This window comes from Trachurus trachurus (genome assembly GCF_905171665.1).
Source record: "Trachurus trachurus genome assembly, chromosome: 4".
Taxonomy (NCBI): Eukaryota; Metazoa; Chordata; class Actinopteri; order Carangiformes; family Carangidae; genus Trachurus; species Trachurus trachurus.
In genome coordinates, this window is record NC_139898.1 from 6140715 (window position 1) to 6212803 (window position 72089).

The 72089-nt window shown below is 42.8% G+C and overlaps 2 protein-coding genes across 2 annotated transcripts in view; one reads left to right on the forward strand and one right to left on the reverse strand.

Moving 5' to 3' along the window:
- The first annotated feature begins 2558 nt into the window (after nt 1-2558).
- On the forward strand, nt 2559-52381 carry eps15l1a (epidermal growth factor receptor pathway substrate 15-like 1a). Its single transcript, XM_083970683.1, has 26 exons — nt 2559-2612; nt 3431-3472; nt 4196-4285; nt 7563-7610; nt 8724-8819; nt 8994-9062; nt 9300-9425; nt 10445-10504; nt 11462-11704; nt 14423-14580; nt 15490-15646; nt 16461-16523; nt 19473-19558; nt 24669-24741; nt 26137-26298; nt 26482-26679; nt 28823-29002; nt 32442-32547; nt 32844-32894; nt 36435-36571; nt 37797-37866; nt 38841-38986; nt 40536-40629; nt 47154-47312; nt 50925-50941; nt 51768-52381. Exons 1-26 carry the CDS (start codon nt 2586-2588, stop codon nt 51912-51914), a joined length of 2805 nt encoding a protein of 934 aa, XP_083826809.1. The 5' UTR covers nt 2559-2585; the 3' UTR covers nt 51915-52381.
- Nucleotides 52382-69381: 17000 nt separating this feature from the next.
- Nucleotides 69382-72089, reverse strand: part of LOC310984858 (Krueppel-like factor 4) — a 3018-nt gene continuing 310 nt past the window's right edge. Inside the window, exons 1-3 of the mRNA XM_083970208.1 lie at nt 71968-72089; nt 70564-71650; nt 69382-70451 (exon numbers count right to left, since the gene is read on the reverse strand). The exon at nt 71968-72089 is cut by the window's right edge and continues 310 nt beyond it. Coding sequence (XP_083826334.1) covers nt 70276-70451; nt 70564-71650; nt 71968-72039 — 1335 coding nt within the window. The 5' untranslated portion in view covers nt 72040-72089 and the 3' untranslated portion in view covers nt 69382-70275. The remainder of the gene's footprint in view (nt 70452-70563; nt 71651-71967) is intronic.

A 72089-nucleotide genomic window follows, 5' to 3' on the forward strand; every position in this document is an offset into this window, starting at 1 on the left:
TGAACTATCCCTTTAAGGGAACGATTCAGAATTACAACTGTTAATGTCAAAATGTAAAAAAAAAGTGAATGTCTAATATTATCATTTCAATTTTGACTTCCCAATTTGTGGTGAAAAATGTTTTGTCCTGCATTATAATCATTATAATTTGGACCTTAAATGTCAATGTTTTAGATTATTTTGACAGACTATGTATATGTCAAGATGAAACATTTGACTTTGTGTTAAATTCTATCACTTGGACTCTGACAGTTGAAGTTTTGACTTTTATCTTTTGGCAGTGATGGGCTTCCGTAGGAGATGTTCAACATGAAGTAAAACCTGTCTGCTGTACGTTAGTGGTTAACTCCACCACCACAAGCATCACAGCAGTTTGCACATGCAGTGATTGAGACGGAGCTGTGCACTCACAGTGTGTTAGGATTATTGTTACTGAGGTTAGGTGTGTGTATTTAGTGGGGGAAGTGGACACACACAGATGCAGGTTTTTTTTGTTTTTTATATATATGTTTTGGCGATTGAGGAGGAATTTTTTGAAGGGTGATTGTGAAGTGCCACCGACTTTGACTTTTTTCTCTCTTTTTTTTTCCTTTCAAAGAATAAGTTTTTATTCTTACTCACCTCCTGCTGTCAGCCAGTCCGGTTCTTCTCTTTTTTTCTCGTTCGTTTGTGTCGTTTCACATCTTCTATGCATCTTAAAAGCTGTAAGAATTTGAGCCATTGCTCCTTCATGCCTTATTGGTAGTTAAAGACTTGAACTTATTTCATTTTACTAACAATGTTGTAGTTCTACAGTGTCCAATATTTCACAGATGAGTGTTGTGGGATTGGTGATCACCAACTTTTAATTATTGATATTTACCAGTTGCAGTTTCAAAAATGAACTCGAGGGGGTCGGAAGAAGTGCTAGAAGCCAAAAACAAGTCATTTTTTTAGCGTTCAGCATGCGCTTTGCTGTTTCCCATTTAACTTTTCTTTACTTTGTTTGAACTGGAAATGACTGGACGTTTTGTATCATATTGTAAACAGGGTATAGTATTTACTTTGGGGGGGGAAAGGCACTTTACTGTGACTAATGCTGCTGTAGGTGTGAGGGGTTGTTGGTTGCATGAGATTGTTGCAGATATCAATAGCATGGCAGTGGGTCAGGACTGATGAAAGCACCAGTGTGCTGTTGCTCTGATCGCAGTTTGTCTGTTGGTTCTTTTGTTTGATTGTTTTGGGGGTTTACCAAAAAAAGAAAGAAAAAAAAAACTTACATCCTTAAAAAAACAAACAGCTGTTGAGGTTTTGCTGAATAGTTGTGAAAAACTTTTGTTTCACCATTGTGTAAAATAAATGGCTTTTACAAAGTGGGTAAAGACGGTGATGTTTTTGTCACACACTTTCACTGACAGGTTGTGTTCAGCTGCTGCAGATGAGCAGTCACAGTGTAGTCGACATCGCACACTCAGGTATCATGTATCCAAACATCAGCCTCACACAAACTCTAACATCTGGATGTGGTATTACTTCTACAGACTGATGCCAGCTGTGATGAGGCTCCAGCACAACAACATGACTTAAAGGTTTACATGTTTTAACTCTAAAATAATTATGTTGTAAATATGTAATGTTTTTTTTTCTTTTTTCAGAGAATTGTGAGCTAGTGATCTCCAATTCAAGAAAAACACGCATTTGAAGAGAATATTTCAATTATTAAAAAAAAAATAGAATGTAGTAAACATCAGTGTTGGGCATGTTACTTTTAAGTAATAAGTTATCGTTACTAGTTACTTTCTCCCAACTGGGTTAGTAACTGAGTTCCTACATTTAACATTTAAGTAACTAATAACGAGGTAAAGTAACTATTGCGTTACCTTTTTATAAAATGTTCAAATATGTCAGATTACTTGGACCTGCCCTCCTAACCTCCCGTTTATCTGGAACTAACCAACTCACTCAGTATCCCTCCACAGGCTCTGCGATGCAGCGTCCAGTCGATGGACTGACATAAATTGTAGACATGACGTATTATTTTATGACGGGACTTCTTGAGTCATTGTTACGGCGTTACAACGGGAAAAAGTCACTTTTTTGATTAGGCTACTGAAAAAGTAGCGCCATTAGTAACGTTATTTTATAACGCCATGATTCCCATCAATTTACCGTAGTTCCTATTACTGGTAAACATGAAGTCATTTTCTCTCCTAATCAAGCAACAATGAGAAGTATAAACAAAGAATAGGCCTATACATAACAGCCAGGGGAATTAACTGTATGTTATTCAAAAACACATTTTTAAAAAGTACAGCAGTTTTGCATGTGTTTTTGTTATTAGAGATATATATAGATTTTTTTTAAATCCACGTCTTAAAACATTATTATTATTATTATTATTATTATTATTATTATTATTATTATTATTATTATTATTATTATTATTATTATTATTATTATTATCATCTCTCTTTTTTTGTAACCTATTTTACGTGTGGTTAGGAGGAGACCTTTAACGGAGCTCGTGCTCCCGGCCTGGTGTGACCGCGAGGGGGAGCGTTGCCGTGGAGAGGGAGGGTGGGCGCGTTCCCGCAGCAACAGGGAAGATGGCAGCTCTCGCATCTCTGACCCAGGTAAAGATGCAGCGATTTACGAGTCGAACCTCATACTCATTGCTAAGATATTTGACAGCATGACACATTATATCCCAGTGTTGATGGTGTGTTTTAACGTCGCTGTGAACCAAGCAGCAGCTCGCTGTGCAGCAGGCAGTCAGCTGGTCGCAGCAGGCCCGCTGCAGCAACATTACCGTTACATAGCGGGCTCGTTAGCCTCAGCTGGCTCCGGCTAGCCGAGGAGCTACATTATATCTACGGTATAACATTACGTCTGTTCACTGACTGTAAATTCAGAGGCAACGTGCGCCGCGTGTTCTGCGCGTGCACAGGCCAGTCCGTGCATGTGCATGTGTGTGTGTGTGTGTGTGTGACAGAGCAGCAGAAAGTGGAAAAGCTCAGTACTTGAAGCTAGCAGGCGTTAGCTAGCTTAGCCATTGATGCCAAACAGGGAGATGGGGAGGATGGGGCTGAACGCAGCTGAGGCAGCAGGGCAGCAGGGCAGGAGGGCAGGAGGGCAGAGGCCGTACAATAGACAGACTGTACACTGAGCTTTGACTCATGGTGCTGATGTGAGCTGGCTCTGGTCTTATCGGTGCAGTGGACGTGGAGGCTGATGGTGCTGCCTGTCCTCCCCGGGGGCCGCAGTCATTTAACATGGTGGTGCAGCTGGGCTCTGATGTTGTTCAGCCTATTGATCACAAGCAAACCTGGAATTAACGTCAATGAAACGTGTTGAATGAGAAGTACTAGTCCGGACTGAGCCACACGTATGAATGAACTGCAGTGCACTCACTGTCGCTCGTGGAGTTAATCACCTTATCTCTCTGCCACAGTTGTCGAGTGGGAACCCTATGTATGAGAGCTTTTACAGACAGGTAAGTGTGTGACCTAGTAACTGATACAACTCTCTGTAACTATGTAACATCGTAGATGAGATCAAATGAACCTTTATTGTTCCCAGTAGAGGATATTCAAATCTGTCACAGCAGCACAGTGGGGAAATACAATAAATAAATAAGAATATAAACGAATGCTATAATAAATAAGAAATACTACACTAATGTAAGCTGTCATGTGCATTTGCAGTGTAAAAATGAAAAATTACATTACCTAGTATTTACAGTTAGTCCCAATTACAATTCCAGATTCAGCCTAGGTCTAAAAGAATGAATCTGAAGATTTTCTTTTTTTCTTTTCGCAAGACTTTGTATTACAGCTCCGTTTACAAACGTGTCTGCTTTCATGAAGTAAACAAACCCATCAGTGTATGTCTGAATAGCCATCTGAGGAAAAATTGCAGTTTTGTGGGATGTAAACAGCTTAAACAGCCTAAGATCGGTCCGCTCCCATTATACGCTAGGTAGCGATGCAGAGACAGACAGAACTACTGCAGAACAGGAGACATTAAAAAGCAAATCTTCAGATTAATTCTGTTAGAACATTAGGAAACTAGAGCCCCAGATTGAATTTGCCGGGAATTGTCCTTTAAGTCTTGGACTATGTTAAGTAAAGAGAGATGGCATTATTATCATGAGAAATGAAAACTGGAAACACTGCACTTATATTGCCATTTATATATTGTGTGTTCTTCCTTTGAGGTGGACCCTGGGAACACAGGGAGAGTCGGACCCACAGAAGCTGCCTTGTTCTTAAAGAAGTCTGGGCTCCCTGACATCACATTGGGGAAGGTAGGTGGTGTGTTTGTGTTCTGTGGTGTCAATGTTTTTCATACAGTATGGCAGCAGCTTGTGGATCCTTATTGTTGATTGACCAGTGTACCCAGAGTCGGCCTCTGGCCTGTGGTTATGCTGATATGTGGCGTGTTTATGTACAGTATGTTAACCAAGGTAAAACACATGTTCACATAAGTCTTCCCTGATAAATAATGGTTGGGAACTTGGGACATCTGATTATTTCTGATTTAAAAAAAAAAAGTCAGAGCTGCTTCAGTATTGTTTATGAAAAACGGATGAAATGACTTAGATGACATTGTTATCTGAAAGTCGGTGCTGACAAACCTACAGAGAATTATAAAAACAGTGCCACAGAGTATTTGAACATCTTTCAGCTGATTGTTTTTGCTTGAATGCAATAACTAAAGCCACCGTACTGCACTGAGCTGGAGAGCTTGATTATGAGTCGGTGGTCAGCAGATCTCAGTGTATCTAGAGCTTGTTTAGCTGCTACTGTAACTGGCAACAAATCAGTTGTTGCAGCTTCATACTTGTTGTGTTTTGTGATGTTGTAATTTGTGAAATCAAATGTCGAGGTAATCCAGCTGCATTGGTGCAGCATGGGGGGAAAAAAGTAGTTTACCAGCCCTCTTTGTGTGCCTGTCATTTAGGGTTTAAATATTCAAGATACATTTTTTTGATTGTGTACTTTTTTGATTTCTGAAACATGGTTAAAACTGCTAAGAAAAGCCAATTGATTTTCCTAAGCGAGTTTGTCTTCATGTTTGGACTGCAGGGAGTGATGTCATCACATTCAGTCACAGAACACACACACACACACACACACACACACACACACACACACACACACACACACACACACACACACACACACACACACACACACACACACACACACACACTCACACACACACAGATGCAGTGAAGAAAGAGTGAGCTGCCAGTCGCCGTGCAGACTGCTGAAACAGATCTGTCAACAGTTTTATCATGTCAGTGTAGCACTAAGCAGCAGGTGAATGAACACTGTTAGTTTGTGTTGTGAATTAATTTGTGTACTTTAGTGGAACAAATGAAGCTGCAGGTGAAACACAGAGGAGGATGCTCTTTACAGAACAGAAAGTATGAATCCATTCATTATGAGTCAACATCAGAATGGTGGTTCTGTTTTTTACACCATGCTGGACAGGCGACGACTGTGTCTACATGTCTGTTCTGATGTTACAAGAGGAAAAGTGGTGAAAATTGGCGTGTCCATCTGGGTTTTGATTTTACATCACTGCTGATCGGAGTGATGTGAACGCCAGTTGTCCCCTTTTCAATTGCAAACCAGAGCCCAAGTGGTTCAGTGGGTCTTTTTTTAAATATATTTTTAGGGGCTTTTTTGCCTTTAATCGACAGGACAGTTCAGAGAGAGACAGGAAATGGGAGGCAGAGAGGGGGAATGACACGCAGGATAGGGCCTTGATCTGTACCTCTCTGCAGTCTACAGAGGAGGGCTGTCAATCTTCCCCCCAAATCAGGTTTGAATTTCTAACCCGTATTATGTTAAATATTCGAATAATATTCACATTTTTCAGTTTCCACCTTCGAATGTTCTCATTTTGCCTAACATTCGAATTGTATTCGAATAGCGAAGTTCGTTCTGACAGCCCTACTACAGAGAGTTCCTGATTTAATGACCTGGCTGTGTCCAGATGTGCTGTGTGACTTAGACACTTATAGACAGGTGTGTGTCTTTGTAAACTACAATTCAGGCCAATAGCATGTGGTTAAATTCTATCACTTCGGACAGTTGAAGTTTTGACTTTTATCTTTTGGCAGTGATGGGCTTCCGTAGAAAGTAAAGTAAAACCTGTCTGCTGTACGTTAAGTCAGGGCCTGTATCCACCCAGAACACTTTTTGTGCTGACGGCCCCCCCGACCTTTCTTTTAGAGCGCTCTCTCTCTCTCTCTCCCTCTCTCCCTTGCTGCTGTTGCTAGGTTACAAAACAAGTCCGCTGACACTTCCTGTGTTCCTTCCTTGTGAATATAAACACTGCAACGTTGGTCTACATTGAGTTTGCATACGATGGAGCGTAAGATCATAGATTACATTATGGGGTTGTCAGCGACAGCCAGGATAACGTTCTCCATCACCGCCGCCATGTCTCCGCTTGTGGTGTTGGTAACACATGTCCCGCCCCTTCCTGGATTTTGACTGGTCAGTGTGAGAAAAGGGACATTGACGAGCGCTGCGCTGTTTTAAAAGTTGAACAGATTTCTACCTAAAAAAAATGCACCACCAAGAAAGTTTCAGTTTTAATTTGAACAGTCTTACCACAGTAAAATGTAAAAAAAAACTTCCAGTGTACACTTAGCCTGGCTAACACCAGACCTCATCTCAATGTAGATTGATTGATTGATCAAATGCGTCTGTAGGTAGCTTATAGCCAATCGTATCAATAATACCCGATGATGTATGTAAAAACGTTCTCACTACTCGATATACTGCCCGAGCGGGGGAAACTCTCTATATCTTTAATATCGTTGCCTTTGCGATATTAATATCATGCATGTTTCTATCTAGATATAGATACGATCATTCAGCCCTAGTCCAATCACATAATACCAGGTATGAATCCTCACAATGTACAGTGACTGTACAATACAATGTCTCCAATGTATCCATGACACTAATAACAGTTTTCAGTTATGACGGTACCAAGTGTTTGTTGCACGTGTTGATATTGCAGCGACTCTTCTTTTATATTGTCCACAAAAGGACGTGAACAGCCATGTACAGCACCATGAGGAGAGAGTCTGAAAATACACACTGATAATCACATTTGTATGATTCACCACTTCCAGTCTCTGTGTGTAATACATAATCACAAACTAGATTATTCCAATACACCAGCCTTCAAATCGAGTTTGTCCTGATGCCAAGTGTCTGTGTGAGTTGTAAGCATCCATGCTAGCAGGCCAGTCTGCTTCACTGGAACAGCACAGCCAATACAATCCAATAAATAACATAAGATGAGGTTTAATAATCAAATTAAACAGGTTTCACAGTTTTACTATGATTTTGCTCTGGTGGATAAATGCATCCAATTAGATCTGAAAAATGTAAGAAACTATCAAAGAGTTACAGATGAGACGACAAAACCATTTTTAGGTTTTACAAGAAACTGATTTATGAGCACCAAAACATAATCAAACAAGTTTCAAATCCAAATTGTAGTTTTCATCTTCCAGTGTTTCTAAAGTTGTTTGTGTGTTTCTTGTTTATTAGATCTGGGATTTGGCTGACCCTGATGGCAAAGGTTACCTGGACAAACAGGTGAGCAGCAGAGTTCTGTTGCATTACACTATGTGCTTCCAAATGAGTTTAATTGATATCTTTCTGTTTCTGTGTACCTTATTATCTATATAACTTATTTATTCATTTTATAGTATGGGATGTTACTGCTGAATCTCTTGCCTGTATACATTTAAATTATTGTTTTATCTCTTGAAAATTGAATTAACATATTCAATAAGCTAATGCTAGGCTGCCAGTATGTCCAGCTCATACAGACGTTGTTTTTTTCCCCATATGAATATTAAAGGATAATTACAGGTTTTTTTTTACAATCTGCTAGCATAAAATACGATCATTTACTCACCCAGATAACTCTGGTGTCATTACAAGTCGTTCCGGCGAAATTAGCTCCAGCCGAGAGCCGCGTATATCTGTATAATGCGAGTACACGGGGCAGCGGAATGCAGCCTCTAAATAACACATTATCTGCCACGAAACTCGTTCATTTCACCAATATTTTCTTTTGATATGCTAGTGCTATTCCCCTCTGAGTCCGGGGTTAGCTGTTATCAACATCCGGGGTCTGTAGGTTGACCTACTGACCTCTGACCTGGATGATGTCATCTCTGACCGCTGCCCGGCTCATTCTGATAATCATCATACCGCTTCGGCATTCGGGTCCATTTTTAGCGCAACTAGCCGGAGCTTTAGTGAGTCCAGGTTGTGGAGAGGAAGCCTGTGGAAGCTGAACTTCATCCAGCTGCTCATTTTGTTCTGACAAGTCAGAAACACCGGATGTTGATAACAGCTAACCCTGGACTCAGAGGGGAATAGCACTAGCGTATCATAACAAAATATTGGTGAATTGAAAGAGTTTCACCGCAGATAATGTGTCATTTAGAGGCTGCATTCTGCTGCCCTGCAGACTCGCATTATATGGATATACAGTACGCAGCTCTCGGCTGGAGCTAATTTCGTCGGAACGACTTGTAATGACACCAAAGTTATCTGGGTGAGTAAATGATCAATACTTTATGCTAGAAATATGGTCCAGATTGTAAAAACGGTAATTATCCTTTAAGGATGTAGATACATGTACTGTTTTCCCAGTGTGAGTTCTCTCTGGTCCTCACCGTGTTCTGTCTCTCTCAGGGGTTCTATGTCGCCCTGCGGCTGGTGGCCTGTGCTCAGAGTGGACAGGAAGTCAGTTCTTCCAGCCTCAACCTCACAGTCCCTCCCCCCAAGTTTGTGAGTGTGACCTTCTCTGTATACAAAACTGAACCAAAGCAAACTAACCTTTCAAAGACATGTCTTTGAAAGAATGTTGACAATACTGTCACAGTCAAGTTTCTGTTGCCATGATGTTCAGCCTTGTGTGCGCTCAGTGTGAGAGAGGAAGACGTTTGTTTTGTCTGATTGCAGAAGGACACCAGTAGTCCGTCTCTGAGCAGCACAGCCTCCGCCCCCCTCGAGTTGCACTGGGCCGTCAGGGTACACACACACACACACACGCACGCACACACACACACACACACGGAAACACACACTCATTGGAATAACAAGAATTCAATAGATGACACCAGACTTGGCTGTAATATTGAACTTCTTACATTCATCCACCATCACCATGAGCCCTTTATTTCATACTAACAAATGCAAATCAGGATTTTTAGATAACTGTGTGTATGTGTGTTTGTGTGTGTGTGTGTGTGTGTACATGCTTTGTAGCCTGAGGAGAAGGGTAAGTTTGATGGGATCTTTGAAAGTCTGGCTCCAGTCAACGGGCTGCTGTCAGGAGACAAGGTCAAGCCAGTCCTGATCAACTCCAAGCTACCTCTGGATGTCCTTGGGAAGGTATTGATACGCACACATCAGGCCTTTCTAGCTCTGTGAATAGATTCATATTGTTTATAAGTTACCATGACAATGTCAGAGTGGCTGCTAGAACCACTGTTCACCGATCATGGTATTGAGTGATGAACTGTCAGAGGACCAGGAGCCTGTAGTGCCTTTTTACAACTGGATTATAGTACATATCGTTTTTAATGCATTAAAGGAGACATATCATGCCCCCTTTCCACAGATTAAAATAGTTCCCAGGTGTCTAAAAGACATGTCTGTGACATGCTTTGGTCAAAATACCCCAAGGATCAAACATCACAGCTCTTTTCATCCTCTCTAAACAGCCCTGTTGTTCAGAACGGCTGGTTTCAGTGCCTGTCCCTTTAAATGCAAATGAGGGGTTATGCAAATTTAAATGCTAGTTACATCACTGGAAGACAACTGAGGGAACAGCTCATAAAACCACATGGATTTGAACCTAGGGAGCCCTTGTTTTTTTTGTCAATTCTCACATTTTGGGGGCCAGAAGGCAAGACAACACCTAAATACATGTTAAAGAGACTTCAAAAAGTGATATTTCCATAATATGTCCCCTTTAATGTATTTTTGAGTGATGATGCAGTTTAACATATTTTCAACACAACTGACTACAAACAGTTGAAGAAAGACAACCAGCTATAGACACAGTTATGTAAACAGGGGTACAGATATGCTTTGATTTTAGCAGCACAACTTATTTCAGTTGGTCACGTGATCCAGAGTGGACGGCCCGTTAAGTCCTTTAGAACTACAGTGTAGTATGTCATTTTACACCTTCCATTCATCTTATTTTTGTGCCTTTGAGTTGATCAGAGGAGAGGCCACGAGGCTACGCTGTTGATACATTTACAAATTCAACTGAGAAAGCAAAGATGAATAAAGCTCTCAAAACTTAAATAGAGTTTAATGTAATTAGAATATGTCATCTTATGTCATAGTTACTCCTTGAACTAAACATCTGCATGCTTCTCTCACTCATTTCCTGTTGTTAGGTTTGGGACCTGAGTGACATAGATAAAGATGGCCATCTGGACAAAGATGAGTTTGCAGTGGTGAGTGTGATCTTCTTCATTGTTGGTCTGTGTGGTTTTGATTCTCTATAGCCTGAACTCTGGATAACAGACATATGCAGTGGCCGCTTTATTAAGATAAGATAAGATTATATACTCCTTTATTCGTCCCACAATGGGGAAATGTACAAAGTTGCAGCATCGGACAACAGCAAAGAAATGTATAGCAGTATTTGTAAAAGAGTATGATTAATGAATATTAAGAATAAGAAAAAGGTAATTAGGTATGGTGTAGGACTGTCCCATCAGAACAGACTGAATTCTTCAGCACATGTATTCAGTGAGTTGATGAAAACTGATTCGGGTCTATGCTAACAATTAAGGAGGTCTTGAAGGAAATGTCCACTGGTTGTCCAGTAAGAACTGGTGTGAGTCTATGAATCCACTTAATAACACACACTCAGGTTAAAATGCCACTCATTTATTACAGGTGGAATAAGATAGTCCTTGAGAAGAAACATAGGATATGTACAGCGCTCATATGAAGTAATAATAAACAGAAAAATAAAAGGGAAGCTTGTCATGAAATCTATTGATGGTGATGGACATTTCAAAAATACAAAACCAATCCAACAAAAAATTCCACTTCTCTCGATTACAAAGTATTTGATTCTTCTTCTTCTTCAACTGTTCAGACTCATAATCCTATTACACCTGTTGCAAAACACTGATATGCTGCAAATTCAGGAAACAAATAGTTTAAAGTCCCCGTGTTAATCCTGCAGCTGAGAGAAGCTGTGTGTGCTGTGTAGTGTAGTCCCACCTCTGACCACCTACAAACAACAACACATAGCTGTGAATATTATAATGGAACCAGGATGAGTGAGATCAGATTACAACTGTGTCCAGATCGATATATACTGTACGTCACTGGTTCTGTTCACTCATAGTGTCGTTGTGCATCTTCAGTGTATTCATAGTATCCTGTGCTCCTCCCAGGCCATGCACCTGGTGTACCGGGCCCTGGAGAAGGAGCCTGTCCCTGCACTGCTGCCCTCCTCCCTCATCCCTCCATCCAAGAGGAAGAAGAGTCTGGGCTCGGTGTCGGGCTCTGTCCCCGTGCTGCCGGCAAGCCCCCCGCCTCCGAAGGACTCCCTACGGTCCACGCCCTCCCACGGCAGCATGAACTCACTCAACAGCACCGGCAGCCTGTCGCCCAAACACACGCTCAAGTCTGGACAGGTAAGGCCACCGTCACTTACACACAAACACCGCAGACAGCGTAGTCAGATGAAATGATCATAACAGAATTATTGAGGCTCTAGTGGAAGTTCAGATGCACTAAAACAAATGAACGATACACAGATCAGGCCTTTTTGCTGCCCACATCCTTCAGAATGAGATGTCGATGGTCCTGATCTCACTTCTGTTACAGCAGCTGGTCTAGTGGTTGGCCACTGGCTGGAAGAGTTAAGCCCATTCTGAAGGCTAAACAGTAGGCCTGCACAATATTGGGAAAAAAAAGACATTGCGATATTCTTTTTCTACAATATACTGTATATTGCGATATTAAAAATACAAGAATTTTCACCAGATGACTTGAAAAGCTCCTTTTAGATGGTTGACTCACCATGACACCAGTGTATTCTGCCATGTCATACCCTAAAATAAGCGGGGTCATCTGCGACTGAAGAAGGTTGCTTTGCATTCATCAGAGAGAGCTCTGTGATGTCATATTTTTTCTTTTGGGGATTGAATCTTCCTTTCCTGTTTCTCCCTCTTGCTTATCACTCACTTTCAGAGTGTGTGACTGACAGTATGTGCATGGGGTGGGGGTGGGGGGGGGGCTGACTGTGAGCAGACCGCTCAGAGATAGAGAGATGAATGGAGTTAGAGTTCTCAATGGGCCGGGTTGGCATGACCAATCAGACCGGACATGCTGGATTGTCCGAAAATATATATTTATGACTGGGGTCAGGTTGGGCCTCAGGCTTCCTTTTATTGGGGGGTGGGGTGGGGCTGGATTCGGGTCGAGAATTAGTCGGGTTGCATCAGGTCCAGGCTTCAACACCCATCAGTCGGGACGGGTTTTAATTTTCTTGCCTGTTGAGAACTCTACAGTGGAGCAAGGAGCTGGTTCAGAGACACTTTTCTGAAGCAGAACAAAAGTTAATTTGCTCCAAAAAACAGAGAAAACATTGCAGGTCCTGACTGTTGCACATGCGCACATCACAATGTCGATGCTCAAACGATATATATCGTACAGCTACCTACTAAACAAGCCAATAGTCACTCTCTATCTCTTTCTAGCTCTCACAGATGGTGTGCGTTATCAGACTCACACACTTTGTACAAATTGCACATGGCAGACATATGCTGTTTAGCTTTGGTGGTGGGAGGCAGGACTACACAGTAGGGGTGTGACTGTGTACACGTGTAAACGTTTACACGGAATGAAACTGTAAACGTTTAGTAAAAAATCCCTAAACGATACACGCAATTATTATTATTATTATTTTTTTTTTTTACATAGCTACATTTTGGGGGGGCTGGGTGAAAAATAGTCCCTCACACTGTCTTAATTTAGAGAAAACTATGATTGAATAAAAATGATGCTGTGACGCGCTTCCCTCCTCCAGACAAAATGTGCGTGAGTGAGTTTTTTTTTCCTTTCTTTTTTTTTTTTTTGCGAGCGAGTGTGATGGCGCCGCCACCGAGTAAACACCCATCCGAAATAAACGCCGGGTCAAACATTGCTTTTCTGGTTGCCAAAAAATATTCTATGCAAATATAGCCTCCCTAAACACAAACAAATAACCTTAAAAGAATTGAAAGGGGTGTCTCGAGACATTGAAGACGGCCGAGGACTGTCCACTCCTCTCATCCGCACTTCAGCACCTGTCCTGGGCTGCACAGTGTCGGCTCGGCTCGCTCCTCGTTTTAAATGACTTACTCCTTTTAAAAGTAGCGTAAACAATTTACTGTTCTGATCACTCATATGTGTGTATGGTTAGGCAGTACGGTGCATTATTATTAGTTATACTTCAAAAATAAAGGACGGTGGAGCGAGCCAAGCTGTAGCCCAGGACAGGTGCTGAAGTGTGGGAGAGGAGGGAGAGACTGGGCTCCGCGGGGCTCTGGCAACTTGCAGCGGATCAGGAAGGGTGGAGGTCAGCGAGACCGGGGGGGGGGGGGGGGGGGGGGGGGGGGGGGGGGGGTACGGTGGTCGACTCTGACGCTCACCGGGCGGATCTCTCCAGTTACGGTGCGGTGCGTGTCGGGGGGGAGGGGGGCGGGACGAATCCGCCGTCCGGTCTCCTCCGCTCCGGTGTAACACCGGCACGGTGGCTGCAGTGTCACCGGCTGCGCATATCAGACTAAACAAAAATAAGGCTATAGCAACCTATAGCGGTCCTGAAGCGTGTACACGTGTACACGAAAAAAAATGCACAGTGTACACGTGTACATATTTTCGTACACGTTCACATCCCTACTACACAGTGCTTCTCTCTGCCTGACTGACAACTGATGATCAGTTGGATCTTTCTAACTAACATACACACACACAGGCAGAGGCTCCTCAGTGGTTCACCTGTTGGAGTGCGTACCATTAAGGCTTGGTCCTAACTGCAGAGACCAGGGATCCAGTCCAACCTGCTGCACTTTGCTGCATGTCCTCCCCTCTCTCTCTTTCTCCCCACGTTCATGTTTGGCTCAAACTCTCACTATAGTATAAAGACCCCATAAAACACACAGGCACTATAGATTGATGCCTTGACTGAGCTGGTAAGACCTTTTGATAGAATTGTATCTTATAACTGTGTAGCAGATGTCCCTAAAATGCCTCATGTGGAGACTTTTTAGGTCCATGTTGACAAGTAGCTGCACACACAGAAGCCTGTAGTGTGAAAATGTAACACGACAAGTTGTGAGTGTAACATGTGCTTCTCTCTGCCGCAGCACGTGTTGAACTGGGTGGTCCCCGTGTCAGACCGCGGTCGCTATGACGACATCTTCCTGAAGACGGACGCCGACCTGGACGGCTTTGTCAGTGGACTGGAAGTGAAGGATATCTTCATGCAGTCCGGCCTTTCTCAGAACCTCCTCGCCCATATATGGTAGAGATCAGCTCAGCTTCCACTCGTTAACATCTTCTTATGGGTTTGGTGTGTCTGCAGTAATTGGTCATAAATAATTAACTGATGCTTCAAAGATGAATTATGAATTAGTTGTGAGAGCAAATGCTTTGCTGGTAATAATGTTGTAAACATTAATAATTCAATGATTTTTTTCCCCCATATAAGAGTTCATATGGTCTAATTAGTCAAATGGATTTTCTAAACGTTACAACCCAGAGGTAGTTCCTTTGATAAGTGAACTCTGATCCATGTAACTGAAACAAATCATTTATTAGTACTAATAAAGTAATTATTTATCAAAGTGCCTTATTAGTCTGTGGTACCATTAGATCTGTTAGTGGTCAGAAAATGCTTTACCAATAATGTTTTAAAAATGGATCATCCATGCTAAGTAGTTGACATTCAAACTGGTCAGGGATCAAATTTAGTGTTTTGGAGTTGTTGGATTGTGTATTTGATGAGTTTGATGAGGAAAACCAAGAAATCCCATTAGCCTCTGTAGCGTAGCTCTGAGCAATTCACAGCTCTACTCCGCCGTTCTAAAAGCAGCTTGCACTGACAATTAAAGGTAACAAACCTACTGCTATGACTATAGCGATTATGGAAATGGGCCAATTTGCCAAAATGTTGACCTATCCCTTTAAGGGAATTACAACTGTTAATGTCAAAATATAAAAAAAGTGGATGTCTAATATTATCATTTCAATTTTGACTTCCCAATTTGTGGTGAAAAATGTTTTGTCCTGCATTTAATTTGGACCTTAAATGTCAATGTTTTAGATCATTTTGACAGACTAGATGAAACATTTGACTTTGTGTTAATTATTTGTTCACACTGTGGTCCGTCTGCTCAGTGACTGTGTGTTGACTGCCTGCTCTTCCCTGCAGGGCTCTGGCAGACACCAGGCAGATAGGCAAGCTGACCAGGGAGCAGTTTGCCCTCGCCATGCATATGATCCAGCAGAAAGTCAGCAAGGGCATCGACCCTCCACAGGCCCTGACGACTGACATGATCCCCCCTTCTGAGAGAAGCACTCCTGTACCAGTAGGTCCCACACACAAACACTGCATGTTGACTGGAGCTCTGTGAGCTGTTTGGACATTTGCATGTCTCATGTTGTGAGTGCGGCTTATCTTGGAGTCGGTGGTTGAGTCTTGGCCGGGACACCGAGCCCCAAACGCTCCAGTAGACAGGACAGCATGTGGTATGAATATGTATGGGTGGCGAATGGGGGGGTTTACTTTTACAGCCCATATCACATAGTGAGACATGTAATATTTGTAAATACATTCTGTCCTCTGTGGATAATTGATTATAGTAAAAAAAAAATAGAATCACTTTCAATTTGACCAAGAGGAATATCAGCCATATTTAACATAAGGGGCCTCCAACGCTAAAAGCAGTTCCAGGTTACATTCCTGTTTATCCAGTCATTTGATACATGAACCGAATATTAGTCACATTTGGGTGAAGTCTTGAGTAACAACTGTTTTCTGAGCCTCATTCACAAACCGTTCTTGGTCCTACTTACAAAGTTTGTACGAAGATTGTGGCATTCAGGAATGTTTTCTTATCCAGGATTTGTTTTTAGCTAAGAGCAAAATCTATGAACTGAAAGTTTTTTTCAAAATATTTGTTATTTAAGTGTGCACAAGTGATTTAGTGTTAAGAGAAATGCATTAACTGCTTTAGGAACTGCTTTAAGAGTGGTAAGAATGATGTTTCTGGTGTGAGAGCTGACTGAACGATGACCATTTCACCATGTCACCACACCATGTGCCTCTGTTGATGTGGGAAGTTGCAACTCTGGCTGTTTTTTTCCCATCATACTAACTGAGTCATTTCTCTGTGGCTGCAGAGTATGTCAGGATACATGACCCCAGTGGGATCAGAGATGGCTGCTCTGTCTGAGATGAGACGGGTGAGTCCATTCTTTCTCTAATTCCTCGTTTTTCTCCTGTTTGAATGTCGGTGCTTCTTCTAGGTGTGAGATGTCTGTCCACATCTCGTTTCTTAAGCTGTATCAAATTCACCATGTACCAAAGCTCCTCACAGTGGCAAGATCAAATAAGTGAACCCTAAAATGTGCTCTGAGCTTCATCTAAAGTCAAATTATTTACCAACCCTGTCTCAGCTCTTTGTTGCACCTGAAGACCTTGGTCATTTTAACCACATCTTTTAACTGGATCAATGATTATAGTTATTTGGTGGTTGCAGATTTGAACTTGTTGAAGGTCATCTCATCTGTAGGCTTTAGATCACTCATTTAAAGGGATAGTTCAACATTTTGGCAAATTGTCCCATTGCCATAATCCCTAATACTGTACGTTCACACCAAAAGCGACTTGCGACCAGCTGCCATTCATTTTCAGTGTACGCTGGCGACTGGAGTGACCGGCGGCGTGAGTGATGTGACTTGAGCGACGAAAGTTGAGAGAGGTTCAACTTTCTGCAAATGAGCAGTGGCGCGGTGACAGCCAATTGCGGACTGGGATTCTCACAGCGGGAGAAATTGAGAGAGCCTGAATGGACAGATCTGCAACGCAGCTTGAAAGTCCCGCCCCTTTGGTCACTTGGTGGAAGGGCCTGCTAGAGCTGGCAAGCGGTGCGATATGGGCGACCACAGGCGTTTTTATCGCTTTTGGTGTGAACGCACAGTTAACAGTAGGTTCGTTACCTTTAATTGTTGGTGCAAGCTATTTTTGGAATGGCGGAGCAGAGCGGCAAGCTGCTCAGAGCTATGCTACGGAGGCTAATGGGATTTTTTGGTTTCCCTCATCAAACTCATCAAATACACAATCCAACAACTCCAAAATGCTCTCGTGGACAAGACAGAGTTGTTTTCGAGGCAAATGCAGAAACTGCAACGTCCATCAGCGGTTTTGCATAAATTTACCTCGAAAACAACTCCATCTCTTAACGTTCCGTTATTATCACTTGTCCAGGGATTATGGCAATGGGCCAATTTGCCAAAATGTTGAACTATCTCTTCAATCGATCATAGAATTAGATAATGTAGAGTTCATCTTCATCTGATTTCCGCTCTGATGTCTGTGTCTAATGTCTGTGTGAGGACTGTTAAGTGAATAACGGACAATTAGGGATGGATGGGATATTAAATATGTGTGTACTGGTGGTGCGGAAGAAGATGAGGTCACACTTAATGTCCGGTCAGTGCTGAGAAGCTGCTTTCCAAATGTTTTCCTGCCACTGTCTTTGGTGGAGAAAAAACCTCACTAGGGCTTAATATTATATTAAGAAATACGGTGTTTCAACAAAAGTGTATTTGGGAGTGTGCCCCCCCAAGAGGACCTCCAACCAATTGTAACAAAAAATGAATATTTTCATGGAAAGGACCTATAACATACGCCTAATGTGTTGCTATTGTTTCATTACATTCATTACAATGCATTTCTCCTCTCCTCTGCGACGGGCGGCGCTCCCCCTTGCTCCTCTCACACACACACACACACACACTCAGTCAGTCCTCCTCCCAGTTCAGCCCTGTCCACTGCACTTCCTGATTTCCTGCCCGTTAACAGTTAACATGTTGGTCTGAGTGGCCGCGGTCCGAGTGGACCTGTTGGTCCAGCTCGTCCCAAACAGTTGGAGTCCTCCACCTGAAGCACCGAGGGCGAAGCTGCAGACGGATGGACCAAACAGTGCTGCTCTCCCTCTGCCATCTTCAGTGGCGCTGATTTTTAAATTCCAGCGTTCACCACCTTGGATCAATAATTGATCACATGATTGCGGAGCAGGCTTCGGGGGTGGAATCGTGAACGTCTTTCAGAATAAAATCCAAGTTTAGGGAAGTGACAAAATGTCGTTTTTCCTCCATTATATAGATTATATACGTTTCTAGAAGTTCGAAATCACGATTACAACTGTTGAGAACTCAAAGCGGAGCATGGAGCTGGTTCAGAGGTGTTTTTCTTAAGCAAAATGCACATTGCGATGACGATGCTCAAACAATATATTGTGCAGCCCTAAACCTCACACTGTGACACCAAAGTGGCTTATTAGAGGAGAGGTGAAGCAATGAAACCATTCTCACTGAGTCTGTTGCACTTGGGTGTTCTTCGTGTGCTGCTGATGTTTCTACCTCTCCCCTCTCCCTCCTCTCTCAGGCTATAATGTTCAAGCTGTGGGTAGGTAACATGGACCGACGCTGTACCCACCTAAATGCTTTCAGTGGCCGGTTGTTCAGGCTGATTACTGGAAAGCATTTTGCACAATGTTTCTCTCTACTCCAGTGCAGTGACAAGTTTCACCCCATCAACTCTCTGCTGATCAAGGGAAGATTCGAGATTCTATGTATTTCTAGTCATCCTTCAAAGATGAGAGTAAAGCAGGTGCAGTCCGTGCTAGCCACTGTTGTAAAAGAAAACCGTCAATCAAATCAAGAGCTTCCTGTGCAGTTCCAGTGACAATACTCCTTTTTTTTTTTTAGCTTTTATGGGCTGTGTCCTCCGTTCTTTTCTATTAGTGTAAATAATCCTGGAGATTTGCTGGAGCACCCTTCAGAAAAGTGTTGTTAAAGTCCAAAGTTCATCATAAAATAGTAAATCCTGAATCTTCCTCCCCATGGCAGAGGTGGTGACACTCCCCCCACATGTTGGTGATTGGCCCAGCCCCCACCTCTTGACTCCACCTCTGTGGTGCTCCTCTTATTGATGCTGCTTTCTCTCCTGTCCTCTCTTTACCTTGCTCTCCTTCCTGTGGCCTGGTCTGCCATGGCTCAGTTGGTGCCATTTCATCAACCCCCCCCCCCCCCCCCCCCCCCCATCCCATTTTCCAACAAATCTGATTTACTTTGCCAACCTCTTGTCTTCTGGTCTCTCTCCCCTCCTCCTCTCCTCTCTCTCTACAGGACAGCTCTAGTTCAGTGGGGTCGGGGGAGTTCACCGGCATCAAGGAGCTGGACGACATCAGTCAGGAAATAACCCAGTTGCAGAGGTAACAAATGACATGACGTGGCATCAGTGGGAGTGTGAGCACTTTTACAGTAACAGCACTTAAAGGACTATTCCTGGCAAATCAATCTGGGGCTATGGTTTCCTAATATTTTAGGTCTAAACAAAAAAAAAAGTTTTAATGTCTCCTGTTACGCAGTAGTTCTGTCTGTCCCTGCATCGCCATGGCAGCGAAGAATGGGAGCCGACCGATCTTACGTTGTTTAGGCTGTTTACATCCCACAAAACTGCAATTATTTCCACAGACAGCATCAGATGGCTTCAAGCACACACCCAGGGGTTTGTTTACTTCAAGAAAGCCCACATGTTTGTAAACGGAGCAAAGTCTCCTGAAGTCTCACGCAAACTCGCAAAGTCTCGTGTGAGAGTGAAGTTGACGGCTAACTAAAGCTGAAACGATTACTCAAGTAATTTGATCAATTTTTCCTGAATCGAGGCCTTGTTTAATTAATTACACTTGCAATATACGTTTTATGACTGACACACAGCGTCGTCAGAGTTCTGTGGAGCGATCTGGGAAAAGAAAATACAGAGAGAGGGAGCAGATTAAAGGTGTGGGACCACTGACTCCAGGCTGCGTTCACTGTAGCTCCAGTTTCATACTGTAACAGCGCGTCCTGATGCAGCAGTGAAACTGAAAGCGTCCAGTCAAGTCCACTGAGCAGTTCCTACACAATGTAAGGCAACGTAACGTAGCATAAACATGTTAATTTAATGTGTTTGCTAATGGAGATGAACGCTGGTGAGAATGCACAGTGAGTCGATATTGACGGCTGGTTATGATGACATTAGCTCAAGGAAACAAGATAAAACGCTGCTGCGTTCATTTAATTCGTCTTTTGTTGGAATGATTTGGTCTATAACACACAAGAACATACACTCCTCTTTTCATACAGGCACCCTCTCTCTCTCTCACCATTGATGGCACCAAAATACTGTAGATATCAAAATATCAGGTGGTAAATAGGAGTAGAGATAGGAGTTTAAAATGCACAAATATTACACAGATATTATATTTAGTAAGCATATTAATTCAGTACATCACAATTATTGATTGTTCATTTGCAAACACGTCCTTTTAATATAGCAATTTAAAGCCCTCGGTGTATGTTTGAATAACCATCTGACGCTGTCTGTGAAGAAAAGTTGCAGTTATGTGGGATGTAAACGGCCTAAACAGAGTAAGATCGGTCTGCTCCCATTATACACTGCTGTGGCGATGCGGGGACAGACAGAACTACTGCAGAACAGGAGACATTAAAAAGAAAATTTTCAGATTCATTCTTTTAGACCGAAAATATTAGGGAACCAGAGCCCCAGGTTGAATTTGCCTGGAATTGTCCTTTAAAAGCTGCATTGCAAATGAATGCTAAGATGCAACCTGGAGTTTAACTCTTGTTTCACTGTTAGTTACTTTTCATTCTGAGATGAATGTACCTGCTGATGTGTCAAAACTCTTCATATGTCACATCTAACATTAGCTCCATCACAAATCCTTTGTCATCACCTGCATCCAGGCTTTTCTCACTCTCTTCTCTGATAGGACACACAAACCACATCATGTCCCCAATCATATGATCCTGATTTATTGTTATTCTCTCTTTGTAGCTGTGTCAGAAGAACCAAAACAGACAGAAACATGAACAACTAAGATTAGATCAACAAAAATGCACCTGCATTTTTTAAACACGATAACAGGATGAAAAAGTCTAGTATAGAACTATCACAGCACCGTTTTCACTCCTGAACAATCATGACCAGCATTAAAGGTTGACAACAGCCGCCTCTCCTAAGGAACGCTTTCATGCAAGACTTCACGTCTTCCTTCAGGATAGGCTAATAGTGCACACTCATTTCTGTTTTTTTTTTTTTTTTAGATTTTAAATTCTCAAACTCTCTCAAATGATCATTTGCCCTTGCTAACCTTATTCTTAATGAAGTCACACTTAGTTAGCAAAATTACAAGGCTTTGAATATTTGTTCCTTGAAAATCACAACACTCATAATTCTCAAATTGCTTTGACACCACCCATCATCTTATTTTCTGTTAATGTTTTTTATTGAGGTTTTAAGCACAGTGGCTTAAAGCTGCAGTTGGTTAGTTGAAATTTCAAAATGATGCAGCGTTCAGGTCCCTCCCCAAACCTCTGCGCAGGCACACAAGCTAGGGAGCAGGCGGGGCCGGGGACTCCAAAACCATCTCACATCTCTCTAAGCATGGGCGACGTTAGCCAACTGTAACAACAACATTCTTCTTCTTACTGGTTTTCACTGTGTAGGCAGTCGACGGTGGCATCAGAAATTTTGTATTTTTCATTCTTTCATGTACTACTATCAGAATATAGTGACAGTTCCAGCAAATATGACTGAATAATTGTTGCCAACTGTAGCTTTAACTGTTTTGACATCTTGATCTAAATGCTTTAATAGTTGCCTTAGTCCTTAGTCGTTATGTAGAAATCAAACCTGCAAAGCTTCTGGGCTTGAATGGGTCATGTATGAGTACAATCCACAGGAAACCCTCACACCTGTCCCAGTGTGTCAGTAGTTCACCTGCGCATTGTAAGGGCAGTGAGCCAGACTGTCGGTGCTTGTTACACTGATGGATCAGTGCATGGCTTTACAAAGAGATGCTGACATGTAGTGAGAGTGAACAGTGGCAGAGGCTCCTTCAGCTGCCAGCCAACCCCCCAGCTCTGCATAGACACAACAGTCTACCTATGGTCTATTGCTGGTGATAAAATGCACACTTGAAAAGGAATAATGCAAACAGATGTGGATGAGCTTAATTACTCCTCTTGGATTTGTGTCATCCTGCTGCTTTCCTCCTCCTGCTATCCATCCATCTCTCTGTCCACCCAGCCAAACATCCACTCTTCCTTTGATGTGTGTATTTTATCAATCTTTTGTTTGTTCACCACTTACTCTCCATGCTGCCTCAGCACACTTGCCTTTACCCAGTGGAATATTCTAAGGTAAAAACACAAACCACTGAATGTCTCTGAACTGGCATTCTGTCAAATCTACTGTGACACACACACAGTGAGCCAGCAGGGCTGTACATACTATATGTACTTGTATATATGTATGTATAGCAGCCATGTTACACTGACATCACACTCAGGGTGGGAAGCTCAAATTCTGTCAGTGAATTAAAGTGTAAATGTAGGGAATCATTGTCTAATTTCTAACCAGTCAGGTGCTTTTCCAGCTTTATCAATCTGAAGAAATGAAACAGTTAGAGTTAAAGAATAAAATCTCTTTGACGAAACAAGAAGAGAAATGGAACAACAACATATCTTTAACATCAACTGAGAGAGTTCTGAGGTGTCATCAGCGACACTGCCTATCCATGCAGTGTTTGGTAGAACTGGAGCCAATCCCAGCTGACATAGAGCGAAACCTGTGTCAGCTGGGATTGGCTCCAGGTACACTCTGCACTGGTTGCCGGTCTAAAACAAGGCAGACATATAAAGACAAACTACTACTCGCACTGTCGCACACAATTCATATTCACACCGACGGGCAATTTAGAATTGCCAGTCCACCTGGTGTGCATGTGTTTGGATGGTGGGAGGAAGCTGGAGTACCCAGTAAGAGCCCACACAGCTACTGGGAGAACATGCAAACTCCACCCAGAAAGGGTGGATCTATCTAAATGGTTTCTGATTGAAGTGCTAATACTGTAGTAGTTTATTTTGGTCATATGCACATATAGTGAAAATCAGTTTATGAGTCTTTAAATGGCATATGCTAAAAAAGGAGTAGGCGGAAGCTTGATTGAGCTTGTACCTGTCTACTCTTTAATCCTATTCATGTGTTAGGTCTGAACTACTGTATTTACATTTCAGTGGTGCCAAAAAAAACAAAAGCCAAACTGCTTATCAAGGTCAAAACATAGATCTGGTATGGTATCTTTCTTCTATCTAGGCAAGGCATCTTTATTTATAGGCTATAGCGCATTTCATACCAAGGCAACTCAATGTGATTTACATAAAGACAAAACATTTAAAAAGAACAGCATAAAACAGCAAAAAAACAAACATTTTTTTTAAAAATTGGAAAGGGGTTGGGCAAGATGTTCCTATACTTGAACAAAAATAAATATAGTAAAAGGTTAAAGATAAAGGAATAAAGGTCAAGTTAGCAGTGACACACATACTGATGCCAATTCATTGCAACATTCACATTGTCTCTCATTGCATTAACTTCCAATGAGATCTGATCTTACCTTTAACATCATGCATGTAAGATTCAGTCCAGTCGCCGGCTCCTTTTCCTCATCTGCTCATTATTCAGTTTGGTCGAAGGCTGCTCACCCTTTAGTGTGATGTCAGAGGAAAATGGCCGCCCAATACTCCCACCAACATGTTTCAGTGTGGGAGAAATTCACTGCCGTGTCATTGTATCTGCTGCAAGTCTCCTTAAATACACCCCTCTGTTACTGCCATACACCTCACTGTGTAATTAATCAGGAAGTACACGTGGTATTTAGTGGTCTGAGCCCACCAGACCTCCTGCTGAGTGGAGCCTGTGGGTTTTGATACAGTTCTGTGGCTGGGCAACTTCTTAAATATTTACAGTACTGGAAAAGTCAAAGCACTTTTTAGATGTGCGCTTTAATGATCTATCTGTTCAGTAATTAATTATTCATTCATTCAGATAATACATTTTAAAGTAATTAAATAATAGGAAGGCACACAATGATTAATGACTGTGACCATACAGTAGTTCCTGCAACTTGACTGGTTGGGGGAAGCAAAAAATCCTCTCTCCAAACCTGAGAGGGTGTCACAGTTAAAGAAACTTGATTGATGGGATTCATTATTTTCATAATTAATCAATTATTCACTCACATGATGAATTGAAGTAATTGGAAAGGCACACTTCTTTCCCTCACACAGACTGACAGTTTTTTTTAAGCTTCTTTCACTTCGTCACATTGAGGATTTGATAGCATCCCAGTCCAGTATTTTGTGACTTGCCGATGTGTGTTTACAGCAGGGGGGTGGCAGGTATATGATTTCTGTTCATAATTCTTCTTGTGTGTGTGTGTGTGTTTGTGTGCTTATGTTTATGTGCGTGTGTCTCAGGGAGAAGTACACTCTTGAGCAGGACATCAGGGAGACAGAGGAGGCCATCAGATATAAGAGTGCAGAGGTTCAGGTGAGAGCAACTTGTTCATCGTTCAGGCAGCTTCAGCATGTAAACTGTTCGATCTCCAAGTGAACCATTACACTGGACTATCAGCCTGGCTAACACCAGACCTCATCTCAATGTAGATTGAGATTCGGTCTGGGAACCACCCGTTCATTTTTTCGTATTTGAGGCGTGGTTTATGAAAGCCCAGAGCTGTTTATTGGGCGCTACGCTACTTAGCCAATCGTATCAATCATACCCAATGACGTACAGTATGTAGAGCGACAGAAATCAGATGAGGAAAAAAACGCTAAACGTTGCTCTTTTTTCAAAATAAACATGCGGTCTAAACTACTTTAAACACTCTCTAACGCTGCATGGAAAGGTAAAGCGTCTGCAGCCATGTAGCATCGACAAGCTATCAACAAAGTCCGTTCGGTGTGTCGTCATCGTCTTGCTGCCCCCTCCCCAGTTATGTGATTGGCTCCCTCGTTCAGGAAAAAATTCAGTCCATGGTTTCCAGGCTGACTTGCAGAGTGAATAAATGTGCGCGCAAGGCAGCATGGGTAAACCCACCTGTCCCTCTATATTCTACAAACACATGTTTATATGCAGGGCCTGTGCCTACAATGTTCATGTAGTTTTACCTAATTTACTTTTTATATGAACACTTATCTATGGGACCTGACAGTTGAGTGGCATTTGTCTGTTGTTAGCTGAACCACAACAGCAGGATCAGTCCTATAATCGCTGTCACTGACTGACTGATTGATTGACTGAAGATGTTTCTATCACCAGTCAGCAGTGTCAAGCTGCAGTCTATTGAGCCTCCCTGGCTCAGTTACTGCAGAGAAGTGGAGGAGCACTTCCAGTACACTGAGCCTCACCTCCGTTACAAGGGATGAGAAATGATTTTCGGATATTCTCATAGTCAAAAAAATAGAATAGTTCATGAGACTATCATCTTGTCTGAAAAAAATGTAAACGTTTCCTTTTTACTGTCGTATATTTGAAGAATGGTCAACAAACAAGCTACTCTCATGATATGTGTCATCGTTCCTGAAGGAGGCAGATCTGAACATAAGGCTGAGGCTGAGCAACGAGAGCAGGAGAGACACAGGGAAGTTGCTGAGAACTAAGCTTTGTTCTGACAACTATGACCAACTCTACATTTCAAACAGAGGAGGTTAGACAGAGAGAGATAATTACCTGCCTCTAATAAAAGGCAGTTTTTCTACAATTCATAATAATTTCTAAACAATTGTAGATCCCAGAACAAAGGCAAAACTTTTTAAACAAAGAAAGATAGCCAGTCTCTTCTGTGTGTCTATAAGTATAGGTCATAAACTCGGGATCTGAACATAGGCAGTCCAAAGATGCACCTTTTGACCCATTGCTTTGTTTAAATTCATTTTCCATCAGGAGATGCAAAATGACCTGGACAGAGAAACAGCCAGCCTGCAAGAGCTGGAGGCCCAGAAACAAGATGCCCAGGAACGCCTGGAGGAGATGGACCAGCAGAAACACAAACTAGAAGACATGCTCAACGAAGTTCGAATAAAGTGCCAGGAGGAGTCTCAGATGGTGAGGAATAATGGAACGTGACTGGACTAAATGTGTGTTAGTGTTTATGGAGGTTTTAGAATTGGATTCAGCCTGATTTACCAGATTGTAGCTGAGATAGGGTAGAGGGGAAGAGGTGGCATCATTTGGCCTCAGTATGGGCCAGTATTTAGATCTTCATCGCTTCACCTTCCTCTGCCTCAGATCTCGACCCTCCAGAATCAGATCCACTCTCAGGAGTCAGACTTACAGAGTCAGGAGGAAGAACTGAGCCGGGCGAAGGCAGACCTGGGTCGGCTGCAGCAGGAGGAGAACCAGCTGGAGCAGAGCCTGGCTGCTGGGAAGATCCAACTGGAGACCATCATCAAGTCTTTGAAGGCCACACAGGATGAGATAAACCAGGTAGGTGCATGTCTCCATATGGCCAACAGGGGGCGGCATTGCACTATGTAATCTGCACCTATATTGTTTTGTGTGCTCTACTGCTATTATATACTATACACTACTATATGATTTGTTGTGTGACCATCACAAGCTGAAATGGTTTTTAATGTCTGGTTTTAATGTTTGTGTCAGGTTACAGGCTGGAGGGTGCATTGTGTCAGTGAGTGTAGTGTGTGTGTGTGTGTGTGTGTGTGTGTGTGTGTGTGTGTGTGTGTGTGTGTGTGTGTGTGTGTGTGTGTGTGTGTGTGTGTGTGTGTGTGTGTGTGTGTGTGTGTTTGTGTGTTTCATTATAAGCTGCAGCTGTTGTGGTGTGTCATCTGTTCCCTCCGAGCCACACGCACCACAGAGCCCGCTGCAGCAAGAGTTACACACCTTGTATACACACGTGCAGGACTTGTTGTCGGTGCATGATGTTGTTTCTGTTGACTCTTTCTTCTCTCCACGGTGACCACAGTCAGTACTCCACCACTCCCTCCTGCAGCCAGAAGATCACACTCACGGTTGAGGAGTCCCTGCAGTTAATACTTTCCTCTTGTATATCCAGTCTAATCTTAATTTAGTGCAGTGGTTTTAATGACTAATGCCTTTTTAATATTCTAAAACCACACACGCAGCACCAGTCAAAACTTTAGACACTCACATTGTCAAGTGATGGGGAGGACTTGTCACCCCCCAAGTGCATATATATATGTATCAGATACATCACAGGTCTGAATTTATGCCTACCTTATACATGCCTCAAGTGAAGTCAAGTCCAACAACTTGGAATCAAAACAGTTTCAACTTTATAAACTATCAGAGGTCACCAGGTCCAAGGGAAGTGCCAAATCATCTGATAACAGCTTCTAAACTGCTGTTGTATAATCCATTAATGCTCAGCATCCTGCAAACTATAACAAAAAAAGAAGTAATGATCACCTTCTCTAACGTAAGGAATTGGTTGTGCATGTTTTGAATACCCTCCGACCCAGTACAACAGAGCAGGGTTTAAAGGGATAGTTCAACATTTTGGCAAATTCGCCTATTGCCATAATCCCTATAGTTTTAGGATTAGGTTCGTTACCTTTAATTGTCGGTGCAAACTGTTTTTAGATCAGCGGGGCAGAGACGCAACCTGCTCAGCTAAAGCAACGGAGGCACACGGTATTTCCACGTTTTCCTCATCAAACTAAATACACAATCCAACAACTCCAAAACACTCTCATGGACAAGTTGGGAAATAATAACGTATAATGTAACATTACGACACATGAAGCAAATACTCAGAACTACTTTTGCTTTTGAAGTCACTCTGCCCAGCAGCCGTGTCAAGGGAAGTAGTTTCCGGCTACGTATTTACCTCGAAAACAACTCTGTCTCGAAACAACTCGTGGACGAGAGCATTTTGGAGTTGTTGGATTGTGTATTTGATGGGTTTGATGAGGGAAAGAAGAAAATATTGTGCGCTGCGCAGAGCTCACGTCTCTGCCCCGCCGATCTAAAAACAGCGTGTGGTGCTCATAGAGGTTAAAGCCTTATAAAAATGACAAACATTCTTTGCACAGACCATGTTTCCTCATTACCCTGGGTAATCCACAGAACACACTTCTCTGGTTGCTGTGGAGGGGGTCATGTTTCTGATTCTCTTAAAGGTAATATCTCAGTGACGCCTTGAGGGAATCACTTCAAGTTAGGTGAAAACATATAGAATGAAGGTCAAAGTCACTGACCTCACAAAATGCGTTTTTGGCCCCAACTCAGGAATTAATTAACTCATTTTAATGCAACCTAAACAGGCTATAATCATTGAGTGATAACATTTTAACAGTCAAAGGTCAACTGTGATGTCATAATGTTCGGCAGAAACACTTCTGGGGGCAGATCCCTCCTGCACTGGGAAGGTAAAAAAAAAACTGTATGTAATACAGAGTAACAAGAGCCTGTATTCACAAAGCTTCACTTGACTGGTGCAGAGGAACTTTTAAAGATACTGTTTAATTGCCAGTAACCGGGGACATGTGACTGTATCGATTCGCTACAATGGTTCCAACTCCAGCAGGTCTTCAGCTTTCACTCGTGCCGCTGTCACTCAAGTGTGTTTGTGCGCCTGTGTCTCCCGCAGGCTCGAAGCAAACTGTCACAGATCCAGGATAGCCAACAGGAAGTGTCGAAAAGCATCGAGCAGTACAACAGCACCCTGAACGGAACCCACGGAGGCAGTATGACCAACCTGGCCGACATGAGCGAGGGCTTCAGCGACCGAGAGAACGGAGGATTTCTGGCCATGGTCAGACCAGCGCAGGTCAGGACCTCCGTCTGCTTTAACCTGCTTTGTTTGGTGAACTGTCACACAGCACTACGCTACACCCAGAAAGAGATAGACCAGGATGAGAAGATTTGTATTTCGGTGGCTCACGAGACGAGTCTGAGGGTTTTGTTGTACCTGGATGGTGCACGCTAAGAATGCAGACAGTAAGTGTGAAAACGAGCAGGAAATAAACACGATCTACCCTCACCTTATCAGGTTTAAATCAAGCTTCTCTTTCTCTTCTTTCTCTCACTCTCCCTTTCACCCTAGCAGGGTGTCACTATGTCTCTCCACTTCCTGTATTCATCGCTTCTAATTAAAAGCCCACTGCAGAGCTGGAATGTAACACTCTCTCAGCAGGCAGCCACTGCAAAATATAAATAACAGGAAACCGTATTGGCTGTCAGCAGTGGAATTTTTGTAGGCATATATTCATACAGTATAACCTTTTGCCTAGAAATAACACTGTACCCCTAAAAATAACAATGTGTTTGTAATCAATGTGTTTGAGTAGTCAGTACTGATTTGTTGCACTTTGGAGGGATACCACACATATATATTTATTCTTTTGCATATGCCTGACTGCTTCCAGCAGCATTTACCTCCTCCAAATGTCACATTGTCTTTTAGAGCATCATGACTCCATGAGGGAAAGCACATGTATGTGTCTGAGTGTAAATCTAACTCATATGGAGAGAAATTAACTGAAGGCTTGTTATTCAATCAATCACTCCATATTTGTTGTGACAAAGCTACCTAACCTCTGTCATCCTAACCTCATTGGCACATCTAGAGTAGAGCTGTCCACAGTACTGAAAGAGGCTCTGCAACATTTAATTCTGGCCTGTTACTGTTATTAATGTTGAGCCAGCATGAATTTTCCACCTGTCTTCATATTTGGTAAAATAAAGGGGGAAAAAACGTTCACCTGGACTCAGGGATCAGCTGACCAGATGTTGGTGGTCAGCGTCAAAGGCAGAGTCAGAGAACGCTTTCTAGCCATTCCTCAAGACACACAGCAGTTATAACAATGTTTCATACAAACGGTCCAGTGATGGGAATAACAGTGTTATAAAATAACTGCGGTACTTTCTTCAGTAACCAGTACTCAAAAAAGTGACTGTTTCCTCTGTTATAACTGCGTTATACAATAAAATGCACCATTGCTTGACAAAATAATACACCTGTAAGTGTATGTTATATACACAACGACGCAGGGTCACGTCAGTTACTTTTATAATGCAGTAATTCAGTTACTAACTTTTTTTGTGAGGGGAAAGGAACTTGTAACTATAACTAATTACTTTTTTAAAAGTAACATGCCCAACACTGACCTTATATGAGTCTGGTTTAACAGGTATGTAACATCATATGAAACATTTCATTTTAAATAGATAAAATTGACACTTATTATTATCCATCAATCTATACATAACATGTATATATGTAGAACATGTGCATGTAGAGAGAGACGCACAAATGGCGCTACATTTAAAGTTTGCTGAACTGAAGGTTGAAACAAACAGGCTGAGAGAGTCGACTGTGCACACGGCTGTGAGGCTTCACAATGACACTATCAAAACATTCTTCCATTGTTTTTGTATTGTCTGCTATATCTAAATCAGTCTGGTGGTTAGGTCCGGGTGCTTAAACTTGAAATGCTTTTTTCGTCTTGGTCTTTGATGTATTTTGTAAATTTTTTAAAACTTAACTGTACAATTCTGCAGTTTTTCAGCAGGTCTTCTTGGCCCCACTGCTAGCACCAGTTAATAACTCAAATCAGATCATATCAAATACATGTCAGGACAAAAACCAAGCTGAGCCAGTTATCTGTGGTTCCAAATAACGTTTTTTTTTTTTTTTAAAAGTCACTTTAAAAGAGAGTGTTTCTAAAAGACCAGCAGCCCCGATGACCGTGAAGTGGCCTCAGGAAAAGTCTGTAAATGTTGCAGAGTGGCCGAGCCAAAGCTCAGACTGAACCTCCCTGAAAGGCTTAGTAGGTGTTTCATACTGAAGGTGGGAGGAGGGAGGGAGACATTCTCAGACAGTTTTTCCTAAAAGATCTTCATAGATTTATGCATGGAAGGCAGCAGTTGTGCCAAGAACGACAAGAGAGAGCGTGGGATAGAAGTTCAAACCAGCTCACCACCGTGTCTCCACCCCTCACACCTGTGAGCTCCAACACTGTGATGGTGGAAAGCTCTGGAGCAGCCAACCAGCAGTTAGATTTTGTTGAAGCAAATTGATAAATTCATTTTGTTGTATATTTAACTCAGTCTGTCAAAATATCTAAACTATGGACCAAAGTGGAAAAACATACAGAGAGATGTAGATAAAGACTGAAAAGGAAAGAAAAAGGAAAGGAGAAACCGTGCTCTCAGAGGATTCAAAACATGAACTTGACTTCACAAAACATGTCAGTCCAAAGTGGAAGTTTGTAGTAGGCTGTATTACATTTACCAGTATGTGTTTATACATATAAACAGTAGATAAACAAACATACATGTATTAACATCTCTATACACGTGTTTCACATTCTGTCAAAGGTTGTAGACTGAAGATGATCTGATCCTCTCCGGGTGCTAACTCTTAAAGGAGTTATCTAAAAATCCTGCCTAGACTGACAATATATGGGTCTGTTATAATGTCACAGTTGTACACCTTTCATAGGTCATTTGAAAATAGCTGACCAGGAATTGTTGTTTACTTTGGGGAAAGAGCAGAGGATTTGTCCTGAATCTTTCCTCATCATTCCCAAATGTCTTTTGGTCAAAGCCCGGTTATTATTCCTCTCCCTATATCAGTGTTACTCTGTCTGATATTATTGCACAGTTAAGTGCTATTACAGACTTTACTCATAGATGTGATGACCTTGGTGATGAGAAACCTTTTTATAGGCAATAATAGACAGGAGGATTTTGTAAACACAGTCAGATTCCAGCTGCTTTCTTGTGTTTCAATTCCTTTCTGCACCTCCTGCTTTTCTTCATGTTTTCAATACTTAGTCACTTTATCACACAGAACTTCTTTTATTGACATGGCTCTGTGTGTGTGTGTCTTTGTGAAACTGACTCCTGGACAAGATGAAGTGAGGAAGAGCAAAGTGTGTGTGTGTGTGTGTGTGTGTGTGTGTGTGTGTGTGTGTGTGTGTGTGTGTGTGTGTGTGTGTGTGTGTGTGTGTGTGTGTGTGTGTGTGTGTGTGTGTGTGTGTGTGTGTGTGTGTGTGTGTGTGTGTGTGTGTGTGTGTGTGTGTGTGTGTGTGTGTGTGTGTGTGTGTGGGTGTGTGTGTGTGTGTGTGTGTGTGTGTGTGTGTGTGTGTGTGTGTGTGTGTGTGTGGGTGTGGGTGTGGGTGTGGGTGTGTGTGTGTGTGTGGGTGGACAACCACTTTAAAAATCTCCCTCTGTTTCTATCCTTCTTTTCCCTCTGACCACAGGAGGACCCGTTCAAAGTGAAGCCATCGGTGTTCAACAACCAGCCTCAGGAGCTTCCCCCTGACCCCTTCCACTCTGAAGACCCCTTCATCACAGACCCATTCAAAGGTTGTCTTCCACCTTCAGTTTATCAGTGTTGATCAGCCTCTTTTCCCCATGACATTGTGAACTCTCCTCTATTCTGCTGCTCTCCTCTGCCACCAGTTCTTCTGCCTCCCCGTCTTCATCGTCCACAGTATTCATCTCTTCTCTTCTTTTAGCTTTCTGTTTAACTGTTTTATCTCAAGTTTTCTTTTCTCTAGATGTGTTGTTTTCAGCAGCTCTCTGACTATCCTCTGTCTTCCTCCTCCTGTCCTCTTCTTACCTCCTCCTCTACCCTGTCTCGCTTTATTCCTTTCCTGTAGGTGACCCTTTCCAAAATGACCCTTTTGCAAAGCAGCCGTCAGCAACCACAGGTATTTATTTGGGGGGAGGAGGGGCCTTAACGCGGACATATTATGGAAGTATCACTTTTTGAAGTCTCTTTAACATATATCTAGGTGTTTGTCTTGCCTTCTGGCCCCCAAAATGTGAGAATTGACAAAAAAAATCTGTAATTTTCAGGCTCCCTAGATTGAAATTCATGTGGTTTTACAAGCTGTTCCCTCAGTTGTCTTCCAATGATGTAACTAGTTTTCGAATTTGCATAATACCAATGCAAGTAGTGGTACCCCTACCACTCCTACCTGGTACCAGTAGAAAGGGCGGGGCGGGTGAGCAGTGGTTAATTTGCATTTAAAGGGACAGGCACTGAAACCAGCCGTTTTGAACAGGGCTGTTTTGAGATGATGAAAAGAGCTGTGATGTTTGATCCTTGGGGTATTTTGACCAAAGCATGTCACAGACATGTCTTTAAGACACCTGGGAACTATTTTAATTTGTGGAAAAGGGGCATAATATGTCTCCTTTAAAGGGGACATATTATGGAAATATCACTTTTGGGTGTTTTGTCTTGCCTTCCAGCCCCCAAAATGTGAGAATTGACAAAGAAAATCTGTAATTTTCAGGCTCTCTAGGTTGAAGTCCATGTGGTTTTACGCACTGTTCCCTCAGTTGTCTTCCAATTATGTAACCAGTTTTTGAATTTGAATAATAGTAGTCGTAGCAAGTAGTGTTTCATTTGCATTTAAAGAGACAAGCCCTCCCGAACAAGGCTGTTTTGAGAGGATGAAAAGAGCTGTGATGTTTGATCCTTGGGGTATTTTGACCAAAGCATGTCACAGACACGTCTTTAAGACACCTGGGAACTGTTTTAATTTTTATGGAAAAGTGGCATAATACGTCTCCTTTAAAAACTGAACCCTGTCATTTGTAAGGGTTTTCAGAGCTCTGAGGGTAAGTCCCAAGAGGCTCTGCACACCTGCCTCTCTGCTGCTGGGCTAGCTGCTAGCTGTCACCCCAGCTAATCTGAGTCTTTTGGAAGATTTTGATGTGAAAATCAGACAGATAATCTGCCTTCCTGCGAAACAAACAGAGGGTGAGAAAGTCTGTGCTCCTGTTTTTTTAAGATGCATATCTGCCTTGTTAGTTTTGCCTGATCTGAGCACCAGAGTCTCAGCTCCACACACGCCCCTCTTCTTTACCCCTCTTCTGATCAGCTGGGAGTTCAGGGTGGAGTCAGCCACTGGTGTGAGGATGTGAGTGGTGGAGCAGCTCCCTCTGAGCTCCAGCACCGCTCCTCACAAACGTGTGGCTGAGTTGACAGAGGCCATGTCCACCTCTGTCCACAGTGGTACGGGTGGCAGGCTCGTCTTTTGTTGATGTCATGTACAGAAGTGCAGTGTGTGCAACCGCGGCTTCTGTCGCACTTCCCTCTTTGGTGATATTGTGGAGTTTCACTTCTCTGTGGAGTACATGTAGATCAGTGATGGAAATCATCATCTTTACACAGCAATAACCATCACACCCAGAAACACTATGATCACACTGGCTTTCTCAGGCTCCATTCCACAGCATTCAGCACATGTTTGTTTGTTTGTGTGTTTGTTTGGTCTTTGCTTTTTTTTAATGTTCCCATAGTGTGTCTGTGTTACTCAGTAAAAGCAATAATCCACCTGTTTGGTCAAGTATGTTTTATTAAGTGAAAATTTGCAAAATGTTGGATAATAAAAACCACTGCCTACATTTTTGTCAGAGAAAAAGTTGCACATCATAGAGTGTTTCCCACATGTTACTTTCTGTCATAAGGTTCTCATCTGCAGTGTGAGGAGGTGGATGGTTGTGTTGTCACCATTTAACTGAGAAGTAGCAGTTTTCTCATGAAGGCATTGACACAGTCACAGGAGGTAGATAAATATACACTTCATTTATCCCAGAGGGGAAATTCACAACAAAAGTGCAAATAGCTCTGTGTATTTTTGACGAGGCCATTCACACCAGCAGCCAGTGTGTATGTCTGTCACCTAATTATCTTAAAGACCCACTCCCGTGAAAATCGTGTTTTTTGAGCTTTTCACATGTTCCTGTGGCATTTTTCTTGTGTTAGAGCACATATCAGCAGAAAAGGAAGTGCAAAATTGCATTTCTGAGTTTTTCTGCCTTCAAACTGCTGTGAACCAATGGCAGACGCAAACTGGCAGTTTCAGGGAGACTGGAGCTGACGTGTCACAGCTCCAGGGGAGGGCACTAGTGCTACAAGCTCCCGCCCCGCTCTGCATCTGGCTCAGAGGTGAAAGCCTTGACAGCTCGGTGTAGCTGTCAAGGTATAACGGGTATTGCTCACCTGGTAGAGCAGCTTGCACTGTGAGCAAGGACTATGTTCCTGTCTGGGATCGAATCCCAGTGTGGAGTTTTATGCTAAACACGCTGAATCTGTAATTGTACAATGTCCAGCTGTCAGCAAGCGGGGGGTGGGGTGCGAGGAGGTGGCTGGGCGGGTGCAGAGCAGCGCAGTCTCCGCCCACCCTCCAGAGGTGCATTGCTAATGTGCATTGCTAATGAGCTGGTTTTAAAATGACCAAAAAGGGTCGCGGGAGTGGGACTTTAAAGACCCCCTAAACCAAACATTTCAGCAGCAAAATCACTAATGCAGCCACAACTGAGCATTTTAGATTTCAAAGCCAGAGTCTGAAAAAGTTGGATTCAGTTTTTCAGCACTCAGTCAGGTTTAATACGTCAGAATCCCTAGCAACCAATCCCGTTGTTTTTTGTTTTTTTTTAAAGCAGAAGTAAGTGGAATGTTTGTGTTAAAGCAACATTGCGGAGTTTCAGCTCAGTGCTTCCACCATCTGTTTGAGAAGCGCTATCGTCTGGGGGGGAAAGTGAAACTTAACGAAAACGAAACTTATCAGCGAGCGCATCCAGCGTTTATTCCCATTAATAAACGACAGTATTTCCCACATGTTTGCAAGGAGACTGTGTGGCTGGTGGTCGGGGGCACTTACATAGTGCAGTTTCAGCCGACGCGACCCGGCTCAGGCTGCAGCGGCAGCACCATTCATCCTATTAACCATTTTTCTACCATTGCACTGAGTCTGGAAACATTATTTTAAGAAAAAACTCTGCAATGTTACTTTTAATATAAGTCTTAAATAGTTATATCTTCCGACAGCAATCACTTTTATAGAGTGTTTGGTCCGAAACACGGGTCTGTCAGTCACTCTGCTCTGCTGTGTGGGATGCGCGTGAATGTGGTGACGTGGGGACGAGGACCAATAGATCCATGACGAGGGCGGGGACTGCTAACTCCATCGGCTGACAAGAAGTTAGCCAAAACGACCGGATCGCTTACTTCTGCCTTAAAACAACTTTTTTGTGGGAAAACAGTTTTAATCAAAAAATAGTCATAGCAGAGCATTTTTACACATTTTAAAATGCCTCTTTAGGTGGACTTAAACTCAGTTGATTCATTCCATCATCTGACACAACTCTTGAAACTGAGTTTGTCAGCAGCTTTCAGAGGCTTGTCCATCTGACAGCTCAACCATTAAAGCTGCTGTCCGTCCTCTCTGCTGCAGATCCTTTTGGAGGAGACCCATTCAAAGAGACAGATCCATTCAAGGCTTCGTCAGAAGATTTCTTCAAGAAGACCACAAAGATTGATCCCTTCTCTACACCAGACCCCTTCAGTAAAAGTGCCACATTACCCTCCAAGGTACTTGTTAACGAAAGACTAGAACATATATAATTGTATAAAATCTCAGGAGTGACTCAGATGACTGCTTAATGCTGGGCCACCACACTGTTTTGAATACAGTGTGATTGTACTGTATATAATTTGGAGAACAAAGCTCCAGGAGCCTCACATAGTCTTTAGCAGCTCATGTTTAGTAAAAAATTAATGAATATATGAAGTTCTGTGGTGAATTATGTAAGGTTAAAAAATTGGCACAAAGAACTAGAAAAATAACAGTTTGAAAGATCTCCAGTTTTCCTGCAGCAATGAAAGCAAATAAAGTCTGAAAGCTCAGGTCAAGCAAAGTCAAATCTTATTTATACAGCACCAATTGACAACAAAGTTATCTCAACACACCTTGCAAATAGAGAGGGTATAGACCTTCTCTTTATAATAGTATTTACAGAAACCCAACAGATCCCAATAAGAGCAGCTCACGTGGAAACAGTGACGAGGGAAAACTTCCTTTAAAGAGGCAGAAACCTCAAGAGGAACCAGACTCAGGGTGGGTGGTCATCTGCCTCCCCTCTACAATCAAAACCACAAATATGTTACCACAACTAACTAAGAATTAAGTTAATGCAAATAATATCCTACAGGTTGATGACTGATGCAGTATCAGTATTAGTATAATTCTGACTGTAGTGCAGGAAGGTAGGACTTTATACTGGTGTGGTATGGGTGAGGAAAAAGGGCAGTGACAGAGGACAGGCTGGTGGGTCAGAGCTTCAGCCTAAAGCAGAATAACCAGCCACAACATCAGAAGCTCACCACCTGACTGGATGGACATGATAGAGACCAGAGCAGTCTCCAAACCTGAACAGAAGGTGAAACAAAGGAAACCTGCAGTTGACTCACATTAGTGGGAACTTGTACAACAGAGTTGGGTGGAACCGTTAGAATAATGTTTCATTTCCATTGTAGGGAGAAGGTCAGAGTGAGTTTACCTGCTGGCTGAAACAAACAAGATACCAGATAATGATTGATTATGATATGATGTATAGATTTTCTTGGCTTGAAGCACTAATCCAACTGCAGTTTGGATTTTCCTTTCTGTGAGAAAGTGTAGGATTTGTGATTTGCAATTACAGAAAAAAATAATTTATATTGATGGTAAGAAAAAACAAGAATGCCTGAGTTTAACTTTGACTTGAGTCACTGTATCATTAAATGAACATGGTATGTCTTCCCTTGGTTCTTGCAGCAACCAGGCCCCTTCACAAGCAGTGACCCGTTCTCCTCAAGTAACCCCAAACCCCAACCCAGAGGACCAGGTAGGACTGAGTTTGTTATCCAAGCACATCTTCAGTGACTGTGACCATCATGTTTTTCTTTGGCTGGGGGGGCAGTGCAGGGGGGGCAGAGAAGAGAATGTGGACACATGTGGTCCAGACCACCACTGACTGGGTGTGTTGACACCTGCATTTAGAGCTGACCCCTCATAAATGCCCTCTACTAAAGAGGGTTTAAAGATGTTCCATTCAGGGGTTTCAGCGATTTTCAGCTGAAGCTTCCAGGAGAAAGACACTCAGACTTAGATGGTCATAAATTAACTTCCAGTCTGTTTGTAGAAGACTGTAGGACTGTAAGACTGTAGACTGTATTGACGTTTTCTTATTTCAAACAAAAGTTAAATGCAGATTTATTTGAAATCTATTTGAATGACATGAACATTTTAATGCACATTGAAGTTTGTCTATACATCTATTCAATTGAGTTCTTTCACAAAGTGAATAACTGTCTTTGTTGTGTCACTGTGGGAACTATCAGTTTGTGCTGACCAGTTCAGTACAGTAAAGTCTCCTGCTGGAATACTGGGAAATATTCCTGCTGCTGTCTGTCTTTTAGATCAGTTGTAGTGCACTTTTTACTTCTTTTACTGAGGTCTACCTCATTGTTTATTCACTTTATTCACGGCATTTATTTAAATTCTGAATTGGAACCATGATCAGTGAGCTTGATTTCGGTCCATGTCTCTGTCCTGTGTTGTTTTAAGTGTCCTTTGTTCTGTCTTTTTAAATGTTTATGTCCTCCTACTGCAAAACAAATCTACCTACAGGTATACAAAGTTACAGTACCTTGTACCTGGCCCACCAACAATCTACCTCATTGGTTCCATCCTTGATCTAAGAGGGAATACATTCATATGATACAAGAACTACTCCTGCTGTAAACTAAGCCAGCAGTTAAGGCCATTGATCTTTACGCGTCTGTGGATAAAATGTGGTTGTGCTTGTTTCATCCTCAGACCTGTTTGGCACGTTGGACCCTTTCGGCAGCAGCTCGTTCAGCAGCGGCAGTAACAGCTCGGCTGGATTCGCAGACTTCAGCCACATGTCGAAGCCCAGAGACCCGTTTGAAGGCAGGGCCGGCTGGCTGCCAGACTACCAGAAGGTAACAGGCCGACAGATACAGTACACAGGCTCACTATTTGGCAAGATAAAGTTACTGCTTACTGATCATTAATCTAACAAATGAGCTACTGCTAGGCAAAACTGGTAAGAGACCCTGTTGTAAAGTGTAAAACACTTCAATTATGAATTAGTTACTAGCAGTGTTGGGCACGTTACTATGAAAAAGTAATTAGTTATAGTTACTAGTTATTTTCCCAAAAAAGTAACTGAGTTAGTAACGGATAGTTACTACATAATAAAAGTAATTAATAACAATGAAAGTAACTATTGCGTTAATTTTTTATAAAATGCTCAAATATGTCAAATGACTTGGTCTTCTCTCTCTAACCCCCGTTTATCTAACTACTGCACTAACCAACGCACTCAGTATTCCTCCACACAGGCAGGCTCCGAGACGCGCTGTATCACTCCACCTATCAGCTGTTTAGATCAGCGGCGTGTGGAAGAGGTGGAGTGATACAGCGCGTCGTGTAGCCTGCCTGTGTGGAGGAATACTGAGGTTGGTTGCGTTGGTTAGTTCCAGATAAACAGCTCTTTCCCACCAGTTGATGAACAGAAAAAAATGTGCATATGAGGTCCTACACTAAAACGGTTTATTACTTTCTGATGGGACTTCTTGGGTCAAATAACAGAGTAACAATGCATTGTATTGTCATAACTGCGTTGTAACGGGAAACAGTAACTTTTTTGATTACTCATTACTGAAAAAAGTAGCGCTGTTATTTTAAACGCTGTTATTCCCATCACTGGTTACTAGCAAGAAATAACTCTAAAAGCAGCCTTATATAAACTTATTAATAAAAAAACACTTTACAATAAGGGTCCATTTACCAGTTATGAAAGTTAGTAACTGGTAGATAGATGGTTGTAAAAATGGTGATGGAGGAGAATCAGCTCATATGGGGTTGAACAGTACAGCTAGATATGGGCTCGATATCTGACAGGCAGCAGGTTATTTTTGCTCTTCTTACTTATGGGTTATAACAGCTTTAAAGGAGAATTCCAAAAAACACAATTAAAATCGATGCAGGCAAACCGGAGTTACACCATGGCTAGACGGCGCTAGGGATAGCGATAACGCTAACCTATGGGGGCATTTTTTTCAACCACAACAAACACTCAAAAAACAATCAAATATCTATAGTACATGACTGGAATCCTTATGACACACCACTGAACTCATATAGTGTACAGTATAAACAGTATAAACGTTACATTTACTTACTTTACATGCAAAAACACAAAGTTTATACTGTTTATACTGTACACTATATGAGTTCAGTGGTGTCTCGTAAGGATTCCAGTCATGTACCATAGATATTTGAGTGTTTGTTGTGGTTGAAAGAATTGCCTCCATAGGTTAGCATTGTGTGTTGCCCCCCAACACTGGGTGACCATCAGGACAACGATTTAGGGGTCAAAAATCACGAGGAATTCTCCTTTAAGTGTCGACAAACTACAACATTCAGAACTGAGTGTAATAGAGTGTAATAGAAGCGCTGTCTCTCTCTCTCTTTCTGTCTTGTCAGTCAGTATTTGTGGACGACCCGTTCAGCAGGAAGAGTGACACACCGGCTCTGCCACCGAAGAAAAGTGTTCCCCCCAGACCAAAACCCCCCAGTGGTGAGTCAGCAGCTCAGACCCTGTCAGAAGCTCAGCTCAGCTTTAGTCACTGAGACCTAACAAAATAAATAATGAGCTGATCCACTCTGACTGTGCAGTCTGGTAATGGATAACAAGAAGGCTTTGACCCTGCACGAAAAGGCCCAATTGTCGTCTTTTGTTCAGATGGGCTGATAGAAATACGTCTTCATACGTTCACACTTAATAGCGTGGCCAAAGCTACTGCAGCAAAGGTTAAGTTAAAAAGGAAACGGAAACCAATCAGAATCAGAAACCAAGATGCGTGATAGGTTTTGTTTAGTGTCATTACTGCATCATCATCAGAATCATCATAAACAGGTGAAGAATGAAAAAAGGGCAGTGTAGGTTTCTGGTTAGAACCAAATAATAAATGAAAGAAGAACTCGACAAAAAAAATGATGGTGTTCAGATACATATCAACCATTTCAGAGGGAAGAGGAAATAGAAATAGTGTTAAAAGATGAATATGATAACTACAAAACCTCAGGATTAAAATGCTGAGCTGTTGGTGTTATATGTAAATTTACTAAATGTTAAACATTAAGATGGTGTGTGATAAAAAGGTACCAGGTCATCTTACATTAAAGGTGGAGCACGGTTTTCGAGATGATAAATCCCGCTACAATACACAACTCAACAGACAAAAGATATAGACACAATAAACAATTAAACAAATCAACCTTCAACAAGGCAATGTGCAAAAACAAGTACTGAGGATATAAGGATATAATGTGGCCTGATATAAAAGTATTGATAGGTAAAGTGACTATGGTGTAAAAATATTGCAAAGTGACAATGATATACTAAATATAAGTATAAATAATATAAATACTTCTGCAGGTGTGCATGAAATGAGAATATTGTAATGTAAAGTGACCATTTATATAAAAATATTCCAAAGTAAGTGGCAATGATATAAATATAGATATGAATATAAATATACTAATATTTATTTATATCATATTTTACCAGCACTCCTATCAGCAGCCAGTTACAGCCTGATCATCCATCATCCGAGCGCTCATCTGCTTGACAAGCCACGCCCACAAAAATGACTGAATAACAACCAAAGCTTCTACACAGATAAGTTTAGTGCCACCATCAAAAGGCAGGCAGTTACAGTATGAATGCAAACAGGAAATACCAGGTCCTTTATTTGACAGGATGCCGTAGTAAGATGTGAGGAGAAATATTACACCCACCATACTTTGGTATCATTCTAATTATAGCTGAGATCAGACAAACACTGTTGTCTTTGGTTGGCACACGGCATGTGTGAGTGTGTGTGTACATTGTGAGTGTGCTCCATAGCACAGGACTGATGATCAGTAGTGTACAGTACATAGTTGGGTAACACTTGGTAATAAGTACACACTATTAAGCATTAGTTAAGCATTAATCAATACTGAATTCTTCATTCATAATGGATGAATACTCATTAGTATGTAGTTTATAAATATAAATACAGTTAGTGAATCAATCAATGATGAGTAAAACATTTTAACTGTGTTTATAAACTACATGCTAATGAGTATTCATGTTATAAATGATGAATTCAGTATTTCATGCTTAAAGGTGTTCAGAAATGTCCGTTTGTCCTGTTTGTCCCGCCTCCTTCTACAAGTTGCCGCACGAGTTTACCTGAGTAAGGAAGACAAATTTGATTGGGCGTTATCGAGCGGGCGGTATATTGAATGATGGACCGCAGGAATCCGGAGGAGGAGAGTGGAGTAGGGACGGAGGAGAGTTTGTGTCTGTGGTGGTGGACGAGTCTCCTTGTTTTTCTCAGACGTTTGATTGATGGATGACGGATCCTGATATCACTGGCTGATGAATCGTGAGCAACATGACAAAAAAACTACCCCATTTTCACCCTGGATTTACTTGAAAATAGAATTTTGCACCAAGTTTGGGCTACATCATCTGATAGATGACTGATTACACTAATGTTAAGACCCATAGTGGGATCACATTCAATTTTCTTTTCTGAATACCTTTAACTAATGCTTAATAGTGTGTACGTATTATAAAGTGTTACCCATAATTGATATACATTGAATGAGACATGCTCATGGTCATTAGTTTGATCCAAAGCTGTTCAATTCTGCTTCATATCATCAATATCGGTCAGCACCACAGTCATTATCTGCAGGTGTTTAGGTGTTGACACAGTTGTACTTGTCTTTCCAAGTTTAAAGATTGATTCTTCAAATAATCAATTCTTACATCTAATAGATGTCTGGGATATGTTCCCATAAATAAATAGATACCATACATCCCAATGGAAAGACCAGTTTAACTAGAAACAAATGTAATAGTCTAATGCAAATTACTGTTAAAATAAAAATAAAAAAAGAGATAAAATATCCTTACACATTGTGTACTTTTTAAACTTGAGGCTTTTATGATGTGTATAGGAGTTAGTTTTTCTATTTCCTCCAATGGTGATAGAGTCTCTGCTCTACTATGAACTGTCAACAGGAAAGAATGACATTGTGGCTACACAGAAGATAAAAGCCTTCTCATGCTTGCCAAGGTGCTGCTGTCACACACTGTATGCTCAGTGCTGCTGCAGGCAACCAGCGGTGGCAAGGAGTGACGCGCACTGTTGTGTTGAGGTTTCTTCAAGCATCTACAGGTGTCTCCTCCCTGTTTGAGGTGTTGGGAGGAAACACAGACACAAGGTAGAAAACATAAAAAACCGAGACATGTTTGTGAGGAAGGACCAGTCAGGTCAGACCCTCAGAGGTCAGAGAGGCAGAGGTGTGCTCACAGTCAAGAGTCGTATTTCCTCTTTCTGCAAAACATGAAGAGAAACATTTTACATCAGGCCTGAAAAGTCAACCTGAACTAGAAAACATTTTGATGTGGATGTGTATCTGATCCCAGTGAACAAACATGATTCAAACATAGTGGTGTATACAGGAGAGCACTGTAACAAAGTGCATTTACTGTACTTAATCATTTGTGTTTGGTAACTTGTAGATTTTACTCCACTACTGAGACAAATATTGGACTTTTCCATTCCACAACATCTCTATAAAGCACACACTGTAGTCAGTGCAATACGTTTTAAAGTGTGATAGACTGTGCACTGTTGGTCACAGGAGGAAAAAAAAACCCAATCACAGCAACTTGTCCTGTCAGTCATGTGTGGACCTGTCAGTGCTCTTACGATGCTCTCTTAGATAAAGATGAGAGACAGGATTCTTCACCAGAGACGGTGATCTGACCTGAGGTCGGTGCGGACACACGTGTGTTATTCTTTGAATGAGTTTATTTAGAACGTGTAAAATTATATATATATGTACGTATATACTGTATATAAACAAAAAATAATAATATAAGCCCCATCAAATCATAATATGCACAAGTTAGAAAAAGGAGTTGGAAGAATTATGCACTTTTTTTTAATTCTACAGGTTTTACAAAGTGTTATTCAGAGTCACCAGTTCTCAAAATACACTGTGGATCAATACAAAAAATATTTTTGATTTAATTGAATTAACCCTTTCTTTAAAAAGCAACTTTAGAATCATTAAGTCCTGACTTGTACTGGAGTCACATTTGACCAAGAGGATATGGACGACTCTGTCCACCTCTGTTTATGTGTTAAGTCATTTTTCTGTTTTCTTTCACAACTCCTTGACTTGACCTGATTGACAAAGAGATGAAGCAGCTGTTCATCACAAATACAGATGCTGTCACATTCCTGTTTGAGAAATATTTGATTACTTGTGGATGATGCACTTTGCAGCATGTTGATGGGCGTCACTGGTTATGTCATGTCCCAGATTGCTTCATATTGTGGGCCCAGCAGTGCACTGTACACCACCAGTACACTGTGGCCACTGCAGGTTGAATCCACCCTGGAAGCAGATGAGAGGTTCCCATGGTGCCCTCTGTCTTTGTTTCACACGGTGCATCAACTACGCAGTTACCCAGAATCCCCCTCTCTGTATATCAGCCTTAAAAAAAAAAAAAAAAAAGTGGCCCTGCCCTGCCCTGCTTCTGCATCTGCACGCACTCGAGTCGCACACCTGCTGACTCAGTGGTCGTGGAAGGTCGCCACTCGCCGGAGAGAGAAGTCAGTTAGAGCTGTGTGATGTTTTGAAATTTGAACTTGTTTTCTCCCGAACCCCCCGGCCGCTCGCGAGCTCGCTCTCCTCCGGCTTCTTTACATGTCGTTTCATGATTGTTCACACAGGCTGCCACCGCTCTGCTGTTTGTGTGAAGATGATGTTGTAAGAGCGATGATGTGTGTGGTTTTGCCTTGGCCTGTTGTTTGCAGACACACCCAAACCTTGCTTCCTCTCTCTTCCCTTTATGTGTGTGAATGTTTGTGTGTTTACTGAGGGTGAGTGGTTCAGAGAAGGTCAGGCTGCAAAGCTGCGTGCAGCCAACGAGTGCCACCACTGCCTCCACTCTGACAGTTGTTTTCTTCATAATGTTCAATTTAGACTTTATCTTCCATTTTCCATTTCTTCATATGTTCAATTTAGACTTTATCTTCCATTTCCCACACACACACCTACACATCTACGCCCCTCCCCATCTAGAATGCGTCTTATCAGTTAATGAGGGATGAGCAACGCTGCAGATAAAGTGGCATAATTTAGGACACACAGTTCTACCTGCACCCTTTCCAGTAAATGAAACGGCTGCATGCTGTACGAACCTCGGAGGCAGGCATTAAAATTAGATGCCACTAATGCATGAGGATTATTTTAAAACAGGGTGGAGTTCGTGATTGTGGTTTCTCAAGTGTGAATGTGTGTGTGTGTGTGTGTGTGTGTTGTGTGTGTGTGTGTGTGTGCAGCTTGCTGAAAGAGGAAAAAACTGATTGCCAGGCATGCAGTTTTGCTCAGTGCCGAGTGTGAAGTGAACTGCTCACCCCGATCAGCCAGGGTTATCTGGGTAATAGGACTAAAGTGTATGTTGCATGACAACGGTTTGACTGGTCCTGTGGTTTTAACACCTACACAAGCAACATGACATTCTCACGGTCCTCTGCCAGGCCCGGGGCCAGCTCCCCCGTTAATAACAACAACTGTCGTTATTAGGATTACTGCTAGAACTCCTGTCATTAGATCAGCCTGTGGCTCTATGGCCATCCCTAAGTCTAACAATGAGTAAATTATATAAATAAATTGGATTAAAATAAATTACATTTGTATATATATTTATAGTAAGGACAAATCCAAGGCCTCTATAAGGAGTCTTATCCTAAATGTTTAGAATAATTAAGATTACAAATTATTTGATTTTAAGCTGAGAAAAGAAAGCCTTTATTTAAAATGATTTGTCACACAGCCCAAGCTCGAGAGTAAAGTTACATGCTTACTGTTTGAATTACTTATATTTATTTTTATTCTTATAAAAAATGTTTTCTTATTTTAATTTTAATTTTTTTATATATATAAAAAAGATGAATTTGTTTATATGTATTTTATTTTTTTGTTTTAATTAAGTGAACTACAGTTTCTCTTCTTATTCCCTCATACCATTTTCAAATTAAAATGAAATATAGAAATAAGTGTATAGATAGATAGATAGATAGATAGATAGATAGATAGATAGATAGATAGATAGATAGATAGATAGATAGATAGATAGATAGATAGATAGATTTGAATCCATTTAAATGTGTATTTATAACCCTATATATAGTATATGTATGTCTGGTGTCAGAGTGTTTGTGGAGTTGGTAAACTGGTGAACCAACAGTTGGTAATGCGGGTAGAAACCCAACCAAGTGATGTACCAGGAAACCGTTGAATGGTTCCGTGGGTTATAAATGCATCGCTTTTGGTTTTGGGTCCTTTGGGTGTGGTCCTCTGATGTGTGTGTTTTTTTTTTCCCTCTACCAGCTGTTTTTTATGTATTTCCCTTCTCAGGAGTGCGAGGTTGTATACGTGACCGCTTGAAAACAGTCTCGGTATGAATTGTTTTGGTGTGCCACGTGTGGAGGTGAAACCTGTGTGGCTTTCAAAAGCTGGAAAGTATCTCAGGGGTGAGAGCGGAGGTGAAGCAGGGCGTGGGCAGATCTGTGAGAACCAGAGAATTTCGGCGTTGGCGACTTCATATCCAGATCACATCAGATCAGATACCGCCTTATCAACGTACAACCTGAGTTCACTCCCAGTGAGAATCGCGGTGGGGAGCTGCACTGATGAGTCATGGTGTTTCTCTCAGTTATCAGTAAACACATGCACATGGTCTGTTTACATCCTTTAGAGATACGTGAGACTTTAAACCTGTGATATGTCTGTCCTCATTTTTTTGTTTGAGCTCTCAGCATCTGTCAGGATGTTTTCATCACCACACAGCAGGTTATTTCTGTGCTACAGCATTCTCATCTCCTCCAATGGTGAATTAGCAATTCAAATGTAGCTACTCTTTACTTTCCAGGCAGCTGTCAGATTGTCATCGCATGATAAAGTCAGTCAGCACTGACTAATGCATATTATGATGACGAGTGATGTTTTTTTTTCTGTCTTCAGGTAAAAGCACACCAGTGAGCATGCCCGGTGCGGCCGACCCTTCAAAACCGTGTGACCCCTTCCAGCCGTTCGGCGGCGAGGCCATCGACCCGTTCCAGAGTAAAAAGGGCCTGGGAGACCCGTTCAGCGGCAAAGACCCTTTTGCCCCATCCTCAGCAAGTAAAGACTCTAAAGATTCTCTCTTTGGTTTGGGCAGATTTCACTTCTGTAAGTTGAGATGAGTGATGGTGTTGGAAGTGTGAGTCTACACAGCTCTGCACACACACCACAGTTAAGTGTTTCTTTTATTTCAGACTGATGAGCTCTCAGCGCTGCGTACAGCATCAGCATCATACAAATGCCTGATGTTGATTTATTTAGCAATATTAAACCAATGACCTCACTTCCACCTGGTATTAAACATGTGACCATGACCCGGTTTCTTCTCCAAAGTCCAGTCAATGAAAATGTTCATCAATACCAGCGGGCAGATTTAGTATATATGATGCATATGCACAAGTACCAACCATCCTGCACATACAGTTCCCTTTAAAGCCAGGTGCTCTTTAATTGTCGGTGCAAGCTGTTTTTAGATTGGCGGGGCAGAGACGTGAGCTCTACACGGCAAGCGGTATTTTCACCTTTCCCTCATCCAACTCATCAAATACACAATCCAACAACTCCAAAACGCTCTGGTGGACAAGTTGTGACCTGCACATTCACCACACTATGAGATAACACAACGTTACCAGACAGAGTTGTTTTGAGGTAAATGCGTAGCCAGAACTACATTCCAGACACGGCTGTTTGGCAGAGTGACTTCAAAAGCGCAAGTAGTTCCAAGTATTTGCTTCATGTGTCATAATGTTACATAATTATACATAATTATTTCATGGCATGGTGAATGTGCAGGTCACAACTTGTCCACCAGAGCGTTTTGGAGTCGTTGATTGTGTATTTGATGAGTTTTGAGGGACAGGGGACCTGCACCATTCACCTTCATTGTGTTCACTGAGCAGCTCACGTCTCTGCCCCGCGGATCTCAAAACAACATGCACTGACAATTAAAGGTAATGAACCTACTGCTATGACTAAGGGATTATGGCAATAGGTGAATTTGCCAAACTGTTGAACTATCCCTTTAATAATTATAAATTAGTAGTGATAAGAAACAAAATAATCCCATAACAGGTCATATGCCTAATATCAGACATTCTTTTTGTCAATCTCATCTCACCCTGTGTCCAGTGCAGTAAGATGTTTTCAATTTCAAATTCATAACAGCAGAGACAAAGATCCAAGTAACAATCCAGTAACAAGTGTAAAAACACTGCAACATCTCTGAACTCTGCAGCTTAACATGATGTATCTCATTTCTTTGGAGGAGAGATGAATGTGTAACTGAGAGTAACTGAGTTTTATTGATTTATTGTATTTTAACAGCATCAAACAATCAATAATGAAGCCATGGTCAGCAGTGTGTTTCATAAGTGCAGTTTGATATTGAAGCTGTAGAAGCAGAGCAGAGCTTCCTCTGGAGCAGGAAAGGGTGTCAGCTCCTTTAAGGTGTGTTTGTTTTGGCAGAAATCAAACTGTAGCTCTGTCAGGGTTTCCCCCAGACTTCCACAGAGGCTCAGGGCTCAGGGCTCAGGGCTCACAGTCTGGACTACAACACAGACCTGCAGCTGGAACTCCTCAGCAGATAATGTCTCCAGGACCCGAGGGCAGCTCCTCGGATAATGCGCATCAGCCGCGGGGCATGATGCTGCTGTCTGATTGACAGACTGGAGCTGTGATTCAGATCTCACACGACACACAACAGCACCACTACTCAACTCAACTCAACTCAACTCACAGCTCTTCATTTGTGTGGGTGTGTGGGTGTGTGTTTCTCTGTTCTGTCTCTACTGCATGTCTATGTTTTCTTATCCAACTGTAGTTTTGTCTTTTCTCTCTCTCATCCCTCTGCTTCACTCTGCTCTGATGGGACCTCTGATACACAGTGACTGACTCAGGAAACATACAGTTTTTATATTCATTCAAATGATGTGGAATCGTTGAACATGGGAAAGCAGAAATATTTGCATATTACCATGGGCTGGAACAAAACAGAAAACAAACTGTGAATCATTGAATGTTACAAGTCTGATTGGTTCCTGCAACTCTACCAGTTTTTAACAGTATATTTATAAAATCATATCTTATTTGTTTTCTTCAACGATTCCACCAAATCTGATTATAAGATACTAGACCAGCTTCTATAGCGCGACCTGCTCCTCCATTCACAGAATAACATGATACATCCTTGACTTGGCAGCAGTGTCTTCAGGTTCCGATGTAATGTCCACTTGGACTTGAGGACAAAGGCCAAATGTTACACAGTTTTAGGGCATTACCCAAGACTACACACCACAATTGTGACAACATTTCACAGTATTTTGTATGACTGTGGAAACAGGGGTGTGACCCTAAACTTGACAACCATTACTACAAGAAGTTTACACTAAGATTTGATTTCTGTTGAATGGTGGAATGATTTTTGAAGGCAGTGTCAGTGTCAGATCGGTGCTCAGTTAGAGTCATGTGGTGAAGCCGACTTGAATTTGTCAAACTCTTTAAAGGTCCAGTGTGTAATATTTGTCAAGGTTTATTGGCAAAATCTGAATATACTACCCATGAATATATTTGTATAAGTGTATAATCGCTATAAAATAAAATTTGTTTGGTTTCCGTAGCCTTAGAATTATTCTTTTATAGCAAGGGTTTTGCTTTAGAGAGTGTCGCCATCTTGCGCCGCCATGTTTGTTCGGCAGCCCAAACTGAAAACCCAGCCAGCCAGAGAGCACGTTTCACGTTCATAAATGGTTTAGATCTTCACCTCATCGCTCCATGCTCCTGAAATACTCCCAGTCGTCCCAGTCGAGGTGAACACGTTTTTTTGTCCTCAGAGGCCACCGTCACTTTGCCAAGGGGAGGGGGGAGTGCGAGCGAGTGCTGCAAACTAGAATCTGAACGCTCGATGTCACGCCCCCGTCCCCCCGTCCCCATTTTACACACTGGACCTTTAACTAAGCAACCTAGCCCCCCCAGTCTTTCATCTCCTCGCTCCATCACAGTGGATACATCTGTCCCTCCTGTGGTAGAGGCCCCATCCAGCTGCTCTGTGCTCCACATCTGTCTTTACCTGAAGGGATTCACTCAGCTCTGTGTGTCTGACCTGCTCCCTGACCACGTGTCTCCTTCACCATCAGTAGCTCCATAGTATTGTGGGAATTCACAGTTTACATAATTGGATTCTAACGAGCCTGTAGCTTTATGCAGGTAGATAGAGTGGTGAAGAGGAGTGAACAGAAGCTCAGCAGGTTTATCTTCAGTGTCTAACCTCCTGTAAACTAGACCAATGGTTCTCAAAGTAGCGTCTGAGGACCCCCAGGGGTCCTTGAGAGGGTTCAAGGGGGTCCCCAACTTTTTTTCAAAATTTTACCAAATTATTTTTTTTACAGAAATATTACTACTTCTTTTTTTTTCAGAAATTTCATTCATGCCATTGGCAGTAATTTGAACATAACTTGACTAAAAAAGTAGCATTATTCAGTCTCGGAACAAATATTTGTGTATTATTGGTGTTTGCTTTAAAATTTTGTCCAATGGGGTCCGTGGTCTAACTTTTGTCAATTTAGGCGTCCTTGATGTAAAAAAAAAAGTGTGAGAACCACTGAACTAGACTACATCCATGAGCTGAAGACTTTCTGCTTGATAACATGTCTGTTCTGTCCTCCACCTCTCTGACAGGACCTGACAAAACTAAGGTAAGACACTGAGCCCACAGTCCAGTTCACATCACAACTTCAGTATTTTTCGGTATTGTCAGAAATGTTTGAATGAATGAGTGTCAAACAGTGGAGGAGATGATTGCTGTTTTTATACTTTTTGATGTTTGGTTGTGTTAAACACAGCTAATATTTAGGAATCTTTCTTTTTTTCTAATTGTTCCCAACACTGACCTCAGGTCAGACCACAGTATCTGGTGAAGAATCTTTTCTCTACCTATCTATCTAATGGAGCCTAGTAAGGACAGGTTCAGACATGACTGACAGAGGAGTTTCTGTGATTGGCTCGTCTCATGTACCTAACCCTGCATCACGTTTTCAAAATAAAGCAAAAATGTTTTCTCCAGTTAAAAGTAACAGAGTACAATATAGTGTAGTTGAGTAAAAGTAAAAAAAAAAAGAAAAAAAAAGGCAGATCAAAAAATATACTGAAGAACATCAGTTTAAATTCCAGTAAAGATGTGTTTTTTTTCCTTTTCTTATTATGTCATTGAAAGCATCAGGATTTGTCGTAAAATATTGTGACAAAAACACTTAGTGTGACCCTAGGGGCTTAAAACATGAAACCTTTAAGGTGTTAACAATGTTTCTTGATTGATAGTTTCAAAAAGTATCTGAAATGTATGTGACTTGTTCCCTGGTCCCTTTATTTCATAATGATGATGGAGTGCAGCAGTTTCTCTGCAAGACTTTCAATTCTGCTGTGTAACTGTAACTCAGGTCATAGTGGTGATAATTTGCTTTACTCTATCTAATACTCTACCTGATGAGTATTGATTGCAGCCTGTTCTTTCCCTCTCTGCAGTTTGGGAATGAGGCTCAGCAGCTGGAGTGGGCGAAGCGGGAGAGCGAGCGAGCGGAGCGTGAGCGGCTGAAGCGGCTCAGACAGCAGGAGCAGGAGGATCTGGAGCTGGCCATCGCCCTCAGCAAGGCAGAGATGTCCAATGCATGACCTGAATCTCCCATTACACACACACACACACACGCACAAACACACACTCTAACTTGCAGACAGACAAACAGGACTGACTTCTACATGACGGACACCTGTACCTCCACCTCCCCCCTCTCCACTCCACTCCTCTCCACTCCACCACCATGCACTGAAGACACAGAGAGAACTTCAGGGTGAGGCCGCCGACCCGGACGAGGAGTCGCTGCAGAATCCTGCTGCCACCACGAGACAGAAGAGGTGGAGACAGACAGATTCACTGTGTATGTGCGCAACAGTGGCTGGACAGAGGAGGATTGTTTCCCGATGTGTGTGTCTGTGTGTGTGTGTGTGGAGACATGATGTAAGCTGTGTGTCCCAATTCAGGAGCAGCGTCCCTCAGAGGCTGTGTGTGAGGACAGACTCCATCACTGACTGTCCCGTTTCAGAGGCTCACTCTAATGCATCCAAGAACCGTGTAGTTGCTGGGTCCAGTGGTGCCCCACCCACACCTACCCCAAGATTCCTTGTACTTGGTGCAAGAGTGCAGTTGTTAAAGGGATAGTTCAACATTTTGGCAAATTCTCCTATCACCATAATCCCTATAGTCATAGGAGTAGGTTCATTACCTTTAATTATCGGTGCATGTTGTTTTGAGATCGGCGGGGCAGAGACGTGAGCTGCTCAGCTAATGCAACGGAGCTGCACGGTACTTTCGCATTTCCCTCATCAAACTCATCAACTCACTCATCAAACTTCACCACACTATGAATGTACATATGAAGCAAATACTTGGATCTACTCACGCTTTTGAAATCACTCCGCCCAGCAGCCGTGTCTGGAATGTAGTTCCGGCTACGCAAAAACTCGTAATGTTACATTATTGTTACATTATTATTTCATAGCGCGGTGAATGTGCAGGTCACAACTTCTCTACAAGAGTGTTTTTTAGTTGTAGGATTGTGTATTTGATGAGTTTGATGAAGGACAGGAGACCTGTACCATTCACCTCCATTGTTTTCACTGAGCAGCTCCCGTCTCTGCCCCGCCGATCTCAAAACAACATGCACCTATTATTAAAGGTAATGAACCTACCGCTATGACTATAGGGATTATGGCAATAGGAGAATTTACCAAAATGTTGAACTATCCCTTTAAAGCTCGGGGGCAGATAGAGCTCAAGCTTTTGTAAAGAAGTTCCATGTAGTGAGGTCTGCTGGGTGACAGGAGCAGTAGACCACATCCTCTGAAGCAGGTGGCCCCGCCCCTGAATTGAAGCACAGCCACTGACTGTGTCAGCTGGTGTCGAGTTGTTGTGCCGACAGAACCCTGAGGTGATGCATTCACCGTTCACACAGAGTCAGAGGAAGAGGTCCACTCCCAGAGCCAGAACCAGGACCAGGACCAGGGTCACTGATCCAGACTCAGACCGTAGCTGCCTGGGTAACTTTGAAGATGAAATTGTTGATGATCCTCTCTTCTGACTCTGGGTGAATCATAGCTCCCTTAATATTACCTTTTTCTTTTTAACTTCACACCACACCATGAGTTCAGGAGGAGCCTGTTCCTGCCCTAAACACTCCTACCCTCCCACCCCCCCACCCCAGCTCAGGAGCGACACTCCCCTTCCTCGTGTGGATATGTTCACATTCAGTCATTTCAGTCTGATGAGTTGAGGTGACACCGGCTCCCTCTAAGGTGAGCTGGTTTCAGACGTCAAACTGTCCAGGTGTTGTTCTCTCTGTCAGAGTGTGAGGTTGTTGTGTGGAGTGTTGTGTGCCCACCTCCCTCCTGCTGTCCACTGTACATAGACAAACTATGCCTCTTCTCAAAAGCTGTACTCTGATCCCAATGCTGTGAAGTTTAAACCACATCCAGCAGGCGAACGGGCAAGATTTCTTATTTTTTCTACATTTGACCTTGTTTTCTTTTTAGAGCGAGGATTTTAACTCTTTTATTTTTATCCCCCCCATGATTCTTTTGACATGTTTTTGTTTTTAGAAGGACATCAGACTTCATGTGGTTGTTTTGTGCTGGAACTTCCCGAGTCTTTCAGCTAGAAACTGGAAAAAATGTGAAACCCTGCATCTTCTGTTTGTTTCTGATGTGTCATAGTTTGGATCAAACCACTTGACCTTTGTGTTCAGTTTGTTGTCCCTTTTACTTGAAGTGGTGACTGATGATGAGCTGGACAGACTCACCTGAGCCCCATCTGCTTGCATCACGTGTCTGATGTCTCGGGAGTCTGCTCGCTGACCAATCACACGCCTGTTCTCCTGATTCCTAACCATAACCTGGTCATACACTGTCATAGAGTATTATGCTGTGATGGAACTAAGACATTGCATCTCTGGCGTACAGTACGTACAGTTTGTTACAGGAAGAATTTAGAAAAAACGAATTGTTTGCTACATCTGAGACGGAGAAGAAAAAGAAATTTAGTAAAACTCAAGATTTAGTAAGACTAATCCTGAGTTAAGATGAGTTTGTACTGACCTCTAATTTTGTGGCAGTGAGTTTAGTTTTTTACTCCACACAGACCTGATGTGTTCAGCTCTGCCTCACATGTTCATCCTGTAACAAATTTAAAGGGATAAGTAAGACCCCCCCTCGAGAGATGAAGTCTGTCGACCGCTAGCTTCTCTAGTTGTAGCAACTTCAGCAAAGACCACACGATAGCAATACACTGCTGTCTATTCCTCCACCAGCCAACCATCACCACCAAAAAAGCCACTCATAGCCACAAATAATGCTCAGAACAGCATCAAACTTCAGCAACAGTACAAACAGGATCTCAGCCCATAATATGAGGGAACAAACACCTACTAGCTTCGCCAGAAAAAAGACAAAAACAACTCACCCACTCTCCTCCTTGTGGGAAAGCCCTGACGAGGTCGATTACTGAGTGAGAGTGGGTGAGTTTCGTTTTTGTCTCTTTTCAGGCAAAGCCAGTAGGTGTTTGATGCCTCGTATTGCATTATGGGCTGGGACGCTGTTTGTACTGTTGCTGAATTTTGGTTCTGTTCTGAGCACTATTTGAAGCTGTGAGTGGCTTTTTTGATGGCGTTTAGCTGGTGGAGGAATAGACAGCAGTGTGTTGTTATCGTGTGGTCTTTGCTGAAGTTGCTACAACTAGAGACGCTAGCGGTCGGCAAACTTGATCTCTGGAGGGGGGGGGGGGGTCTTACTCAGTGTTACGGTGTCTTTGACCATGGGTTAAACTTGCGTCGGAACATCCCTTTAATGAACGTCTCATTGACCAAAATGTCTGGTCTCCATCACATCTCCATCTCAGTCCTGGACTGTGATATATATATATATATATATATAATGTGATACTTAATGGTCTAATCTAACAAAAAGTCATCAGTGCGTACTGTGAGGATGTGTGAGGTGATGGTGTGGGGTCACAGCAGCCTCTGGAGAAGGTACCACATGGTGACCGATGCTCTGAGGAGGGCAGCGACTCACACACACCCGCCCGCTTCTAATGTGAATTCAGCCGGACCGGACCCGAGCGCTCTGGTTCTGCCGGGTAGAAGTGGAAACTTGCCTCTCTGCCATGTTTTTTTTTTTTTTGTCTTGTTTACATATCATAAGTTTTGACTTTGCTGTAGCTGTTACAGACTGTGTTCCTGTAGGAGGCGGCGTCCCGGTGTCCGGTTTAGCTCCTCCCTCTGAGCCACACGCACGCCACTTAACAACCGAGTGATGAAACACACACACACATGCACACACCGGCTCTTTCAAATATTCATCACACTCCTGTTTGCAGTGACGTAAAAGCGTCACCACATGAGGAGCTTTGTTATTTCCTGTTCTGGTTCCTAAGTAAAGCTGCTCACAGCTGATGTTTTTAGAAACTCAGTTATTTTCTTAAAGTGTTGCTTGTTGTAGCTTTTAGTGTCAGTAGAGATACTCAACCAGTATTATCTCGGAAATGTTTTATTTTCTTAAAATACCTTCTGAAATGTTAAATGTACAAATGTAAAGTTGTCTAACACTAGTAAAACTCAAATCAGGAGGTTACAATATGATGAACCTGGCCTTGCATCTGACCTGAGACCAGCCATCTGCTGCGTGCTGCTCAGAGCGATGACTCCCCCCTGACCGGCGCCGTCATTCATACTGTACCTGTCATCCGATACCTCCATTGTGCAATAGATAATGTTTATTTTTATTGTTGTTTTGTTGTATTATGTGCAAACAGTCTGATGTTTATTTTGTTTTGTTTTTTTGATAATGTAGCGTTTTGTTTTTAATATGTTTATTTATGCACCCGCTCTGTAGAGGAAGTTTCCTGCTCGCTGCACAATCTGAAAACCTTTGATTCCTGAACGGGTTCAGTCTGTTTCAGGAGAAGAAAGTGGCAACACCGTGGTTACTTGACATTTTCAAATTAGCAGCAATCGTACTATTTAAAAAAAAAAAAAAAAGAAGATATTTAATGAAAAATGACAAGATTGACATCTTAATAATTCCTTTCAATGTGGATCTCTCATGGCGGATGTTCCGTTTCTGTCCTCACACACTGATGCGTCACTGTGAGCAGCCCGGACCGACTGTGGGACTCACGTCAATCACTTTCCTTTGACTTTTCCTCCCGCGGCCTGTTGGATTTCTTTTTCCTGCCTTCCTCAACTCTCCTTCCTCACATGAAGGTGACATAATCTGAGCTGTCTTTATTGAGATGCATACAATGTGTATACAAGTGTGTATAGTATCATGTCTATTATATTTGTCCCATACAAAGTGAAGATGAAGAAGTAAACTTGAAGAGGAAGCGTCTGGAGGATTACTGACACTAATAGCTGAGAGAACAGATAGTGCTTTCTTGTCAACAGTGATCCTCTACATGCTCTGTGCTGTTTACTAGAATAAACATTTCAGTTCAGTCAGACGGGACCCGCTTCATTTGTCTATGAACATTTACAGGAGTTCTCCACTCCATCGAACCAGCCTTTATTTTTTATTTTCATTTTAGCTGTAAAATGTGGAGTTGTGGTGTTGTCATGGTGATAACCTCTGCCCACACACCTCCAAACCTCCCCTGTGGGGTCGATTCTTCTATTGTAGGTGTCTCCAGAACATTTTTCATGACTTCACACACACTCATGCACCGTGTCCAGTACAGTACAGTAAGAGAGTAGTACAGCTTCCACAGATCAGAGTTCTTGTATATGACAACGCAATTCAATTCAATACAACTTTATTTGTCCCTGAGGGCAATTTAGTTCCAGCATGTACAACTTAGAGATATGCACTAGTTATGCTATGCATCAGGTAAAATGTCAAGCCCCAGAACAGAACAAGCATGATAAGCTTGATAGAAAAAGTACTAGAATGACTAAATAATTGATTAGTTAAATCAATAAGATAACATAGATTTTAAAGAAAATCAGACAACAGAGCATGCCTTATAGGAGCAACCTGAAGGCATTATAAAGAAGTCCCTGAACAGGTTGTGATCTGGCTGGGTAATAATGACCTTAGCCTTTTGGAGCACCTGTTTTTCCCACAGTGACCTTATGGTCTCTTTGCTGCGTTACAATAATCAGAATCTGATCTGTGGAAGGCCGGAGTAGATCTTTATGATCGGTGAAGGGCATCGGCAAGTCTTCATCCACGTGGAGGAGAAACAACATTTAAGAATATCATATTAACCTTAAATGGATGGTTTAACATTTTGGCAAATTCGTCTATTGCCATAATCAATCATCATAGGAGCAGATTAATTATTCGTGCAGGCTGTTTTTAGATCAGCAGGGCAGAGACGTGAGCCGCTCAGCTAACGCAACGGAGGCGCACGGTACTTTCGTGTTTATTTCATCAAACTAAATACACAATCCAACAACTCCAGAACGCTCTCATGGACAAGTTGTGACCTGCACATTCACCACGCTATGAAATAATAACGTATAATTATGTAACATTAAAACACATGAAGCAAATACTGGAACTACTTGCGCTTTTGAAATCACTCTGCGAGCAGCCGTGTCTGGAATGTAGTTCCGGCTACGCATTTGCCTCGAAAACAACCCTGTCTCGTAACGTACATTTTTATTTATAACGCGCTTTTACAAGTGCTCAAAGACGCGTTCCATTATTATTTCATAGCGTGGTGAATGTGCAGGTCGCAACATGTCCACCAGAGTGTTTTGGAGTTGTTGTATTGTGTACTTGATGAGTTTGATGAGGGAAAGGCGAGCATACTGTGCGCCGTGCAGAGCTCACGTCTCTGCCCCGCCGATCTAAGAACAGCTTGCACCGTCAATTAAAGGTAATGAACCTGCTCCTAAGACTATAGGGATTATGGCAATGGGAGAAATTGCCAAAATGTTGAAATATCCCTTCAAAAGCTACAAAGTGCATGTATGTGAGTGCATGGGTTCCTGCTATCAGCAGTTACCTCTTCTGTGGAAGTGAGGAGGGGAGGGGTGGGGAGAGGAAGCATGTTTTTAATCTGTTTTACATTTGATCCTCCTGTATCTTCCTCCAGAGGGGGGAAAACAGGATGGAGCTGTCTATCTTAGAGCCAAGATGACCGGTGCAGGTGTCACTGTGGGTGCTGCTGTGCTCCCGCTGAGCCACCTGCACCGAAGCACACGGTGCAGCAGCAGGTCAGCAGCAGTTGTCACCTGTCACTCAGACTTCACACTTTCTAACCCCATCTCTCTCTCACACGACCGAGATAAGCCTGATGACATCACTGTGACATCAGCAGTGTTATTTTCTCAGATTTGACTAAGGACACGGCGCTGCTTACAGGATGTAGCCACAGACGGAGCGTACTTGTGATCTCACATCAACAGTGTGTGTGTGACCCCACCCGTCAGCCATTGTTTGTCTAGCTGTACCAGCATGGTGGTTTGAAATAAACACTGATGAAGTGACTCACATTTTACCTAAGAACCCGCTCTTTCATCTTATACAAGTTACCTAATTCAAACATCAACGGTATCAATACTAGTGAACATTTAGACTTGGTCCAAGACATTAGTTTCTTACCTAAGGAATGTTTTGGGGCTACACACTAATTCATACAGCCATGCAAGGTCAGGGAGTGAATGATATTGATCACATAACTCTAATGTTATCCCTTGTTGGTGAAAGTGATGCTGTTCCAACCATCTCCCCTATTCTTTGAACATCCTCTTAGATTTCCATTGAATGAGACAGGAGGCGTCCTGCTCTCTGACGGAGCTTGAACACAACCTGCATTAATGGCCCGTCCCTGGCAGACAGCTACAATGTGCAGTCAATTACACTCAGCTACATTTCAAGGATACAGCTGTGCAGCGTGAAATGAACGCTGTGCAAACACAGCGGCCATTTCTGGTCGTATTAGCTGAAACCCAAGCAGTCTGCTATGTTAGCGAATGCTAACCATCTCCGTATGGAATAACAGGAAATTCCTTGCTAGGTTGGTGTTTACCCAATGGTAATGAAGAGGAGGAAATGAAAAGCCTATTGGCTTTTAACTGGGAATGTGGGTCAGAGAGGACTGGTGGGTAAACATCTTCTCCCTCCGTCCTCTGCAGAGAGCGCACACCTCCAGCCTCCGACATGGGACCGTGTGCGGACCGCGCGGAGGAGGAATTCTGGGAAGCAGTGAGATGTTCCTCACCGCCCGAGGGCCCACGAATACACACACAGACTCACGCGTGCGCCAGCTGCAGGGTCACTGCTCATTTAGCCTGTGTTTGTCATGCCTGTCAGTATTGGTCACCAGCATGTGTGTGTGAGCTCTCCTTCTACTCAGCCAGCTGTTCCTGGAAACACTCCCAGATGAGCCAGCCCAGGTGCTGCACACCTGGAGGTCAGAGAAAGGTCCAGGAAGCTCCAGTGGCGGGTGACGGGTCCACAGCAGACTGAGGCCTGCTGCCATTCAACAACCTCTACTACAAGTTCCTCAGAGTGGAGGATGTAGAGCTGAAGCTTCAGGGTAGTTGGTTTGACCCCTGAGGTCAGCGTCCTCTGAACAGGCCTACAGTACCAGGAGTTTACCTTCATTCACTCACACACAGACTACACATGCTGAGTTTTTTAAGCCTGGTTATGAAAGAGTTAAAATACCTTTCTAGAATTTAGATCAGATCAGTTAACACTGTGATGTCTGATGGTTCCCTAGAAAGACTGTCATGTAATCTAATCATTGAGAAATACAGAGATGTGTGTGTCAGATCTGACCCCTCGATGACACATGATGTTAATAATTATCAGTATGTTAAAGGAATAGTTCACCAAAAAAATGAAATTCAGTCATTATTGACTCACCCTCATGCTGATGAATACTCCGGAGTAGTTTTTTATTCCTCAAAGTGCATCTGGAGACCCGGGAGGCCGGTTCGTAGTCCAACGAAATCCTTATATGAGAGTCAATAGCACCCAACACAAAAAGTCCATAAAACTACACTAAAACCTTGTAATATTCCTCCACACTGCTCGTCCACTGCAATCCAAGTGTCCTGAAGGGATATAGTCCAGAGTTTACTCAGTAACAGTCCTGTATTGCACTCTAACGTTCACACAAGTGAAGGCAAATTCAAAACAGGACTGTTTAGGCTGTAAAAATGTCCTAAATGACGTCATTTCGAGTAAACTCTGGACTATATCAGGACACATGGATTGCAGTGGACGAGCAGTATAGGGGAAGATTAAAGGGGTTTTGTGTAGTTTTATGGACCTTTTTGTGTCGGGTGCTATTGACTCTTATAAGGATTTTATTGGACTACGAACCGGCCTCCCGGGTCTCCAGATGCACTTTGAGGAATAAAAAACTACTCTGGAGTATTCATCAGCATGAAGGTGAGTCACTAATGACTGAAGTTCATTTTTTGGTGAACTATTCCTTTAAAATGATGAGCGTTAGCGTGTTAGCACTCTGCTGTAAGCACAGTCTGACTGGACCATCAGATCAGCTGCACAGGCCCCAGGTCTGCAGAGCAGCACCAGAGTTTTATTTTAGGTTTACACAAAATTGAGAGAGAGAGAGAGAGAGAGAGAGAGAGAGAGAGAGAGAGAGAGAGAGAGAGAGAGAGAGAGAGAGGAGACGTTTGAATTCTGTTTTTGTGGTTACTGACCTGAAACCACACAGACACACAAACAAACACACCTTATTCAACTGAAGTCAGGAAAGGTATCCTCCCTTTGCTTCTAACGTGGATGATACTCAGCTCTACTTATCGATAGAACCAGATGACAGAAACATCATCAATCTGCAAGACTGCCCGAATCCTGAATGTCCTCTAACTTCCTGCTACTGAATTCAGATCAAACTGAGGTCATTGTGTTTGGACCTAAACATCTCAGGGACACTTTTTCCAATCAGATCGCTTCTCTGAATGGCATCACCCAGACCTCAAGTACAACTGCAAGGAACCTTGCAACCTGATTTTTGACCAGGACCTTTCCTTCAGCTCCCACATAAAACATATAGGACCGCCTTCTTCCACCTGCGCAGTTAGCTAAGATTAGGAATATCCTCTCCCAGAGTGATGCTGAGAAACTGGTGCATGCATTTATCACTTCTTGGCTGGACTACTGTAACTCTCTCCTGTCAGGATGTCCCAAAAACTCTCTAGCTGGTCCAGAAGCTCCATCCTATCTGAAAGATCTCATCATTCCTTACTGTCCTACCAGAGCACTCCGCTCCCAGAATGCAGGTCTGTTAGTGACTCCCAGTATCTCTAAAAGCAGACTGGGAGGTAGAGCCTTCAGTTACCAGGCTCCTTTACTGTGGAACCAGCTCTCTCCATGGGTCAGAGAGGCAGACACTCTAACTATATTCAAGTCTAGGCTTAAGACCTTTAAGGAATGTTAAGAGAGTCTGAGTTGTTTTCAAGGTAAATTCATGCAAAACCGCTGATGCCTGTTCCCGTCGGGGGCAGTTTTTCGGCAAGCAGTCTCTGCATTTGCCTCTAAACCAACTCTGTCTCATAATGTTTCGTTATCATCTCATAGCGTGGTGAATGTGCAGGTCACAACTTGTCCACAGGAGCGTTTTGGAGTTGTTGGATTGTGTATTTGATGAGTTTGATGAAGGAAACCAAGAAATCCCATTAGCCTCCGTAGCGTAGCTCTGAGCAGCTCGCGGCTCTGCTCCGCCGTTCTAAAAATAGCTTGCACCGACAATTAGAGGTAATGAACCTACTGCTATGACTATAGGGATTATGGCAATGGGCCAATTTGCCAAAATGTTGAACTATCCCTTTAAAGTTACAGTGATGATGCCTGAAACCACCTAATATCACATGATCACAGCTGTCCCTATACAGTTTTTTTCAGTTGCTACTGTATTTCATAGTTAATACTGAGACTTACAAATGTCTCAAAATGAGATCTTTTATCCACAACACTGGCAACAAGTCTCACTGTGGAAACAAACAGTCAGTCTTACAGTAAAGAGTGAGATGGACAACACTGTGTCTGTAGAGACGCACCAAAAACACTTCACCTCCACTCCACTTACTGACCTGAGACTGATTCTAAAAGTCTTCCATATTTTGTGTGAGGGAACACGATGATCTTTAGAAGCAGCTCTGTCCACCTCCTCCATCCTGTCCCTCTGTCTTCCTGTCAGCTTCCTGCTGCTGTCCCCAGCAGAGGGCATCCTCTTCCCAGGAATAGAACAGAATTCCTACTTTTCCTCCTCACAGCGCTGGGCACCTGATCTTATCTGAAGAGATAAGAGTCTTCCAATTTTGGACTGATGTTTCCCAAACATCACAGCTTCACTGAATTTCACCAGAAAAATGTTTTGAACCGTATCCAATGAGTGTTTCCTCATTTTCCTGAAGACACCAGTCTGTGTATCGTCTTCCAGTCACTGGCTGGCACCGATCTCAGTCTGTGATTTACTACCAGAGCATCAGACTGAGCCTAAAAAAAAAAAAAACTTTAAACAAAATGACAATGTGCAAAGTCTGGCTGCTCTGTGACCTGGTGACTGGTCAGGACACTGGATCACTCTGGATCGCCTTGTGTGGAGCTGCAGAGGGCCGACAGCGAGGTGGAGAGCTCCTCTGAGAGAAAGTGTTGCACAAGAGCTCAGGAACTTGTTTACTGTCTTGCTGACTGAAATTATCAGCATGGAATAGTGGGTGTGTGGGGAGAGTCAGTGGAAACATCATTGGAGTGAGGGGGAGGAGGCGGGTTGCACTCCACGGTGGAAATGTCACACATTGCAAGGTTTACAGATGCGGAGGTGGATGGACTTTCGTGGCGTGGGCCGCGCTGGTTCACGTGCAGTCAGGGAAGCAGAGGAAAACAGTTTTTGTTTCTCGATCAGCTGAAGTGAGCTGGAAAACTGGGAGGACGGACGAGGCTGCGCCACTGTTCTCCTCGCTGCAACACACACTGTGTACTGAGTGCTTTTACACACACAAGTCAGTTTTTCAGTTTTTTATGACTTTTACTTGGGTACACTTGGAGACAGCTCTTCCATGAAGCTCTCTGACCTTTAGGCAGCTCTAGTCATTGTATTGTTGAGCTCAATCAATCAATAAATGTATATTTATATATATTTTTTATTTCACCTTTATTTGTTCAGGATCGAAGGTCAATTGAGAGCGAGCTCTCTTTTTCAATGACGCCCTGATTACAAAAACACAGCAATTTACAGGGTCTTTCCTTCCCCGCTGTGTAAAAGGGTTTTATGTTCCCCACTTTTCCCCAAAAGGACCCGGGGAACATGCAGTTTTTTGGTCCCATACCTGGAAGTGGAGTTGTGACTTTGCAGATTTTTGCCTATTTTTGAGAGAGAAGTTGAGTTGTGACTTTGAGTGAGAAGTGGAATTGTCCCATTGGTTGGATTTAGGCAATGATGAAAGGAGTTGGTTAAGTTTAGTAAAAAAGACCAGGTAGAGGTTAGACAGGCCAGACAGAGAGAGTCCTCAGAGAGAGTCCATCGACCAGCAACAGCGGGGAACATAGGAACCTTTTTGGGAAAAACGGGGAACATAGGTACACTCCTGCACTTAACAACTTCTGGAGTAATGAACAAAGTGCTTTACATAAAAGATACAAAAGATAAATTAAAGGAATAGTTCACCAAAAAATGAAGTTAATTCATTATTGACTCACCCTCATGCTGATGAATACTCTGGAGTAGTTTTTTATTCCTCAAAGTGCATGAGAGTCATGAGAGTCGACAGCACCCGACACAAAAAGTCCATAAAGCTACACAAAAACCTTGTAATATTCCTCCATACTGCTCGTCTGCTGCAATCCAAGTGTCCTGAAGGGATATAGTCCAGAGTTTACTCGAAACAACGTCATTTAGACATGTTTACAGCCTAAATAGTCTTGTGTTTAATTTTTTGGTGAACTATTCCTTTAAGAAAAACAGCAATGATAAAAACAAATGACAAAGCAGTAGAAACACTGAAAAAAAGGGGGAAAAAAGTTGTGTTGTATTTTAAGTATGTGATAGACCACACACACACAGTTCATTGCAGGATAAGAACCAATCACAGCCAACTCCACCACTGCCAGCCATGTAGAGCTGCTGCATTTTTGAACAGGTCAGAGTGAACTTGGCTGCAGCAGATCTCCCACTGTCAAACATAAAGAAAGATTCCTTTGGTTTTTACTCCAACTTTGACAGTGCTGTGTGGACGTCCTTCTCTTCTGATTTGCAGACTTAATATATCTGATATAAAGGTGTCTCCGTGGAGACATGTGTCCCTGTGTGGACGATCACAGTCTTCTCTGCCAAGACGTTTCACTGGAGCTGCTTTTACATTACATTTGATCACATCACTGGGAATCTGGGGACATAAGGAAAAGCTATCACACACATAAAACAGAATCACACGCACATGAACACCGCAGGACAGTTTAATGCTGATGGAGGAGAAATAAAGTAGGCATTCAATTATAATAAAAAAAGGTTTTAATATCAACCAGTTGAACTATATGTGCTTGTGCAAGAAGCAGATGTAACTTAATTTTCTTAGATGTGTATTAATTTCCCCTACAACCCCCGTCATTTCCACGCAGGGCCGTTGTATAGGGGAGGAAGGTGATGATAACTGTTAGGGGCCCAGCGCCCAGTAGGGCCCCCAAAAAAACCCAGTAGTTTAATCTTTGTATGACTGAATTATTCTGCATAAGACCCTGACTAATACTCATAGTAATGCTGCATTAGCATCAAAACAAAGTAGGCTAAATAAAAAATGATAATACATACATAGTCTAAGAAAAAAAGTGGAAAAGTCAGGGGCCCACTTTAGTATTCTTTTGGGGGCCCCAGAATTCCTAGCAACGGCCCTGTTACCACGTATGGTCTGTGTTGGGCTGCAGGCAGAAATCTCAACACTGAAGATACAGAGGTGAGAAAATATTTCTATGTAATTTGGTGGAGCTGTAAAAGTCAGAAAAGAAACCAACAGCATCACACACAACAGATGGTTCCTGACAACCTGGCACATGCTCACACCACAGTGTGCAGGAGCCTCTGTCCCCCTGCTCGCCTGCATCCATCCAACCACACACACACACACACACACACACACACATACACACTCATGTGGCTGCATATCTGAGGCAACACAGAAACCAACATGTAAACCATCTGACCCCCTCAGGTCGGATATTCCCACACTCTGCAGCAGCCGCTCTCTTGCACCCAGCTGAAAAAAGTGAAATGAGAATGTTTGATTTTTTCACATGAGTAAACGGAGGGGTGAGGGTTCCTCTTTCGTCGGGGGGGTTGGCACGGGGACATCCTGGAGGTGACACTGAGCTGCGCGGCCTCTCACAGCCAAAAATAGACACAAGCCCACCGAGTGCTGCACCAGTGCAAGTGTGAGTTACACTCAGACAGTAGCAAGTACACAAATAAAAGACGTGAAAAAAATAATGTGTATGTGAATGTATATATAGGGGAGACCGGGGATGGCTGTATATTTTTGACACTTCTGTCTGTATCTTGGAGCTCTTTTAAGCCAGTGTCTTCAAAATGTGACACAAACTAGTTACATGTGTCTGCTATTAAATGGTGAAGTTGTTAACTCTGCAACACAAACAGAAGATGCATGGTTTAGTCTCAAACACAAGGAGTGAAATGTTCAATTCACCCCATAGTCTGGTTAGTTGTAACACACCCTGGGGTGAGAAGTAACATTATAAGGATTATGACAAAAACCTAATATTGCAAGTTTTAATACAACACTTAAACACTTCAATTACTTTTGGTGTGTTAGTGTGTGCCATAGTCTCATCCTAACCCAGTGTTTTTCAACCTTGGGGTCAGGACCCCATGTGGGGTCGCCTGGAATTCAAATGGGGTCACCTGAAATGTCTAGTATTTGATTTAAAAAAATTACTGATAAAAATATTATTTTAACTAATTATTATTCTTTTTAAATGTATGAATAAAAACACCACATACAATCTTAAACAACACTATTCTATACTTTCACTTTCTCGACAATAAATTGAGTTCAAATAAAATGCGGCATGTAAAAATATCTGATCTCACCTATGATTGACGGCCGTGATCACATGACTGTACGATCGGGGGTCGCCAGAAATTTGTGATGTCAAAGTGGGGTTACGAGCCAAAAACGGTTGGGAACCACTATCCTAGCCCTTTCATTATTCTTTTTTTTGTTTTGTTATATTTTGGACTTTTCAGGCCTTTAATGGATAGGACAGTAGTGCCAGGAAATGGGGGGACAGAGAGAAGGGGAATGGCATGCAGCAACCAGTGGAGAGAGCTATAGCCTCTGTATATGGGGCATCTGCTCCACCCACTGAGCTACATGACACCTTGTCATTCTCTTTAAAGACCCAGGCTACTGAAATTCAAAGAAAACATATACTAAATGCAATTGAAACTTTGGTTGGAGTTGTTGTACCGTTACAGCTAACCAAGACCCTTATAGCCATGAAGCAGCTTACCTTACAGCTAACCACTACAACATTAGCACTAACCACTTGCATGAGAGATATCTACATACTGTAGACACACAATAAAATGATGTAAGTTTCATGAGTTTTCTACAAAAGGCGATGCTATCATAAAAATAAATGAAGTAAAAAAAAATAAATTGATTGGAGAAATTAGAAGTGTTACAACTGACCCACGTTACAACCAATGACGGACTGGCCATAGGGCAATATGGGCAAATGCCACAATAATAATAATGATGATAATGGCTTACATTATATAGCATGGTAAGCTACGTCTGTAGCCACATGCCCTGGGGCAGACTGACAGAAGTGTGGCTGCCAGTGTGCGCCAAACGACCCCTCCGACCACCACCATGATCATACATATGCATTTACTCGGGGAGGTGGCCACGTGACGATGCATCTGTGTTGATGTGGCCACCAAGAATATAATGTGGTGGTATAAGAGCAGCATAGGCTATAGCTCATCTGGTAGAGCAGTCTCTCATCATCATTGAATGACCACTATATATACATGTTTGTGTAATGTGTGGCCTCTCCTTCAAAAATGGCAGAGCCTCTTTTTGGTTCCAGTAGTTACAACCATCCCCAGTCAGTTGACGGTCCTGTCACTTTGCCTCCAATTGATCATGCGCCCTGGCTACTTGGCCACAGTGATATGCCTTTGGTCGAATGGTCAGCGCGCATGACTCTTATCTGGGAGACTGGGGTTCAAACCCTGCCTGGGCCCTCCTTTGTCCTGCCACTACACTGATCAGTGTGATTGGTTTTGCTGCCAAATACACAACACTGTGTATTGCAACATCTTTCTATCAGAACCAACATGAACTTCTTCATTCTGAGCAACAGTAGCAGGTCTGTTGGATGGGAGCACTCGGGTCAGTCGTTCCTTGTCCTGTTGCTCTGCCCATTGTTCCTGCTTCTAACACATCAACTTTGAGGACAACATGTTCACTTGCACATCCCTAGATGCTCACAGGGAGGATCATGACCTCTTGTAAACTCAAACGCAGCTGTTGTGAAGCAGCAATCACCACCACCCACTCTGAACGACAAACAGAGCACCTCTAGCACCTCGAGCAGCAAACGAGTCTGGCAGTACCCCCCAGAGAAGGTGTTTTCACACCTCACAATATGATCGGAGCTTTATTCAGAGTCCTCCGTTCTGTCTCCTGCCTCCGTCTCACGCTCTCGTGCTCTCACGCTCTGTTAGACTTTGATGCAACAATATCAAAACGTCTCTATCTTGTGGCTGTCTTCTGCTGAATCCTGCACGCGAGACATTATATTTGCCGTCTTAACACCTGTTTCTTACAGAGAGCACAAATTTCAGCATCTTACACATTTGCTGTGTCCAAAATAAAATCGGTTTCTGAGCAGAGTGTGTGCCAGCCTTCATGTTCTGAACTGTGACTGTATAGGGACAGAAAATGATCTTCACGTGCAGTAGCAACAATGTTTTTTTCCCCCCATCATCCATCTCTCCGCGCAGCCGCGAACACACTCGGCCTTTGAGCAGATTTTTCCTCCTCCTCCTTCCTGATGAACTTTCCGTCAAGTCTGTGGCTCCTTGGGTTTATTTGAGACAGGGCTTCTCTTCCTCTTCACCCCTCCATCCCTCCCACTCACTGTGGTTTGCCCCTGTGCCCTTGACGCAGACTCCATCTATATTGAGCCTCTGTAATTATGTCAATGTAATGTTTGTATTTATAGGCGGCTGCCACAGCGCTCTGGCAGCCGCTCCGTCCCAGCTGGGAAGCATCAGTCCGGGTGCCGCGGGCCGGGCACTCCAATGCACTCCTTGCAGGTCTGGATGGATCCGCAGCTTCTCGGAATGACTCACCTGCTGCTGTTGCCTAACCTCCAAACCAACATGTCTACAGGTCTTGTGCACCACTTTATACACACAACTCCAAAATTGAGTCTGACATTTTGATATCTTTGGAATGTGGAGTAAAACTCCCTAAACCTCAGGTTAGGAAAGAGGAGAAAACTCACATTTTTGTTGGACAAAATCAGACTCCGTTCTAATCTCAATCCTTTCCCCCCTGTGTTATTTCATCATTTTACCTCTGAGATGCGCAGGACTTAGTCAGATTAGAAAACCTGAAGGGAAAACTGAAATTTGGTCTCCTCAGGGTCAGGACTTGTGACCATCGTATTCACTATCAGAGCCCCAACACTCTGGACGTCTCCCCAAACTCAAACAACTCTGAAACTCTTTATCTTCTTTTTCCATCTTTCCTTTTATGACAACACATTTATTTGTCTTAGCCTGATTTAACCCCTTATTTTCTATACATGTTGTTTTAGTCACTATCTTTTTGCATAATGTTGTTGTGTAATAGTTACTGTAACAAGTTATTTTCTCTCTGTGAACTTGTGTGTGAGTGTGTGGATGATTGTGTATATTATGTATCAGACCAGATCTTACGTGTCACCTCCATCCAGATGTTCGACAATCACACTCAGGACTCAGAAATCATGTTGTTCATTTAGTTTAATATGTACATTAAAATAAACTATTTACATTATATAAAAAAATTCTATTTACAATGCAGTACATTTGTTCAACATACAAAAAAAAAAGAAAAGAAAAAAAAAAGTCTTATTTCCAGAGACTGAAAAAGCCCTTAGTCAGTCAGGGGGCGTTGCTGTATTCTGAGACTTCCTACTGTAAAAGACCCTGACTTCAAATAGACATCAGACAGACATGACATTCAATTCAAGCCTTCGGAGGAGGACAGAACGAAAGGCAGTTTTAGAACAAAACGTTGTCTAAAAGCTTATTTCACGTGCAGTTTACACTTACAATATAACACACAAAATAAAAAAAAACTTTGATTGTCGTTTAGCCAGTGAAGAATACGGTGCTGGTAAGATGTGTAATAACGTGTTATAGAGGGCACTTAATGGTGAACAATACAACAAAATATTTGCTCTGCAGAGCGATGTCTGCTTCCAGTTGCTTTAGCTGCATGTGCCTGACATGTTGAGTGGAATGTTCCTTTTCATTTGTTCATTCGTCTTTATAAACAGAGTTCCGTCGAGAAAAAAAAAAAGTAGTACCAGCTACATCATTAAAAAAGTTTCAACAGAATTCATCTGTTTCTGTCATATCGGCTGTGTTCGTTGATTTGTGGTGCATATACTGTTTCTCTCAAAATAACTTTTAAATATATTTTTAAGGCATTTTGTCTTGATGCTCCTTCTCCCCCCTGATTAAAAACCACTATAATAATCCTAAAAATATACCTGTAGGCATTACAGTGTAGTCAATAGGCTAGTGGCCTCATCATACTGTGTAGGCTATATGGCTGTTCATCCTGCCATGGTACCACTATTGTTCATACTCCTATAGGAAGTTGCATCTATATATTTGCATAGCATCGTTCTATAGCTGATCATAGGTGTTCCAGTCCATTTTTTTTAATGCGGTCGAGGCTCAAGAGTCCTCCCGTCCTCACATGTGTCTCTTCATGTGCAGGGCCAGGTGGTCGGATCGGGAGAAGGCCCGTTCACACAGGTGACACTGGAACGGCCGGTGTCCCGTGTGCTTCCGGAAGTGACGCGTGAGTTCGTCGGATCGGGCGAACTTCCAGCCGCAGCCCTCCCAGCTGCAGTGGTACGGTTTCTCTCCTATAAACAAACAAACAGAAAAAAACACCGTGAGTGATGACGTCATAGAGAGCTGCATCAATGTGGGCTGCATCCAGCACGTGCATATGCATAAAAAAAGGCCCTATCTTACCTGTGTGCGTCCTGAGGTGCGCCTTCAGGTGGGAGCTCTTGGTGTACGTCTTCCCACAGCCGGTAAAAGTGCAGGTGTGTGTCGCGGTCCGTTTCCTCGGCCAGGACCTGCGACCCCTCTTTGGCTTGGTGTCCATCATCTCCAGCGGGGAGGACGGCGGGGTGAGGAGGACCCGCTGCCCGGCCGCTGGAGGCTGCTGCTGCTGCTGCTGCTGCTGCTGCTGCTGCTGCTGCATGCCCATGGCCGCGTCCTCCCCGAACATCGCGGGGAAGGAGTGGTGGTGGTGGTGGTGGTGAGGGTGGGGGTGGTGGTGGTGCGCCCCCGTGAACGGGAGCTGCAGCCCCGTGTGCGGGTGAGGGAATCCCCCGGGCGCGCTGCTGCGGGCGTGGGAGTGGAAGCTCTGCGGGAACGTCAGCGAGGTGCCGCTGCACATCTGCGGCTGAGGCTGGTGGCACTCGGAGCTCATCAGGTCGTCCGGGCTGAGCGGCGGCGTCATGCTGCCCATGGCCGCCTGCGGAGAGTTGGCCAGCCGCGGCTGCTGCTCGTATGACATCATGCAGGACACGTTCCCCTCGTGTTTGATTTTGGTGCAGCTCTGGGGAACCAGACCCATGACGGGTCCGTATGAGTCCATGGTGCCGGGCTCGACTTTAATGTTCGGATGCTCGGGGAATAATTCCTGAGTGGTCTGGAAAGGCGTGGAGCTGATCAGAAACCTGCCCTGGATGCTGGCACCGCTCCCGGTGAAGAAGCTCGTATCCACGTCGGAGCGCAGCAGCTCCGCCATCAGACTGTTGTATGGCGGAGGAGGGCAGTCTATGTCTGGGACAGAGGTGTAATTGGCTTGTGTCTGAGGCATCCCGGTGTGTTGTTGCTGTTGCTGCTGCTGGTGATACGCAGACGACCCGGACTCCTGGAGCCGATAGGACTCTACCCCCGTCCCGGCGGCTGGCGCCTCATCGGAGCCAGATGTGTTTGCCAGAATAAACTCAAGATCCAAGAACTTATCCAGGTCCTCTTCATCTTTTCTGCCCAAGCAACTGCCGTCCAAGTCGGGCGCAACGCTGGTCATGTCGACCTTCCACCGCTGGAGCAAGGATGGGAGAGTAGGATTAGTTTCAAAATAAAAACAAACCAAAAAAAATTATCATTTTTTTTTAAAAACAAATTATTTTACCATTGAAAAAATAAAAACAAAAACACACAAAACTAATCGAATATCACCAACAGTGTAGCAACATTTAACCAAAATCATGAAAATGACATTATAATTCATCAAAGGGCCACTGCTCTGCTGTATCAGAGTCTAGCAGAGCAAGTGCATCAAGTTGTGCGATTAAGTCAAAACACCGCACTCAGTCACCTGGAACTCAACAAGTGTAAAATCTAAACAGCGCAACTTACATCTCCCCAGCATTTCTCCTTCTGGATGGAAAAGGTGGAGATTGATGGTAAAATGGTCCCACTTAAGGCCATTTCCACAAGTTGTTTAAAAAAAAAGTAGAAAAAAATCCCTCAAGTGTTGA

What these genes read in the sequence shown, in the direction of transcription:
- eps15l1a (XM_083970683.1), top strand. Translation starts at nt 2,586, where the DNA reads ATGGCAGCTCTCGCATCTCTGACCCAG. An exon ending in ATAAGAGTGCAGAGGTTCAG is followed by an intron (nt 24,742 to 26,136) that starts GTGAGAGCAACT and finishes ATTTTCCATCAG; the next exon opens with GAGATGCAAAATGACCTGGA. An exon ending in GCCAGGAGGAGTCTCAGATG is followed by an intron (nt 26,299 to 26,481) that starts GTGAGGAATAAT and finishes CCTCTGCCTCAG; the next exon opens with ATCTCGACCCTCCAGAATCA.